Source organism: Vulpes vulpes, chromosome 9 (genome assembly GCF_048418805.1).
Source record: "Vulpes vulpes isolate BD-2025 chromosome 9, VulVul3, whole genome shotgun sequence".
Lineage (NCBI taxonomy): Eukaryota > Metazoa > Chordata > Mammalia > Carnivora > Canidae > Vulpes > Vulpes vulpes.
In genome coordinates this window covers 37,105,619-37,177,707 of record NC_132788.1, presented here as the reverse complement: position 1 = coordinate 37,177,707, position 72,089 = coordinate 37,105,619, and the positions used below count along the sequence as shown (strand labels likewise).

General features: G+C 37.2%; 1 pseudogene; it reads right to left on the bottom strand.

The window, feature by feature from the left end:
* Positions 1-32,045: 32,045 nt before the first annotated feature.
* On the bottom strand, positions 32,046-37,096 carry LOC112918516 (host cell factor 1-like; annotated as a pseudogene).
* Between the last annotated feature and the right edge of the window lie 34,993 nt (positions 37,097-72,089).

Below are 72,089 nucleotides of genomic sequence, written 5' to 3'. Positions count from 1 at the left end.
TGGAGAAATTATTTAACCTCTCGAGGCTTCCAAGCCACTCAACAGCTCTATAACTTTCCTTTAAGTGCAGGTAAAAATTGCCATTCTTCCTTTAAAGATAGCCTTCCTTTTGCTCTGTAACGTTTTACATTTTTCCAAACTGCAATACCAAGGATAAAAATGTGAGCAGATTTAGGTACTTAAGTGGACCTTGAAAACAACCACAGAACAACAGTAATTTCTGGAGGGATATAATCATCCCAAACTGTTGACATTGGAAAGGAAAAATAAAGACCATTTATTTTTCAGCATGACACTAAGAGTCCATCAAAACACGTACAAATCTTCTTGAGGAAAAAGGAAGACACATTTAATGCTGCAACCAGCCAAGTCACCGAAGAATTTGAATGCAATAGAGAGAATCTGGAATGAACTCGGAGTTGTTGTCATGAAAATCCATAATAATAAAGATCTATTGAAACAACTCCCTATCAATATCCAGATACAGCTCTTTACCAAATGTAGGACAGAGAGTTGCCTTATTCCAAGGAGACTTCCTTCCACAATAAAATGTAAAAATGCATATGGAAGGTATAAAATGCTTGCCTCTGAAACATAACTTTTGGACTCAGAAGCTTTCATTTCTTATCACATAGAATAGAATCATTTTGAAGCCCATCGTATTTGAAATCCCATTTATATTCATAATAGTCAGTACTTCTAAACTTTTAATAGGTGCTTTCATTTCTAAAGAGAAGGATTCACACATGAAGACCATCATACACTTTGCCAGTATAGCTTCCATAGAATATTGAAAGAAAGAAATCAGGAGAGTTTTTCTGATTTCCAGTTAATTGCCTTGGGAGTTTGTTCAAGGTTTCTCTTGCCTCTGCATGTGCAATTAGGGGATAACACATTAAAATATAAGAAAATCAGGATTAATATTAGCTTTGTATATAATAAATGCAAAAATAACATTGTTTAATGACCTTGGTCAGGGGCAATGAGCCAGATTCCTTCCAATGCCTTAATTAATCCCTGATACTAAATTAAGTTCTAAAATTCACTGGAGTGCAACTGATAACATTACAGCTTCTCCAGGTGCCTCCCAGGGAGTGACACAGACAAGGCTAGTGTCTGTCTTGTGAAACACTTCAGACCTCTATGTTCTATAGTTTTTTTTCAGTGGCTCAGCTCTCATAAGGTTTTCAAAGTATTTAATAAAATGCATCTTAAAATATCTTATATTTCAGGCTATACTATACTTTAAAATGTTGGTAGTTTTATATTGCCTACAAGAAAATTCTAGGGGCACCTGGTTGGCTCAATTGGTTAAATGACCAACTTCTGGTTTCGGCTCAGGTCATGATCTCAGGTCATGAGATTGAACCCCAAATTGAGTTCTGTGCTCAGCACTGAGTCAAATTGGCTTGGCTTGTCCTCCCCCGACCCTTCACCAGCCCTGCTGCCCCTCTCCCTACTCCTGCACATGCACTCACTCTCTCAAATCGATAAACAAAATTTAAAAAGAAAAAGAAACCTGCAGGGCCTTTCACAGTCTAACATTGCTTATCTTCCTAATCTTACTCAACGCCATTGTCTTGTGTTTTCTAGGCTCGAATTAAAATGAAATTTAATTCATTTAAATTAAATGAATTTTTTAAAAAAATTAAATGTGTTTTTTCTGCTTGGAAAACCATTGCTCGCCTGCTCTGGGATTCAAGGCTCTATGAAGGCCTCATGCTCCCTTCTAGATGGGGTTAGAGTCTAGAAGTTAATAGTCAAGTTGTTCATCTTCCTCTGTCCCAATGGAGCTTTGAAAACACCTCCACTATACCTCCTCCTGTGTTACCATTTAATAATTTATAATTACATTACATATTGGAAGCAGAAATCATGTTTCATTCATCTCTCGATTTCAAGTGTTTTGTACAGAATTGGCACATTGCAGGTGATTGATAAATATTTCTTTAGTTGATTGCAGTCTCAAAAAGATATTTCTCTAGGTTTGATCAATTTAAGTGCTGACAGTATTACGTCCGCTATTACTATCACTCAACATTTGCAAAGCACTTCCTAGGTCTCAGGCACTATTATAAGGTTTTACACATATTATATTATTTAACTCTCAAAACACCATATTTAAAAAACTTTTTTTAAAGATTTTTTTTTAAATTCATTTGAGAAAGTGAGCAAGTGAGAGAGAGCATAAGCAGGGGCAGGGGCAGAAGGAGGGGAAGCAGACTCCCTGCTGAGCAGAGAACCTGATGTGGGGGCTCAATCCAGGACTCCCAGGATCATGACCTGAGCCCAAGGCAGATGCTTAACTGAATCACGCAGGCACTCCTCAAAACACCATATTAAATGAGGTACTCTTGATTTCTCTAATACAATTCCATCCATTTTAGAATTTTGGCTCTTTTGCGAATATCTTTTAAATGTCATCTCCACTATCTATTTTACTCCACTATCTATTTTACTCCACTCTCAGATAAGTTTAGATTTCACCAAATTATTCTCTGATGTACATGTAATTGTCAACCAAAGAAGTTTCCCCTACCCAAGACTGTTAGGCCTTTGTTCACTTTTGCTTTGATAACATTCATACATCAGGTGGTCATTCTTTAACTTGTGTGAAAATGCTTTCAGCTATAGATTATTTAATTATCAAACTGAAGATAATGACTTGGTTAATTCCTTTATTCCTCTGCAAACATTTGTTGAAGATCTACTGTGTACCAGACGCTAGCATATAAAAATGAATAATTATGGTTCTCATCCTCTTGAACTTTGCCTTTGAGGACAGGGAATAGCTTCTAGGTTTCGAATAGATTGAAGATAAGGGAACACATCTTTGCTTGAAACTTTGCCTCAGGATAAGAGTTCTGTTTTCTGTTTCCAGAATGGTCAGATGCAAATATAAAGTTGAGGGAGAGAATCCATACCATTTCATAGATTCCTCAATACTTGCTTTTTGTCTTTATTTTCTTATTTGAAATCATTTCATAGACTTACAGCCATACTCATTACCATGGTAGGGTAGGTATAGTCAAAGGAGATCCGTTTTAAGATGTAAGTAGTCTCACTCAAAGTTATGTTTAGTTATTACTTTTTGGTATAATTAATACCTCTCTTTTCCTTATATTTTCAGTAGAGTAGGGGCTTGGATACTGTTAATCCAAAAACTCACTGCGCATCAACCTGAATTAGCCACACTCATTTTCAGGAGCACAATAGAAATGCTAGCATAAAAAGAAAGTGCACTGGAAATGGGTTATTGACATAAATTCACTCTTACCACAAGTTTGCCCTTAGAATTTGTTTCTAATTCACCCTAAAAATGAAATATGATCAGCTTAATCCACCTTGGGAAGATAACGATGCTATAACCAACTGAGGATTTTTTTCAAAGTAGAATGATAATTTAGAAATAGTCTGGAGACCTTTATGTAGAATGATAATTTAATAAAATGTGATATTATATAATTGATGACAGTAAGTTTAATTATTGCCCTTATCTCCTGTCTGATTTATCAAAGTCATTTGGAATGCAAAGTCACTTCCCGTCTAACCCTATCACAACTTTTGGCCTGAATGTAGTTTACTGTGGCCCCATCCATCCCTCCTTCCCCTTTACTCTGCCATTTTTTGGTGGGACACACACCTCAGAATTCCTTTCCCCAGAGTCTTTATTCCTTTAATGTCCTGCAACTTATAAACTTATAAATTATTGCCCATCAAGATGTTTAGAGATAGAGGGTGACTTTCAGAAGCATATTCTCAAGCATATATCAGAGTCGTTAGGAGGCTGGCTGTCCAGTGGTATGGAAAACTGCTCCAGGATGCTCTGTTCCAGCCTGCATTTCCTCTGATCTTCCTAGTGAGTTTCCCACATTGAAACACAACTTCTTAATGCTCTCAACTCGAATTCAAGAACTCCTGAGCATTTTTTGCCAAAATGGTGGAACAATCATCTCTAGAAGACTCTTTTTCAAAAGCCATGAGGAGCCACATAAGAGAAAATTCAAGCCATGTGCATTGCTTTGGATTATTGATCTTCTGTGTTTTGCCTGCCAAGAATTCTGTTTGTGGCCAGGGAGGGTATGGCTATAGGATCTTCAAGGGAAAAACCGAGCTAAGAATGATCCAGGCTTGTGAGATTGACACAGTACAACATCACTGGTGAAAGGAGTGATGAGTTGAGAGTGGTGGTGGTTGCTTGAATGTGTCCCCAGGCCAGTCCAATGCATGTTTGGGATTAGGGGACAGTGAGGTCTGTTAAAAAATGGAGAGAACCGATGTGCTGAACTCAGGAACTCTGAGGCACAGGATGCCAGCTCTGGGATGTGGGAGGAGGATGGGACAGGGTGGTATCCGCAGTGGGATAGTTGCACACCTGCAATCGCACAGCTTCAGCCAGGGGTGGAGGTGGGGCTGGGGGAGCAGATGGCACAGTGGCAGCAGCAGGATTGTAATGACAAGTTACAGTGCGGGTCACAAAGAGATGTACGTGCCCACTCCTGTACATCCTTAAGTCGTGTGTGTGTCTGGTGGCCACAGAGCCAGGCAGAGCCAAGGTGGCCTCTAGCAAGGAATGTTAGGAATCAAGGCAGGTGGGTCTTGTGGCAGATAGGCTGGCCACAGGGGTGACCGTGCACTCAAATCATGATGGTGGCTTCTGACCATATTCAGAGTAAAGCCCAATAACTCCATCCAATAGGGCCTGCGTGAGCCTGTGCCATATGACCTCCCAAACCTCATGTCTGCCTTGTCTCCCTCACTTACCGTGCTGTGGCCACAGTGGCCAACTTCTAGTTCCTTGATCACACCAGGCCTGCTCCCTCCCAGGGCCTTTGCATCTGCACTACTGCTGCCTGAAAAACTCCCCAATATCCATGCAAGTTATCCCTCACTTCACTGAGGTCTTTCCTCAAATGTAGTTTCTCAGTGAGGTTTTCCCAAGCTTCAAACATCAACATGCTATCTAACATCAACACTGCTCCCACCTAACCGTTCCCTGTGTTTCTTCTTTATCACGTATTGCTATATACACTCTTATATATTTGCTTGTTTTATTTTATGTTTCACCAGCAGATTTCCTGTAAGTTCTATGAGGGCAAGGCTTTTTGCTTGTATCTCCATCTATTTGCTTTGCTTTCTTGTATTAGTTGTGTTGGGAAAGGTATAATGCAGGTCTATGCCTGTATTCTGGCAGTATACAACCTGCATCAACCTAAATTAGCAGCTCCAGGAAAAAGAAGGATAGTTTCCCCCAGTTCCTCTGGAAGAAAGTAGGAAGATTATTTTCTAGTGACAATATCATGATCCCTGTAATGATCTCAGGGTAAACTTAAGGGAAAGTAGCCATGTTTCAGACAACGTTATGTTCTCATATTGACATATTGAGTAAGAATAGAGTAGCTGGACACACAACATTCTTTCAAGAATTTGTAACCACAAGAGACTTTCAGCTTTTGGGCTAAATAGTCTGGAGACCTTTACGTACACATGTAACTAGGAATGGCTGGAGGGTGGCATGCACCAAAAAGCAAAAGCCAAGCTAGGCACAGCCAAACTACAAGACTCTCCAGAAGAGTTCATTGCTTGGAGATCCTGACTCCAAATGACAAATATTTTGCTTTCCTTTTAATAAGCAAAATAGGGTATTTCAAGGATTCTGGTGGGAAGTATAATTTTTGTCCTGAGTGAGATTTTTTAAAGTTTTTAAATTTGAATATAGTTGGTACAGGTTACATTGGTTCCAGGTGTACAATATAGTGATTCAACTTCTGCATACATTATACTATGCTCACCACAAGTGTAGCTACCATCTGTTCCTATACAATGCTATCATAGTATCATTGACTATATTCCCTATGTTGTACTTTTTATCCCCGGGACCAGGGATCCCTGGGTGGCACAGTGGTTTGGCGCCTGCCTTTGGCCCAGGGCGTGATCCTGGAGACCCGGGATCGAATCCCGTGTCAGGCTCCCAGTGCATGGAGCCTGCTTCTCCCTCTGCCTGCGTCTCTGCCTCTCTCTCTCTCTCTCTCTCTCTCTCTCTCTTTCTCTCTCTCTGTGACTATCATAAATAAATAAAGAAAAAAAATTATCCCCAGGACCATTCAAGCCAATATGGGGTTAGTACTCAAAATACATAAAGAACTTATACAACTCAATACCAAAACATGAACAATCTGATTAAAAAATGGGCAGAGTACCTAAGAAGACATTTTTCTTTTTTTTTTAGAAGACATTTTTCTAAAGAAGATGTACAAATGGCCAAAAGACACATGAAAAGATGATCAACATCACTCATCATCAAAACCACAATGAGATATCATTTTACACCAATCAGAATGGCTAAAAATTAAAAGACAAGAAATAACAAGTGTTGATGAGATTGTAAAGAAAAAGGAACTCCTGTGTACTATTGGTAGGAATGTACATTGGTGCAGCCTCTGTGGAAAACAGTGTGGAGATTCTTTGAAGAAATTAAATATGGAAATGCCATATGACCCAACAATTTAACTACTGGGTAGTTACCCAAGTGATATTTGATTGCAGAATGTATATATAACCCCCCAATTCATTTCTAGGTGTAAAAAACATAGTGGCTTTTAGGGGAAGAGGATTAACAAAATTTAACATGATCATAATTTTCAGATTGAATGCATTCAACATGTTGAGTGTCTTTGACAGAGACTTGAAAGAAAGGATCTCTTGGGTACATAGTTATTGGGTTTGTAACTTTTGGATTGAGGATTTTATAAAAGCTGAAAAGAAAACACCCCAGGATCTATGATTAGACAGAGTTTTAGAATATATTCCATGTGGAAGGATTTCATTTTTATGTTCATAGCCACTACACATGATATAGAGGTCTTTCTTGGGAACATAGAATCCTCTAGGACCCTGCTGTTGATTAGCTTCTAGGACGGTCCAGAGGCCAAGTAAATTGAGGTAAGGAGACACCCACTGCACCTGGGCTACATAGAGACTATAACTAAGCAAGTCTGAGGAGCAGCAAGCCAATAAGCCAGATTGGAGTGGGTTAAAAAGTCAATGAAAGAGGGGAAATTGAGGTGTTCAATATAGACAATTCACTTGAGAATTTGGTATAGGAAAGAAAAGAAGTATGGGATGATGTAATCAGTGGGGAATAATTGGTCAAGGAAATTTTCTTCAAAGTTGGGAGGTAAGGCAGCAGTTCTGTATGCTGATGGGAACAATCCAGTAAAAAAGGATGCAGAAAAGAAATAACTTCAAGGATGCATATATTTCACAAGAAAGGGAGGGAGGGTAGTAGGATCCAGTGATTAAGTGGAAAGACTGGGTTTCAAAAAGGATCAGTGAAACTTTCCTCGTGGTATCATGAGGAGTCCTGAACATTTGTGCACAGATGAAGGGCAGGGCAGGAACACAGTTTGTGATTCGTTGGCTTCATTTCCTCAGTGAGATTATCAGGTATGGGAGGGGATACAGCCTTCCTAGGAGTGTCTCTCAGGAAGCCGGTAACTTTACTGCATCTCAATTTCCTAATCTGTAGAATGGAGATACAATTAATGGTTGTTGTAAGGATTGGAAATCTGTGTAAAAAAAGTTGGCTCAGTTCTTGGCACATAATCATACAGTAAATGCTGCTGGTTTTTTTCTCTTATGAGTAGACAGCTTCATCTTTATCATCATTGGGCAGGAAGCTCTGTAATTTCACATCGTGGTATAAACCGAGGCTGAGAAAGGGCATGAGTCTTACTGTTTATAGTAGAGTGAAATGAGTAAGCAGGAAGACTCAGTAGAAATTGGATCTGTTCAAACATATATGGTGTAAGGGTTGATAAAGCTGATGGTTGTTAGGACATTGTAATTTCAAAGACTCTTGGAATTGTGTATGAAAAAAACTGCATACAGACTGCAAAAAAACAACTGAAAAGAGACTATATTTATTATTAGTTAAAACATTTGCTTACGGGTATAAAAAATTTACATCTATTTTAGGCTATAAATGTGTGTTAGATTTGGTTGAGTTTGCATATTTGTAAACTTTTTTTACTCTGAGAAGTTACTCAGCAAAACAAGAGTGTGTCATGAACAAGATTTCATTCAAGTCAAGCAAAATCTGTATATTGCCCTTCACTTAGAAGGACTTCATTGTGAGTATTTTGAAATGAACATGTCAGAGTTGCCGTTATGATTTCTTTGCATGATTAAGACTCCTCTGTCTGATGATCCTGAAAAGTAAGAGTTTTGGAATGACTCTCATCAAAGCAGCTGTTCTGGCTTAGGTTACAGGCTTAGTTTGAGAGTTGAAAGCGAAAATGATCTTATAGCCTCAATCAGTACATGCTTCACCATTAAATTCAGCTGCTTTTGATGTTTGAAAAAAATACACTCTGTCATTTAAAAATGTTATTTTCAGGGATGCCTGAGTGGCTCCATCAGTTAAGTGTCCAACACTTGGTTTTGGCTCTGGTCGTGGTCTTGGGGTTGTAAGATCCAGCGCAAAGTTGGGCTCTGTGCTCAGCGGGGAGCCTGCTTGAATCTTCCCTCCCTCTGCCTCTCCCCCTACTTGCTCACTCTCTCTAAAACAAACAAATAAATCTTTAAGAAACTGTTTTTCTCATCTGTCAAAAGTTTTAAATGCCACGAGGCAAAAATATTGATATCAAATATTTTGATATTGATACATAGATATCAAATATCAAAAATATTGAGAGGTGCTCAGTTGGCTCAGTCTGTTAGGTGCCAACTCTTGGATTCAAATCATGTCATGAGCTCAGGGTTGTGAGATTGAGCCCCGCGTCCGGCTCCATACTCAGGATGGAGTCTTCTTAAGATTCTCTGCCTCTCCCTCTGCCTTTCCACCTACTTCAAAATAAATAAAATCTTTTTTAAAATATTGATACACTTCTAGGTTTACTCTTTTAAGGAATGCTGCTTTTAAATTTCCTCCTCCCCCCCTTCCTTTTTCCTTCCTTGTAGATTTTGGTATTCTTTTATCTTCAGTATGCACTTTAAACTCATCACCAGACTGGAGTACACTGGAACTGAAAGGATGTTTTTTTTTTCATCTGAGTTTACCAAAGTAAAAAGACAGCAAAAATGACTTCTAGATGGCTGTATAGCATATGTGGAAGATATGAAGCAACTTAGTAATTTTACTCTGAAATTTTCAAATTGTGTTTTTCCTAAGGAAGTATTAAATATAAATTATCTTAAGTGGGGCTATTTTACCCATTTTACTGCCTTTTCCTTTCTAACTTTTCTGTCCTTTCCTGCTCTGGACAAAGTCTTGGCTAGTTTTGTTCTATGTACTCTAGTATTTATTTTAGGATATCTCATTTGAAATTCAAAATAGTATTTCAACTACCAATTAACACCACTGAAATGAGTGAATACCACCCAGGCCCTGTGGATTTCACAGCAAAAATAAAGGTGATGGGTGGATCTTATCTCAGCCTCTTACCCGAGTTATCTATCCCCTGGCATCCCCTTCCCATCAACATAAGTGGTGAAATGGCTTCTCCCTGTCCTGTCTATGTGCCCTTATTCCTTTAAACCTGCACTCTTGATTCTTTTCTTTTCTTCCTCTTTACATCCTTTGCCACCTTATTGTTTAATTATATTTAGGAATTTAAAAACATCTATTGTTTTTGTCTCTAATCTAATTCCTTTTTTAGCTATCAAAGTTAGGTAAGAGCTATTTTTCTCCATCTCCTACAAAATGGGAGTCTAAACGAGTTTTCTTTCCTGAGTCCACTGACACCTGCTTCAGCCTTCGGTAAATCGCTGAAATTATCCCCATTCATAACCTTCTAGTTGTTAAGTTCAATGAACTTTTTCAGTCTTTATCTGACACCAGTGGGAATAACCATCCAAAATTGCTGGCTTAAAGGTAAAAGAAGGTTATGAGATCAAATACGATCCATCGGTTTCCTCTGAGAAATAGCCATCTGCAAAAAATATGTGTGGGTTTGGTTCTATCCTTCATCACTGGGTTATAGCACTAGTTAAAGGTTTGTAAAACATCCAAACAGTCTGCTTTTGCTTCTGGGTCTTTTTCTCCTTCTCATAAATGAATGGTAGGGTATGATTTATGCAGCACATTTCTCTCTTCTGCTCGTGTGTGTGTGGCTATCATCAGGCTGCTGTAGCAACTGTGAGCAGGTTACCTATAGTTTATACAAGAGAGACAAGTTCCATGATCACTGTCCATTTGTAGCTATAGTCTCTGAATTCCCCTTTTTACCTGGACACGACCTGAATACCCACATGAGCTTCTGGATGGAACAGTAGAATTTAAGCTGTGTTTAAAACCAGACTCTAGGCTCTGGAACCAGACTGCCTGGTAGACAGTAGATGGTAGATATCAGTGCTGCACCTTTGATAGGTTACTTAACACCCTGTGCTTTAGTTTCCTAATTTGTAAAGTAGAAATAATTGCAGTAAGTTATTATTTGTGTTAAAAGAGATGCAAAGCTTTTAGGAGAGAGCTTGATATCTAGTAAGCACTCAATAAGCTTTAGCTGGTATTAGTATAAGAATTAAAATTGGAATTAAGATGAAATTGAAAATAGTATGAGCATTTGTATTAGCATTATTACCAGGCTGGCTTTAGGCTCATGAGTAAAACCCTATGTCTAAATTTTGGAAGGAAGATGAAGAACAGAGTGACCAGGAATCACAGCAAAAATGAGTGAAGCCACGGTAATGATAATTATTTATGTGGAGACTACATTAATACACACAATAAGTCAAGATATGTCTGTCTTTAAATGACAAGTAGATATTTTACAAATATCACATGTCTTCATAGTCAAGAAGTCCTTATGAGTTTGAAATACAAAATCGCAACCATAAAACTTTTAATACCTTTTGGGTGCATTTCATGCTCTACTTTGTTGAGTAACTTACCTATTCTACTCATTTAGAATAGTAAATTAATAGCTATTTTAAAAGGCTGACAAAAAAGACATTTCTATTCTACCTAGAATCTAAGGAGTCTGAGGTTATGGATAGCCCATTTAAAAATTATATTTCCACAAACCATACTAAGTTGTAGTTTTCTATTATGTCAGACATCACTCTTTGTGTCAAATATGAATGCAAATTTTCCACTAAATAACAGGGTGCAAAGTATTAGCCATGATGCATTTTCCACATCTACAAAACAAGGGGGTATACTAATGAGAAACTCTCTCACATCTCTTGCACTGTTAATATCGACCATGTGACTCTGGGTGTAAAGCAATTACACAGACTTAGCCTCCAGTTACCCTTGAGTTATTGTTGCCAGTGGGTGCTGTAATCACATTATGTAGAAAAAAAATCATGGCTCAATCAAATGGAAATTTGCTGTTGGTTATCACCTTAAATTCTAAGCAGACAGTGGTTTCAAAAGGAATTTAAAATGTCCTTGATGGGGCGCCTGTGTGGTGCTGTTGCTTAAGCCTCCAACTCCTGGTTTTGGCTCCTGAGAGTCATGATTTTGGTGTCCTGAGATTGAGCCCCATGTGAATCTCCATGCCCAGCTCAGAGTCTGCTTGAGACTCTCTCTCCCTCTGTCCCTCCCACCTACTCTCTCTTTCTCAAATAAATAAATCTTTAGAAATAAATAAGTAAGTAAATAAATAAATAAATAAATAAATAAATAAAATGTTCCTGACATTGACATTGTTCTAGTCACAAAAATACTTTGTGTTGGAGAGAATAAAGAGAATAAAATTAATACAGTAGTTTACAGTGGAAGAGAACAGAGCTGTAACATCAGGCAACTCAACCAGTATCTGTGATTGGCTTCTCAACCAGGTAATATACTCTGAGCATACACCTAACTATTTCCAGATTCCTGAAATAATGAAAGGAGTTTGAAATTAAAGAAACTCCCATATTAGTGCTGGAAACTAGAGAGAGGGGACACTTGACATTGGTATTTTGTCAAATTTCTTCAACTTGAGATTTAGATGGGGTCAGTGTAAAATAAAAGTCAACCCAATTCACAATGCCATGGGAAGGGAGGCACCTGGGTTGCTCAGTGGTTGAGCATCTGCCTTTGGCTCAGGGCATGATCCCTGGTCAGGGGACTGAGTCCTGCATCAGGCTTCCCACAGAGAGCCAGCTTCTCCCTCTGCCTGTCTCTGCCTCTCTGTGACTCTCATAAATAAATAAATAAAATCATAAAAAAACAAAAACAAAACAAAAGCCCAATGCCAGAGGAAAGAAAAACTAGCCAAATAATCAAGGGTCCTCAAAAGGATTCTACAAGTCCTTTTTCTGTACAATGATGGCCACTGAAACAAAAATATGATCACTTGAAAATTAAAATAACATTATCTAAGATAACGATTTGGTAGAGAGGAAGTAACTATCATCATTGATGGTTTATAAAATTAAAAGAGAATACTGCATGTAAAACTTTATAGGATAAAACAAACACAGGACTTCAATGAAAATGTATGGCTTTAACTATTTTCACTGTAAATAAGAAAAATGAGAAAAAGAAAAAACACAAGAATTAAGCTTTAGGTTTCTTCTGCTGTTTTATTCATAGCATTCTGACTACCAAATGCTCTACAAACTTTTCCTTAGCAAACAGGACATGGCACCCACCTAGCTTTCTGCCTGGGTCCCCACTATGCCTCCTATCACCTTTATTGCTCTGATAGTGGAGGCTTGCCCTGGGCTCCAAACTGTTCACTCTAACAATGTCATCTGTTCCTGTGACTTTGGTGACCTCTGACATGTGATTGGAGCTCACTGCTGTATTCGTTTTTTTTTGTTTTTTTTTTTTAATTCATGAAAAACCCAGACAGTCAGAGACACAAGCAGAGAGAGAAGCAGGCTCCATGCAGGGAGCCTGATGTGGGACTTGATCCTGGGACTCCAGGGTCATGCCCTGGGTTGAAGGCAGAGGTGCTCAATCGCTGAGCCACCCAGGCGTCCTATCCAGTGTATTCCAAGAAGCAGTCTTTTCACTAGATTTTTAAATGCTCGTTTCTGTTACCTCCACTTTCACCACCTTCAAATGAGTTTTTATCATTTCTTATTTAAATAGCCTCAGAACAATCCTCTAGCTTTTACTCTTGTCACCCTCTGATTGATTCTCCAAGGTTAGTCAGAAGGAACTTCTAAAATATGTAAATATAACGTACCACTCATCTACTTAAAGCTTCTCAATGTGTTCCCATTGCTTTTATGATAGAGATAAACATTTTTAACATGGCCTATAATATCCTTTATAATGTGGCCTCTGCTTATCTCCCCAGGCTTGTACTGAGAGGCGTTTTTGCCCTTACCCCTTGCTATGTCTTCTTTTGGTTACTAGAACATGTCATATGGAATGTGCTAATTGCTGGACTTGTAAATTTCTGCAGCATATTCCTTTCTCTTTTGGTAAATACACAGAAAAAAATCTATTAAAACTTATCTAAAGGCTAAAGTATTTGACATATTTTTTCTTATTCTTTATGTCATTCTATTTATTATTTCCATTCCCCAAAACCAATCCTAGAGTTCATACTCATATGCACTTTCATTTACTGAAGACCATGTTTCTAACCTACTTCTTGCAGCAAACAGTTATTTTAGCTATGCATTAAACTGTATTACTGAGGACCTCTGTGTATAATAAATTTTGTTTTCCTGTGTCTTCTTGTGGCTTCTAGCACCTTCTTGTGGCTACCTCTGACTCACCATCTTCTGAAACAATACAAAACACCATAGCACAGACAGCATTCATTCTAAGTCCATTTTTGCAACTCTCCCTCCCCTTTCTATCACCTCCTATGGAGAAAAATGGAGTTAAGACAAATTAATACAAAGGAATAAGATTTGTAGGATAGATGTGAGCTTTGCAGAACAACAAACATTGTAATATATGTTTGTTTTGCTCCATCCCCACAAGAACCAATTATTACCTCTTTGAAAATGATGTCACCCAATTAAAAATGCATGTTCCAGATTGAATGGTTCAGGCTTGAGGAATTGTTCTTTGGATGGGGAGGGCAGCCCAAGGGCATTTTAAAGACTAAGTCCTGGAAGCTCACCCTAGAGTCTGTTTCTTCAGTCCTCCCAATAGCTCTGTGGACCATTTATATCCACTAATAAATTCTCTTCTGGATAAACCAAAACTGGATTTTTCAGCCATACATCCTGTATTTTGAATCCTGTTACCAGATACTAAGCCATGCACATGTAGGGTGAAGCTCCAGGTGAAGCTCAGGGAGCTGTAATATGAGTAATTCCTCAAGTTTACACAAGATGGAAATATCTTTCATTTATAAAATGTCAGAGTAAGGGAGCCCGGGTGGTTTAGCATTTTAGCGCCACCTTCGGCCCAGGGCCTGATGCTGGAGACCCAGGATCAAGTACCATTATCGGGCTCTCTGCATGGAGCCTGCTTCTGCCTCTGTCTATGCCTCTGCCCCCCACCTCTCAAGAATAAATAAAATCTTAAAAAAAAAATGTCAGAGTGAACACCCAGGGAGATACTAGAATGATACCCTAAACCTGCCTTTAAAAGCTTGATAAGTGTCATGGGGTTAACTTATTGTGTATGTAATATAATTACTTGACATAATGAAATCCAACATTCTAAAGAAATAAAAAAAATCCAGCATTCAATAGGTAATAGATAAAATGTCTACTTTCCAAAAAAGACTGTTAGACACTGCAAGAATAGGCACATGTGACCTATAAACAGGAGAGGAATAGGCAATAGAAACAAATCCAGAAATAAATAATAGCATTGTTACAAGGTCTTTAAACTAGTTATTAAAATATGCCTAAATTAAAGGAAAATATGAATATTATATCAAAGGAAATAAAATATATAAAAAGACCATGGAAACTCGAGAATTGAAAAAACAATACCTGAAATAAAAATGGAAGAAAAACTCATCAACTCAAAAACAAAAAAAAATTGTCCAAACTGAAGCAAAGGGATAAGAAAATAAAACAAAATAAGCAAGAAAAATCAGTTTCAGTGACCTGTGGGACAACATAAAGCAATCTAACATTCATTTAATCAAAGCCCTCAAGAAAAGAAGGGAAAAATAATTAAAGAAGTAATGGCCAATGTATTTTACAAATTGGACAAATACCATAGATCTGTAGATCCAGGAAACTTAATATGCATCAACCCATATAAAGAAAGAGAAAAAGAAAAAAAAAGAAAAAGAAAACTATACTGTCATATAGCATAATTAGGTTGCTGAAAACCAGGGATAAAGGGGAAAAAATCTTCACAGTCACATGAAAAAAGGCCATATCACATACAGAAGAACAAAAAGCTAAGAAAGATGAGAAACTCTTTGCCAGAGTCTATGCTAGGCAGAAGATAGTAAAACATTTATAACATGCTAAAAGAAAAAAAGAAAGCCAAACTCAATTTTATATCTAGTGAAAATATTTTTCAAGAATGAAGGCAACAAAAAGAAAGATTTTCAAGGATGTGGATGGAGCTATAGAGTATTATGCTAAATGAAATAAGTCAGAGAAAGACAAATACCATATGATCTCACTCATGTGGAATTTAAGAAACAAAACAAATGGGCAAAGGGAAAAAAGAGAGAGGGAGAGAGAGGCAAACCAAGAAACCGACTCTTAACCACAGAGAACAAACATGATTACCAGAGGAGAGGACTATGAGGGTGTGTGGGAAATAAGCGATGAGAATTAAGGAGTGAGCTTGCTGTAATAAGCATCAGGTCTTGTATGTATGGAACTGTTGAATCACTGTATCATACACCTGAAATTAATATCTCACTGTATGTTAACTTACTGAAATTTAAATAAAAACTTAAAATAAGAATGAAAATAACATAAGGATTTTCTCATATAATCAAAAACGGAATTATTGCCAGCAGATCTGTGTTGCAAGAAATGTTAAAGGAGTTTCTTTAGATTGAAAGGAAATAATACAATATGGAAACTTGTATGTACACAAAGAAATGAAGAGTACTAATGTAGATAAATGTAAAAGATATTTCTCTCTCATTAAAAAATGTCTTCAGAAGATAGCTATTTTTAAATAAAAATGATAAGAATACATAGTGGAATTTGTTATGTGGAAATAAAGAGGATGACAGTAGTACAAAGGCCCGATGTGGGAAAAAGCATACTAACGTGCAGTTCTTACATTATTCACACTGATAAAATACTATTAAAAGACCAAATAAGTTAGAGATTCATACTGTAATCCTTACAGCAACCAATGGAAAATAAAACCAAGAGGTATACGAAGCCAATAGTAAACGTTGAACAAAATTGTGAAAATATTCAGTCTAAGGAATGTAAGAAAAAAGAAGCAACAATAAAAAAGATAAGGCAAATAGAAAACAAAAAATAAGGTAGATTTAAACCCAAGTATTTGTGTGGGTGTGGGAATGTGTGTACATAAAAGTTTTAAATACGCCAACATGAATGTCTACAATATATTTTTCAAAATCCTGCTTTAAGAAATGGATAGGTGAAAGCCAAGAAGACTGATTAAGATATATCATGCAAACACAAATCACAAGAAAACAGGAGTGGCTGCATTATGATGTGAAAAAGTAGAATCTACAGCAAGAAATATTGCCAGGCAATAAACAGTAACATTTGAAAGAGACAAAAAGTTCAATTCGACATGAAGAACTTCGTGTTGCCTCTAGGTTTATGGTAATTTGTTACAGCAATAAAGGTAAATATTATACTTAATCTGACAAAGCACTCATATTCAGAATATAAAAAATAGTTTCACAACTCAATTATAGGAAAAACACTAATTTAAAAACCGACAAAAGATTTGAATAGATCTTACACAAAGAAGACATATGAAAGATGTTCAGTGTCACTAGTCATCAATGAAATATCTAAAAATGCTGCCACACATTTACTAGAATGGGTAAAATTTAAAATGTGGATATTAACTTTGAATTACATGTGGGAAATTGCAGTGAAATACATAATGGTATACCTGATTTGGAAAATATATTGGGAATTTCTCATAAAGTTGAACATATACTTACCATATGACCCAGCAATTCCACTATTAGGTATTTATTAAGTAAAAGTAACAATATAATACAAGACATAGAGGTTTGCATGTAAATATTCATAGAAACTTTATTTGTAATAGTTAAAATCTGGAAACAACTCAAAATATGTATCAGGTGGTAAATAGATTTAAAAAATGTGGTTATCTATACAGAGAAAAAGAACTCAGTGATAAAAGGAATAGAGTAACATATCCAGTGATGTAGATGAACCAAAAAAAATTACATTGAGTAAAAGAAGGCACACTAAGGTCCATAATACGTCATTTCATTCGTATGAGATTCTAGAAAATGCACAACAATCCATGTCACAGAAAGCAGATCAGTAGGAATAAGGTGGGAGGGAACCAATGCTAATTTGTCTAAAGAAGACTTCTGGGGTGATGCAAATGTTCTGTATCTTGACCGTGTTGGTGGTTACGTAGATGCATACGTTTGTCACATTCATCAAACTGTTCACTTAGAATGGGTCAGATATATGTGTGTGTGTGTGTGTCTGTGTGTGTGTCTGTGTGATAGTACCATCAAGTTTAAAAAGGAAAAAGAAAGAAAATCTAAATGGCCACAAGAAAAAAAAATATAAATCTTCCTCTTTCTTTTATCTTCCCAATTAGTTCTGCTTTACTGCTTTAGAACTATCCAGTCTCCTGCCCACTGCTCTGTGCTCATAAGTAGAGAACGTGAATTTGACTCTAAGTTTCCTGTTTCATTTTCATCCAAACTGTGCAGAATTTGGCAAATGTTCTGCTTTTGTGCTATGGAGTTAGGATCACATCCTATTTTCAGTATCGATAGTGCTTTCTTTTCCATTTTTGACTCTTTTTTGTGTATTTTAGTGGCTTGTTCAGGTTGAAGATAAAACAAATGAGTATCACTTTCCTATTTTCCCATAGAGTCCCAACAAAAGTGAATATTTTCCCCTTAAAACTTAGAATAACAAGTTTTTACTAATTGTCCCTAACATTTCCCAGGATAATAATTTGATTCCATTGCATTTTAAAATTTACTAGGCATTATATGTAGATTCAAGTATGGCACGCACTGAAAACAAAAATAAAATTATCATGTGAAATCACTGTGCCAAGAGAAGAAGAGATCACCTGAATTATATTTTGACTTCAATGTTCTTATGTGAATTTCTTATAGTGTTGTTAATATGCTTTTTTTCTCAAAGATTTTATTTATTTATTTGGGATTGAGAGAGGGAAAGAGAGAGAGAGAGAGAGAACACACTGGAGCAGTGGGAGGTGGGGCAGAAGGAGAGGGAGAAGCAGAGTCTCCACAGAGTGTAGACCTCCCAGGACCCTGAGATCATGAGCTAAACCAAAGTCAGAGGCTTAGTCAACTGACCCACCCAGGTGTCCCATGTTGCTTATATTCTTATCCCTTTGACATCATCATAGCCACTTGGTATGGTCTTGCTTCTAGTTTGCTGTCCATTTGAATATTAAGGTATAAAATGCCTTTTCAGAAGAGGTTCTAGGAGGGTGACCTTTTAAACAACTGTAAAGCCGTATTTCTTGAATTTTTGATTATTAAACACATATTTTTAAGCCACCCTAAATATCAAATTATTTAGATTAAAGAATTTTTGTGTGTTTCTTGGATTCAAATCTATAGGCACTGCAAAAGAATTACACTGATGTATGAATCCTCTTGAAATAAAAATTCTTAGAAAAAGAATTTGCTATCCAGTTATCTCCTTTACTAACTTGGCAATTTTGACACTCTTTTTAAAGTCAGGAGAATAGATTAAATTTGATTTTGTGAAGTACTTATTTATTTTGCTTGAGAAGTTTTCAATACTGGAAATCTGGAATGAAATTGAATCCTTTCTTGATAGAAACATATACATCTTTCACTATATTAACCATGGGCCCATGAAGCTATAGGATGTCAACCTTATGTTTGGGGGGGGGGGCACACTGACACAGTCATAGCGCCCTGGGGAAAGTGCTTGTGAGTATTTCATTAAGATGTCCAACTTCTCTCCATGCAAGATACAATTTTCACCTATTACCGGTTGACAGTCTTCCCCATTGGATTTGTTGGAACATTTCTCGGGTCTGATTTCACCTGAGGCAAGATTCCGACAGTCTTAATTTAGGGCCCATTAAAGAGACCTGTGGCAGGTGTTTCTGCTCCTATCAGCCCTAACACTTTCCCACACCAGCCAAATTGGCTCCTGATGTGTTTATGCAAAGACTGCTTGGAGTAATGTATCACAACATATGGGAGAGGAAAAGGAATTTATTCCGAGAGAATATAAATCAAACTAAATCAGTGGAGATATTATCTTGCTAATAATGAAGAGGAGAATTGCTACTAACTTTTATTGTTGTAAAAAATATTCATATGTGGTAGGTTAAAAATCAAAGCTTCTTTTTAGAGTTTATGTCTTTAAAGATCTGGCTCTACACACTCTGTGCTTTGTTTTCGAGTATTCAGAATTGGGAATCAAGCAAATAGTGTTTGAGTCTGTGCTCTGCCTGTAACAGGTTACACATTCTTGGGAAATTTCTGTCACTCATTTAAGCCTCAATTTCCTTATTATTAAAATACACCCTAGTTAAATCTTTTCTAAATTTCCAATAGAGTTTCTTGTATTTATTGAGATGAAAAAGTCTTTAGTAAAATGTAGATGACCAATACATAAAAATGCAAGGAATTGTGGCGGGTATATTTCTATTTTCTCAGCACACAGTATTGATAGGGCACTTTGATATACATGGTTTCATTGTTTTATTTTTTAACACAAAAGATGACCTAATATTTTAAAGTTTTTTTATGGTAGTAAAAAAAAATGCACAGATCTACCCTCCTAACCAAAATTTAACTGTACACGATTTAACTGTAACTTAACACGATTGTTTACTGTAAGTATGGTGTCATACATTAGATCTTTAGAACTTTTTCATCTGATGTGATTAGGAAACCTTTACTCATTGAACACCAATTCCTTATTTCTCTTCCTGGCTCCTGGCAACTGCCATTCTATTTTCTGTATCTATGAGTTTCTACTTTAGAGGCCAAACATGGGTGGAATCATACAATACTTCTCTTTCTGTAACTAGCTTACTTCACTCAGCATAATATCCTCAAGGTTCCTTCATGTTGTGGCATATGACCGGATTTCCTTAATTTTTTTTGGCTCTGTAATATTCCACTGTATGCATTTACCACATTTTCTTTATCTATTCATCCATCAATGGACGTTTAGGTTTTCCCACCCCTTGACTATTAAGAATAATGCTGCAATAAACATCAGATTTCAAATATCTCTTCAAGATCATACTTTTAGTTCTTCTGAGTGTATACCCAGAAATTGAATTGCTAGATCTCATGGAGGATCTTTTGTAAATTTTTTGAGGAACCTCCATTCTGTTTTCTACCATGTCTGTGCTATTTCGTATCCCACCAACAGCGTCTAAGGGTTCTGATTTCTCCACATCCACCCTAAACCTTGTTATCTCTTACCTTTGGTAAGAGCCATCTTAGAAAGTGTGAGGTGATAACTTATTGTGATTTTGATTTGCAGGCCCTGACGCTTAGTGATGTTGAGCATCTTTTCATATACTTGTGGGCCATTTGCATATCTTCCTTGGACAAGTGTTTAATCAATACCTCTACCTATTTTAAAATCAGGTTATTTTTCTTGTTATTGAATTGTAGGAGTTTAAAAAAATAAATATTTTGGAGATTAATCCCTTGTCAGATATATGATTTGCAAATATTTCCCCTCATTTCATAGGTTGCCTTTTCACACTGTGGATTGTTTTCTTTGCTGTGCAGAAGCTTTTTAGTTTGATGTAGTCCCATTGGTCTATTTTTGCTTTTGTTGCCTATGCTTTTGGTGTCACAGCTAAAAAAAAATCATTGCCAGACCAATGTTATGAAGATTTTCCCCTTTGCTTTCTTCTGGGAGTTTTATATTTTCAAGTATTTAATTGCTTATGAGATCATTTTGTGTGTGTGGTGTTAATAAATGTTTCCAATTTTATTCTTTTGCATGTGGGTATCCAGTTTTCCCAACACCATGTGTTGAAAAAACATCCTTTCCTCACTGTGTAGTTTTATCATACTTACGAAAGATCATTTAACTATATACACTTAAGTTTACTGCTACATTCTCTATTCTGGTCCATTGTTCTTGATGTCGATTTTTATGCCAGTACCATACTGTTTTAAATACTGTAGCTTTATAATATATTTTGAAAACAGGAAGTGTGAGGCCCCCATATTTGTTCTTCTTCAATATTGTTTTTGGGTATGCAGAGTCCTTTGTAGTTCCATATAAATTGGAATTGTAGTTCCATATAATTATCTTTCTAGTTCCATGAAAATTTCTGTTGTGAATTTGATAAGAATTGCATTCAGTCTGTACATGACTTTAGGTAGTATGGGCAGTTTAAGAGTAAAAAGCATTCTAATTCATGAACATAAGATATCTTTAATTTATTTGTATCATCTTTAATTTCTTTTCAGTAATGTGTTATAGTTTTCAGTGTATAAGTCATTCACCTCCATGGTCGAATTTAGTCCTATTTTATTCTTTTTCCTGCTATTGTAAATGGGGCTGCTCTCTTAATTTCCTTATCAGACTATTCATTATTTTGTGTATAGTACTGCAACTGATTTCTGCATGTTGGTTTCTGTAATCTGCAACTTTACAAATTTGTTTTTTATTTCCAGCAATTTTTTTTTCCTGAAATCTTTAGGGCTCTCTGTATTTGCAGATCATGTCATCTGCAAACAGAATTTTTACTTCTTTTCTTTTGAATACCTTTACCTCTTTTTCTTGCCTAATTGCTCCAGCTAGGACTTCCAGTACTATGTTAAAGTGAAGAGAATGGACATCCTTGTCTTCTCCTGATCTTAGTAGAAAAGTTTTTAGTTCTTCACCATTGAGTGTGATGTTAGCTGTGGGCTCATCATATGTAGCCTTCTTGGTCTATTGGATGATCATACAATTTTTATCCTTTGTTCTGATTATGTGGTGAATCATAGTAATTGCTTTTTGTATGTTGAACCATCCTTGTATCCCAGAGACATCCTTGTATCCCAGAGATAATTCCCATTGGTCATGGTGTATAATTCTTTTAATGGGTTGTTGAATTTGGTTTGCTAATAGTTTGTGGAGAATTTTTGCATCTATGTTCAGGGATATTTGCCTGTAGTTTTCTTGTAGTCATTTTCTATCTTTGCTATCAAGTCAATGCTTGTCTCATAAAATGTATTTGGAGGGGTTCCTTCCTCTTCAATTTTTGAAGAATTTGGCAAGGATTGGTGATAATTCTTCCTCAAATGTTTATAGTATGAACTAGTGAAGTTATCTAGTTCTGAGCTTTACTTTGTTGCGTGACTTTTTTTTTTGTCATTAATTTAATCTCCTTACTAGTTACAGGTCTCTTTACATTTTTTATTTCTTCATAATTCCACTTTGGTATGTTGTAGCTGTCTAGAGACTTGCCCATTTCTTTTTGGTTATCCAATTTATTGGCATATAATTGCTCAAAGTAGTCTATTACAATATTTAAATTTCTGTGGTATCAGTTGTAATGTCTTCTCTTTGATTTCTTATTTTTTTTAGTCTTTCCTCCTTTTTTCCTGATTTAATCTAGCTAAAGGTCTGTCAATTTTGTTGATCTTTGCAGAAAGCCAACTCTTAGTTTATTCTATTTTTCTATTGTCTATTTTCTATTTCATTTATTTCTGCTCTAAGTTATGTCGTTTTTGCCAACTTTGACCTTCTTTTGTTGTTCTTACTTCTTTAAGATACATAGTGGGGGATGTTTATTTGAGATTTTTTTTTTAAATGTATGCTTTATTGTTGAAAACTTCCTTCTTCATATCATTTTTGCTGTATCCTTAGTTTTAGTACATTGTGTTTTTGTTTTCATTTGTTTCAAGGTATTTTCTAATTTCTCTTTTGATTTTTTCTTGTCCTATTTATTGTTCAAAAATGTGTTATTGGGTGGGGGGATGGGGTGACTGGATGACGGGCACTGAGGGGGGCACTTGATGGGATGAGCACTGGGTGTTATACTATGTTGGCAAATCGAACTCCAATAAAAAAATATACAACCCCCCCAAAAAAATTTTATTTCATTTCCATGTATCTGTGAGTTTTCCAGATTTCTTTCAGTCAGTAATTTCTAGTTTTATTGCATTGTAGTCAGAAAGGATATTTTGTATGGTTTCAACTCTCTTAAATTTGCTAGACTTGATTTGTGGCCTATCTGGCCTAGACTAGTGAATGCATCATGTGCACTTGAGAGGAATGTGCATTTTGCTGTTCTTGGGTGGAATGTCCCATGTATTTCTGTTAGGTTCCTTTGGTCTACAGTGTTAAGTCTTTATTTCCTTATTGATATTCTGTCTGGACTTTCTATCTATTATTTACAGTGGTATTTAAATTTCCTACTATTATTGTGTTGCTGTCTCTTTCTTCAGTCTGTCAAAGTCTGCTTGATGCATTTGTGCTCTGATATTGGATGAATATATTTATAATTGTTTTATCTTCCTGGTGTATTGACCCTTTTATCATTTTATACAGTTGTCCTTTGTGCCTGTGACAGTTTTTGACTTAATGTTATTTTATCTGGTATAAATATGGACACCCCTGTTTTCTTTTGATTAATATTTGCATGGAGTATATTTTTCTACCCTTTCACTTTTAACCTGTGTGTGTCCTTAAATCTAAAGTCTGTATCTCATAGCCAGCTTATAGATGGATCTTTTAAAAATCCATAAATCTACTCTTTTAATTTGGGAGCTTAATCCATTTATATTTAGGGTAATTATTGATTGAGAAGAACTTATTTTGTTAATTGCTTTTTGTCAATCTTATAGCTTTTTTGGTTTTATTTTTATTTATTTACCTATTTTTTATATATGTTAAAGCTTTTTTATCCATCTTTTCCTCGCATCCCGTCTTCCTTTGTGATTTTTTTTTTAAAGATTTTATTTATTTATTCATGTGAGACAGAGAGAGAGAGAGAGGCAGAGACACAGGCAGAGGGAGAAGAAGGCTCCATGTAGGGAGCCTGCATGGGATTCGATCCTGGGTCTCCAGGATCACACCCTGGGCTGCAGGAGACACTAAAGCGCTGGGCTACAGGGGCTGCCCTGATTTTTTTTATTTTTTTCTAGTGACATGCTTTTTCTTTTCTTTTTTAATTTATATATTCTATAGATATTTTCTTTGTGGTCTCCATGGGCTTTATGTATTGTATGACAATCTATTTGAAGTTGATGACAACTTCAATCACATACAAATAGTCTATACTTTTATTTCTTCTCTCCACACCTTGTTATGGATGTCACAAATTGCACCTTTTTGTATTACATATTGATTAGAATGTGTTGGTAGTATGGTTATCTTTTATACCTTTATCTTTTGACTCATATATCAGAATTAAAAATGATTTATGTACTACTATTACAGTATTTAAGTATTCCATATTTGTTTATACTTTACCAGAGAGTTTTATACTTTCATGTTGCTGTTTAGTATTCTTGCTTTTCAACTTGAAGAACTCCTTTTATCATATCTTGTAAGACAGGTCTACTGGTGATGAACTCCCTTAGCCTTTATGTTTTATGGGAAAGTTCAATTATCCTTCCTTTTGAAGGATATTATTGTATTCCTTCTCTCCAGAATTTGTTTGGTTCTTTTTTAAAAAATATTTTCTATCTCTTTATTGATATTCTTGTTTTATTCATGTGCTATTTTCTTGAGCTCACAGAGCACCTTTATAATGATGATTTTGCATTCTTCAGGTAATTTATATTTCTCTTCAGGTAATTTAACTTTAGGATAAATTTTTGGAGTATATTTTGTTCTTTTTAGGGGGACATTTTCTTTGTTTCTTTATTGTTTTATAACTTGGAATATGCCCATTTATAAAACCAGTTGCCTTTCTCAGTCCTTATGATTTCATATAGGGGAAGATGTTCATTAAGCAGCCTAACTAGAGATTTTAGGGGCACCTAAAAACTTGTCAGGGAAGGTGTGGCTTCTCTAGGCCTGAGGAAGCAATTTACCAATTAGAGAGGCATAGCCGGGTTTTTTGTTTGTTTGTTTGCTTGTTTTGTTTTTTGTTTTTTTTTCAGGAGCCTCTAAACTCTTGCTTTATGTGGTGTCTATGGGTGGCACTGAAAGTTCTCTGATTCTGTAGCAGTAATTACCTAATCTCTTGTTCTCAGCTGCTACCAGGCATGGACAATGTGCTGCCTTCCCATCAGTGCCGCAAGACAGGCAAAGAGTTACTAGTAACAATCAGAAAAGGTGGAACTCTGGACACATATTCTACTTCTTTTCCTCCTTCCTGAGGAAGAAGCTTTGACTTGTGTATCTTTTCCCATTTATGCCAAGCTGTGCCAGCTACAGCAAGACACTCCCCATCCTTCTTTATTTACAGTAGCTCCTAGCCATATCAACTAACCTAGTTCCATTAGTGTTCCAAATGAAATGAGGCATAAATTAGGCCCTCAGGTAGCCCTCTGAAAAGCCAGAATGTTGAATGCATGAATGCCCTACTCTTCTCTTTCTCCCTGAGGGAAGAGTAGCTAGTAGGGTGGTTTTATCCAGGGCTGTGCTGTGCCAGCTTGAGAGAGGAGCTGAATCAGGTAGAGTGAAATTGATCTTTCAATCTATTTCAGTGCAGTTGTTTTTAGCTTTGTGCTCTCCTGGTGTACTGAAACTTCTTAACTGGATTAGGGGATTATCTAAATGCCTACATTTTGGTCCACATATCTTGTTAAATCAGTGTTTTTGTGAGGAAAGTAGGGCTGGGACTTCCTATTCCATTTTGCTGACCTTACTTTCTATTTTAAAGTTATTTTATTGCTAGGAAATTCTTTCACTAGTGTCCTAAACTGCTATACCTTTCACCTGTATTAGTAAAGTAGATATCCATAATGTGAACTGACCTGAATCAGGGTTCTGTGAATCACCACCCTCTATTCTATCCATCTTTTATTCTCAGGAGCTTCCATTTTTTAAATGTGATCACAATTGATTGTCTGGCTCTTAACCCAAACTCCATCATTGAGCCTATTTCCTGGTAACTTTCATTCTTGGGACCAGAGACAGTGTGAAGGAAATGTCTCTCAGGTGACTGAGGTCATAAGACATAAAACTTTGTAGTTATTAAGAGTTTGTGTTTTCACCATGTGTAGAAGGCGATCCTTAAGCAAGAAAAGAATGAAGTCGACATGCTAACAGAAGCAGACATGAGAGATACAAAAACATGGTCTTAATGGTGCCTGGTGCCCCTTGAGCTTTTTAGATGAGTCGCGTATGCATTTTTATTCATGATGTTCAAGAAAACTTTCATAGTTAAATTAGTTAAATCTGGGATTTTATTTGTATCTCAAACAGGCTTAACTAATGCAATTTTCAATGAACTAAAAAATATCCCAAACCCTAATAGCAACTTGAACTTTATGATTTTAAGTATTATATTGCATTGCTATGTGGTCTAAATCTACATGGTTTATTTTCTTCTCGTTTTAAATAGGTACAGCCAAATAAATTTTTTAATGCTTTTGTTTGTTTGTGTTTACTCTGATACAGAGTAACCACTAAACCAATATAACCATTCTATAGCATGCTGTCAAAAAGTTGCCTGGGGTTGTGTTGTTAAAACAGATATTTGACAAAAAGGAATGTATATACACCCCAAACATACTATAGCACTGTGTCTATACTTTCATACCCTTCACGTTCTTCTTTCCTCTCCCTAACCCATATTTTTGCCAGATAAATATCAATGTTTGTAAAGATTGTGCCTATAATCCTTTATTTTCCTCCTTAGTAATTTTCTCTATGAAAAAGTTAACAGATTATTCTAAGACTGTTTTTGATGTGTGAACTGTCCTACTAAAGACGCATTAGTCTAACTACAGCTCTAGAAAGTTACTGTAATAACTTCTAATCTTTATCATTTTGTCTTTTTAATGGCTCCCAAACGGTTCTAGAATATGTGAGACAACACATCTATTAAAGTGGAATAATGGTGTACCTAATAGCGCTGAGGCAAGGGCTCTTAGGCTGTGTAACTTTCTTATGAGAACATTAGTTGAGTCTATTTGGGTCAGGAAAAATGAGACTACATTTCAGCTTGAGGAAGTGACATGTTGTTGTTGCCAGACAGGCAGTTTATTATTCTTTTCTGAGCAGAATACCCAAAAGATGCTTTTATTTGTATTTCCAGATGTTTCATCATATCATTATTATGATGAACTATTTTAGAATACAATTACATAGGCAGCATCCTCAAGAATAAATAAAATGATAAGCTTCACTGAATTATCAAAGAGTTTATGGAAGATTTTTTAAAATACAAAGCAATCTATTTCCAACTTCTTATAATAAGAAACTATTCCAAACTTGGTGAAATCACAGTCATTTTTAGAGCTTGCAGGGACTTTGAGATCACTTGATCATAAAACTACACAGAGGTAGTTTAGAAAGGAAATTACAAGTACACAGCAGGGAGAGCTAATGTACCCCATAAGTTCGGGGAAGGCATTCTGGAGAAATAAACTTTAATCTGAGTGCTATAGGATAAAATGAGGGAAGGGTGAGAGCAGCTGGCTGAGGTTTTCTAGCCAAAGTGAATATTCTCGCAAGTGAGAGAAGGTGTATGTGTTCAAGAAACTGAAGAAACTGAAGGATGTCAGGTTGGCTTACCTTTAACAACTGTGTTACTTAGTTTCTATAAGCCTCAGGGCCTAGTTTCTATAAGCTTCAATACATTCCATTTAAGAATCAAGATAATCATAGGGTGCCTGCCTAGCTCCATCAGCAGAGTGTGTGACTCTTGATCTTGGGATTGTGAGTTCAAGCCTCATTTTGGGCATGGAGCTTACTTTTAAAATCAATAACAACAAAACACCTTAAAAAATTAAGATGATAATAGTACCTACCTCCTGGAATTGTCATGGTTAATTCTAATTCTATTCATAAAAGTTTTGTCCCAGTGCTCTTAGCATGTATTTTCACTAAAGAGTAACTTTAGTAGATTTTTAAACAACTATTTGAGAGAGGAGGAGAAAGAATGAGAGAGAGCAAACATGATCAGATGGAGGGGCAAAGGGATAAGCAGATTCCCTACTGCCTGAGGAGCCTGATGTAGTGCTCAATCTCAGAACCCTGAGATCATGATCTGAGTCAAACCAGATGCTTAACCAACTGTGCCACCTAGGCACCCCAGAAATCGAAAGATTTTAAGTGAAGAATGACGTGGTCAGATTTTTAAAATTAGTTGTTCTTCAGAGTAGAAATGGATTTATAGAGAACAAGACTAAATGTGGTAAGATCAGTTAGAATAACTTTATAGGGATCCAGCTGACAGCTGGTGACGGTGTGGGTTAAGATAAAAAATAACAACAGAGATAGAGAGAAGTGGATTAATAAAATTTGGAATATTATATTTTAGTGCAATTATTAGAGGAAGAGTATAGGGATGAAGAGAGAATAGTATGGGATAACTCCCAGTTTCCTAGTTTCTATTACTCTATAAGACATGACCATGTAGCAACTTGAAACAACATACATATATTATCTCATAGTCTATGAGTCAGGAGAAATCAGAGTTCAGCTGAGTCCTCTGCTCAGGGTCTTCCAAAGCTGAGATCAAGATGGCATTTGGGACTGTAGTCTCATTTGAAGACTCTAACTGAAAAAGACTTCCCTTCCATTACAGTTCCCTAATTCTATTCATTTAAAGCTGGTCACATCATTATCATGGTGCTGCACCATCTAGGATGCCACTGCCCTGAATGTGGACTCCCACAAGTGTCTCAAATGTGTTTACCATGCTTGAGTACACAAATGCAAACACATCTCAGAATATGAAAGAAACTGTAATTGATAGTATATTTTCTCATCACATAAATTTACCATTTGGAATTTTAGGGTATGCACATAGAATAATACATCTTCCAACTATGTCTCCTTTTGGACACTTTAGGAAGTTATCACTCCATTTTTGGACTGTGATCTCTTTGATGCTGGTAATACACTAGCTTTGCACAAACTGCCATGAGTGAGAATGATGCACAAGGGGCCTTGAGCAGAGTGAGAAGAGGAGTAGATTCACCTACGGAATGTCCATTCCTGGTCTGGGTAAGCCTTAAGAGCAACCTGGGACAGCATGATGTCAAATGTTAATTGTATTTTATTCAAAATCAGTTGAGAATATTTATTCAAAATATTGAATACTGAAATACTTTGGATGGATAAACCAACTGTAATTACTTTTTTTTTTAATCTTTTTTTTTTTTTTTTAATGATAGTCACACACAGAGAGAGAGAGGCAGAGACACAGGCAGAGGGAGAAGCAGGCTCCATGCACCGGGAGCCTGACGTGGGATTCGATCCCAGGTCTCCAGGATTGCACCCTGGGCCAAAGGCAGGCGCTAAACCGCTGCGCCACCCAGGGATCCCCCAACTGTAATTACTAAAAACAAAACTCACAAACAGGAACATATTGCATTTTACACCTAAAAGGAAAGGAGAAAATGAATAAATTAAACGAAGAATCTAAAGTTACAAAAGACATAATTTTAAAGTTCTACAAAAGCATTTTTCTCCTCAAGCAATGAATGTTCTATTGGAACTCTTATTCTAATTGGATAAATTACATTCTTTACAGGAGTGGAATGAAATTGAGGTTTTGGAGCATCTAAATTTGAAAAACTCTTAAAAGAATCATAAGTAGTGATAAATTACATGCGATTTGCCTTGTAAAATACAGTTGTTGGGAAAAGACATTCTGAATGAAGGTAAACAAGGCAGTATATGCAAAAAAAAAAGTGAGCTGAAGTATTTACCTATTTCAATATAAAAAGTAGAATTGAGAATATTCTCTACTTAACAGAATTTGCTGTGAATTTAACAGGTACCTCGGCACTTAAAGATACTATTTCCTCATTTAAAAATATGGTCTATGTAGAAGAGTCCATTGAGAAGGCTACAATTTTAAATATGTTTGCTAAAAACTTTAAAGGAGGGTACTGGAAATTTTATGAAAATATTAAAAATGAGGTCATATTGAAAAGAACGCATTCTTCGAGAAAGATACCATAATAGGTGCTGATATCATTAAGAAACTAAGGTATGTGAATATGTAGCAAGAGTAATTTTTCTGCTTGTTATTTTTTATGGCTCAATCGATATAAAAATGTTTGAAAAAACATTTCTTTAAAATAAATGTTCTCATCTTTAGAGGGAAATTTATTATTTAAAATAATTTTAAATTGTTTGAAAATATTTTTTAAAGTTTGTTAATAGAATTATTCTATATGGCCACCAACACATAACCCCATCTGTTGGTCAATATATATTTCAAAAGTTATATAATTTGAATTCTTTTTAGATAGTTTTTCACTTTTAAAAGTATCCCAGTTGGGACAATACATTAGATGATTATCCTGTCTATATATCTCTTCACATGCCTTGCTGTTTAAATATCTGTAGGTGAAAGGGCACGTCTCACTCATAGTTCTTACTTTCCCAAAGTACATATGCCAGTGTGACAGAGACTATAACCTTATGTACAAATCCTTTTCTTCATCCTGTAGAAATTAGCCTACATTTTTGTAGCTTCTTGTAAAGCTTGTAAACGTGACAGAGTTTTATGAGTGGATGATGAGCACAAGTGACACATGTCAGTTTCAGGCATGGTGCATATTTGGGAGGTTCTTTTATTTTCTTTTCTCCTCTTGCTAGGCGAAGTAGCAACAACCATAAGCATGACCTTGAGAGCCCTCATTTTATAGATGGCAGAGCCACTCCCTGAATCGAGTCTGCATGTCTGAATTTTCTGGCAGTGCATACCAACCAGAAAAACTCAGTACTGTTACCGAAGCAAAAAAACACTTCATAGTTTTAACTCACTGAGATTTTGGCGGTACAGAAATGGGTACCTTAAAGCAGAATGCTGCCATAATAAAATGGGAACTATGTGGTATTGTGTGGTTTTGTTTGTTTTTGAAGTAGACTCTATACTGGCCAATATGGGGCTTGAATTCATGACCCTGAGATCAAAATAAACTGAAATCAAGAGTCGGACACCCAACTAAAAAAGCCATTTGCAAATGTGTTATCCGATAAAGAGCTAGAATCCAAAATCTATAATGAATTATCAAACTCGACACCCAAAAGCCAAAAAATTCAGTCAAGAAATGGGCAGGAGACATGAAAAGACATTTCTCCAAAGAAGATGTACAAATGGGTAACAGACACATGAAAACATGCTCAACATCACTCATTATCAGAGAAATGCAAATCAAAACCACAATGAGATACCATCTTACACCTGCCAGAATGGCTGAAATAAAAAAATACAAGAAAAAAGTGTTGGCAAGGATGTGGAGGAAAGGAAACCCTCTATACTGTTAGTAGGAATGCAAACTGGTGCAGTCACTCTGGAAAGCAGTATGGAGGTTGCTAAAAAGTTAAAAATAGAGTTCCCCTATGACCCAGCAGTTGCCTTATTAGATATTTTTCCAAAGTATACAAACAAACAAAAACCAAAAAAAAGTATACAAATATAGTGATTCTAAGGGGCACATGTCCCCCAATGCTTATAGCAACAATGTCCACAATAGCCCAAATATGGAACGAGATAAGAGGAAAACAGAGAGGGAGGCAAACCATAAGAGACTCTTAAAACTAGGAAACAAACTAAGGGCTGCTGGAGGGGAGGTGGATGGGGGGATGAGGTAACTGGGTGATGGGCATTAAGGAGAGCACTTGATGGAATGAGCACTGGGTGATATATGCAACTGATGAATCACTAAATTCTACCTCTGAAATTAATAATATACTAATTAACCTATATGTTAATTAAATTGAATTTTTTAAAAAAGAGAAAACAAAACAAAACAAAACAAAAATACAGAAGTAGGAAGGGAGCATGGAGGATGGCTAGTGATCCTGAGCGGGCAGTAGGTACATGGGTGTGGGGGCTGCTTGGGCCTGGGGGCTGGTGTCCCTGAATGTTCTAGCCTCACCTACTATAGAACAGCCCTTGACCAGTCACTATCACTGACTTGAACAGACCTAGGGAGGTCATATACAGGCTGGGACTTAATCCATGGAGACTGTGATCAGAGGTACCTGGGTAGGCTGGGCGACAGGCTGCATGGTGGTGGTGGGGGTGGTGAGCCCACCAGCCCTTGTCAGTGTGGTCTGTGCAGCCAACCTAGTAATGGCAATGGGGCTGATCACCTGGCTTCAGGAGTTGGCAATAGTGCCCAAGGTGGTGATGGGTTTGGCCAGGGAGGCTCTGGTGCTGTGGCCCACATTTCTGGCAAGGCTGGGGGGAATGGTGCCTGTCACTCTGCTGAGGGTTGTGAAGCCTATGGTGTTTTTCACAATCGACATGGTGATGGTGGGCTTCATAGTGGAGACAGTGACCGGAGTGACCAGGTGAATACCCCTCAGTGGACATGGTATCCACCTTTAGCACCACCTGGGTCACCACCTTACTTCCTATGGCCAGTGGCAATTTGGGAGATGGCAATGTTGGTTTTGGGGGGGGTGTTCCACTTCTTGAAGTCACCACCTTGGTGGTGATAGTGGTGATGGGGCACTTGATGCCAGGACTGCTGTCACACCCGTGGCCAACTTGGAGATGGTCTTGATGATGGAGGTTGTGCTGGACTTAACAGTGCTGGGGGCAAATGCTTTGAATGCCCAGTAAGGGCTTAGTCCCAGCCACACTGGTCTATATGGAACTGATGATAGTGGTGGGTTTGCCATCTGCTGAGGGAACCAGCTTCAGGAAGGTCCCAGCTGACAGGGGCTCTTTGGTCTGGACACCCACCATCACTTTGCCCAGATTGGAAATCAAAGCACTGCCTTCTGCAATAGAAATGGGGCTCTTCACCCATTGTCTTGGTGATACCACCCACAACCATGGCCATCACCTGGGCTTGCTGAGCCATCATCACATTCCCTGACTTGTGTGCCAGGATGATGAGGTGGGTGGATGTGTTGGCAGTGGAAGAGATGGAAGTCCCCACCTGGGCTGTTGCAGTCACCAGTGTTTGAGTGGCTGGGTTGCTGGCCATAACTGGCACATATATAAACTACAGAGTATAGCCAGGAGGGTGGTGGTGCCAGTTATCATAGCCATGGTTCTGACGATGGCGGTGCCTGCTGCAACACTTGGCACTGTGGGCACCAAGGAAGATCATCTGGATGGTGGCAGCTGTGGCTGCTAGTGCAACCATCCTGCTCATCTTTGGGCTGCTGCCGATTACTGTTCCCCGGGCACTCTGCCCATTCTGCAGTGAGAACTGCTTTTGATAAAGTAAGGAATACCTTCTACATTGTTAGATCAAATAATCAGATGTGAATTAGAGGTTATTTCTTGTTTTTCAATATGTACACACAGAATTTCCCAGCCCTGTTTATCCAGAAGACCATATGTAGTGCTTTACCGTACCGTCTTTGTCTAAAATCAAGTGTCTCTGTGTGTGGGTTTATCTGGGGGTTCTCACCTCTGTCTCAGGTCTGCCTAACTCTGCACCCAGTATCATACGCTTACTTATTGCAGTGTAAAAATAAATCTTGATGTCCATTAGAGCAAATCCCATCACCTTTTTCTTCTCTTTTGGCTATTCTTGGTCTTTCACATTCCCATATAAATTTTAGAATCAGCTGACAATTTCACAAAGGAACCTATTGGGATTTTGATGATAATTCATTGGATCTATAAATCAATTTGGGGAGAATTTTTACAGTATTGCATCTTCAACTTCGTCACTCATATAATCTTCTCATATACAAATGGATTTAGTTTGCAGATACTTTGAGAGTTTTGCATCTATGTTCATACAGGGGATCAGTCTATTTTTTGTCTTATACTGTCCTGTTTAAGCTCTGCAATCAAGGTTTTGTTCCTTTCATAAATTGAATTGCTGGAATGTGTATGTTCATTCCCTATCCTCTGAAAGAGTCTGTAGAGGATTAGCATGACTGTCTCCCTAAATGTTTGGTAGACATCACTGAACTTTCTGGACTGCTCTGCTATCAACGTGCACTCCACCGCAGCATACTTGGAGGATATAAGATCTCAATAAAGGGTGATTCATCTACAGAAAATAGAACCCGCTCTTGCTTCATGTGCACCACTAGAAAACGAGTCCTTGACTAATTGAATTACATTGTTGTCTTCCTCTTTTAAAAAAAAAAGCATATATTATTTGATGCTTACTATATGTCAGACACTCTGCTAAGAAATTGGCTTGTACTATCTCACTTAATCCTTTATCAAAACTAGGAGAGCCTTTGGTTCACTGATGAGAAGCCTGAGGCATGGAGAGATCAGCAAACTCCATGGAGGACCAAGCTGGGGAGCAGTGGAGGCATGATTCTATCCCAGGCAACCTGGCGCCAGAGCTTCCTCCCTTCACCCCCAGCTAATGCAGTCTATTTTAGGCTTAGACTATTGCTCTTTTTTCTTCTCTATTGAATTGACTCTTCTACTCACTTATTTCCTCATTTTCTTAATATCAAATAAATGCCTTCATAGTCGAATTTTCCTTGATTAATGCTTTGTTCAAATTCTGTGTTTCAATATATGGTATTTTATTCTCACTCCTGAATGGTTGTTAATTTTAATTTGGAGTTTTTCTTCATCTGGAGTTATTTAGAAGAATGGTTTAACATTTCTGAGTGGAAAGTTTCTTCGGGGTTAGCCTTTGGTTATTTACTGTCTGGTTTTGTGACATTGTAATCAGAATTGGGCTGTGTAATTTCTGCTTTAAGCACTTTTTCCTTTAGAATTTTTTTGTAACCTAACATCTGGCTAATTATTGCCAGTATTCCATGGTGTTTGAAGAGAATGTATTTTCAATTTGTTTGGTACACATTTCTATATATATCTATCACAGCAAGAGAGATATTTGTGATATTTAAATCTTTATATGGTCAGTTTTTTTCCAGCTTACTTGCCATTTTCTGAGAGAGATTTTTTTCTTCCTCCTTGGTCATGGTTTGCCAGTTTCTCTTTGTATTTTTGAAGATATTTGCCTTATATATTTCAACGCTGTGCTCAGTCATTAACATTTTTCAACATCTCTGCAAAGTGTATTTTTTTTATCAATATAAAACATTTGTCCTCATCACACTTAATACTTGGCCTTTTTTCAATTTTTATCAAATATCCATTTTTTTCCTCAAGCCAATTTTCATTTTTATAATAGTGACCTGGCACGTCTTTGTCTGTTACCAGTTTTCCATGTCAGAAACACATCTGCTGCCTTAGTGCTGCCGCGGGCCCCACCTTACTTATCCCTCGTTGTCTCTGATCTTTGCAGAGCCCTTCAATGAAGTCTTGCGAAGATCCATTTACTCTTTTAAACTGGTAAGATATAATGTAGGAAAACCTATCTGTTGACTGTTCATCTCAGCCTGTATTTTCAGTGTGGCTTGCTCCTACTTCACAGAGGTCTTCCAGGACCATTTAGAACATAATCATTTTCCAAAAACCTTTCTCAGGCTTCTGCAGGAAAGCAGGGCTGTACCTCAGGGCCACTGGCATTGTGCTTTCTTGCCTTTGTTCTTCTTTATTTTTTCCATCATGTCTATATTGTGTTTCACTAGGGATTAACTTCCAAATGTGGACAGATCTGTTCAGATGAAGTTTGCATGGCTACATTCCATGTGCACTTGGAGGCTTGCTGGAATCTTCTCTTCCCTTCTGTTTCTTATTGGCACTTCTGGTGCACAGCCCTGGTTTTCTTCTTTACCTTAAAGGAGTGATTGGAATGATTTGAATAGAGGGGAATAATAACAGAAATGATTATTCCTCTAATAATTTTGTACAACCTTCGATTCTAGCACCTATACTCTGCATGTTATTTTTTTAAATCAGTGTCATCCATTAAATAAGTCCGTAAATAGCAGGAAGTGATATTTGTGCTGAATCACCTTTCTGGCCCCAGTGTGCAGTGTTATGCCTGGCACATAAGCATTCCATAAATGTGACTAATGAGGCACATGTAAATAGATTAATGCATTTATACATACCTAACCCAGAAGGCCATAGGAGATGCAAATGTATTGAACCACGTGTCTTTACTTGTGCCCTCAGCCTCTAATAATCTATTCTTCATATAGCAGCCAGAAAGATTCTTTTAAAACTTAAATCTGATCATGTCACTTCTCTGCTCAAAATCTGGTACTAGGCACTTACTATCTCACTTCAAGTAAGAGCTGGAGTTCTCACATTGGCCTGTGATATCCAATACAATGTGTCCTCATCTCCCTCTGCTCTTTATACAACCCACTCCAGCTATGTTGGCCTCACTGGTTATCCTTAAACAACCTAAGCAGACTATAGCCTCCAGGATTTTGCGTTTTCTTTCCCTCTGCCTGGCCCGTACTCCTCCTCCCCGACATTCACATGGCTTGCTCTGTTACCTGATTCCAACCTCTGCTGGAATGCCACCTTCCTTGAGAATCCCATCCCAACCCAATCTGCCCGTGCGTCTCTTACCACATTGATTTCCTTACACACTGTGACACTACCTGACATATTAAATATTTGTTTATTTACTCCTTCTAGAATGTATGCTCCATGACAAAGGACACATGTCTAGTTTTTCACTGCTGCATCCCAAGGGCTTAGTGAATGATAGATGTAATTTTTAAATGAATAAATAGAAGTATTTGCTTGGCGTTGGTGGCTACTGCTACATTTGCTATAGTCTCTCATATTGAACACATAGACATATACATGTCAGGAAGGAGTGACCATCACTGAATACCACTGGGGATTGTTTAGGTGTGCAGCCATGGCAGGGCAGGCTGGCAGCCATGCACTCTTACCCATGCTCCATATGAGCCAGGTGCTTGGCTATTCATGGATAAGCAAGAACTGCGGGCTTATCCTGGGAGAAGGATGCTATAAAGCCTGTACTCTTTAGATTTTGTGCCCATGACAAAGTAACTCTCATGGGATGGGTGGTGGGAAAAAGCTGAGACTGCACCTGGCTTCGAAGAACAAGACCAATCTTGGTTTGGTGTCTGCAGAATGTCGTCTTCTAGCACTCATGATGCCATGGACAAGAAAGCATGTGAAAAATTGTATATGTATTTAGCTCAAATACAGGTCTGCTATTTCACAGGCTAGGACTTTGGTCATCAGAAGCAGGGGTTTGCAGACTACATTTTCCCCTCAGCTTGCAATGCCAGTGTAGAAGATGGCTATTTGCAATACAATTAATGGAGTGATTTAGGGATAAAGATACATTGTGTATCCTTAAAAACTACTTAATTGAACTAAATTAAAGCTTAGAACCAACATGGAATCATGGAAAGATAATAAAAATTGTCTAATTTGCCTGTAAAATTCTATGATTTTGTCTTCTACACTTATAAACTTGAGCATTTGTGAATTTTAAATATATGTAGGATGACCTCTTGATTCTATAGGATAATATTTTGACATGTAGGCTGAACTTTCTAATGGATTAGTAATCTTTAAGAAAACTGAAATTAAATTATCAGTGATGAAATAAAGAAGTTGATCTTAAATCTTAAGGTAATGCTGTCAACTTTGTACTGTCCCATCTCTCATGTTTGTTGAGAATTTACAATGTACTAGGTACTATAAGGGCTTCCAATGTACTTAATTAAGGATATTAATTATGATGTAATTAGTAAGGAGGAGGGTTAAGGGTGTTCTTATTAACTTATTGTCTGCGTTTCACCTTGAGGACACAGGGTCAGAGAATGGTTTTCCTAAGACTGATAAATGGAGGAGCTGGAATTATTTTGAAGGTAATCTCAGTGCAGAATCTGTGTTCCAACCTGGAGTTTCTCTCTTACAATCAGTAGTCTGGCTGCCTTGAGGAGACCTGGATCCTGTCATGCTGAGCAAATTTCAAAAAAAAAAAAAAAAAAAAATCAAAGGAACCCAATTATTTAGGCCCTGAAACATTTCCAGGGTTTTGGAGCTAAAGGCCAGGGGAAAGAATTCCAAAGGTGATAAGACAAATGAAGGGGAAGCATAGAGCTCTCTGAGTGCCTTTGAAAGAGTGGCCATGAATCAATTTCTGTGTCTTGAGTAATAATTTGGTAATTCAAGGGAGTAGAACATATATACAAAAACATAATAAATCCAAATCTTTAGGTTTTCCTAAAATTTGTATAAAACAAATTATTTTTCTGTACATGTTCTATAAAAATTTTGTAATTAGGGGCACCTGGGTGGCTCAGCAACTTAAACATCCAACTCTTGATTTTGGCTCAGGTCATGATCTTAAGGTTATTAGATCAAGCTCTGCATTGAGCTCTGAGCTGGGTGTGGAGCCTGTTAAAGTTCTCTCTCTCTCTTTCTCTCTTCCCTCTATCCCTACCCTCCTTATGCTTTATCTTAAAAAAAATCTGTAATTAATATTCAGATTTGTTTCAAAGAGTTTTACTCAGTTATCACACATGTTATGAATCTGTCAAATTAATACTTGTTAAGTAAAGCACAGCATGCCCCATGGTGAATGGTCAGATGTGGTTCAACACAAAACACAGGAAAATTGAGAGAGAGGTTTAATACAGGACCTGAGGGAAGTAGCTGGCACCTACTGGAGCCATGGGGGAAGATCAAGGCAGGGTGAGAACAAAGAGAGAGAGGCAGGACCTGGGACATTTGCCTTTTTTAGGATGGAGTACTTTGGGGTTCACAGGCTAAGCCTGGATTGGTTAATTCAAACCAAAAGAGCTGGGTGTTTGATAAACTCCACAGAAGTCTTCTTTAAGGGGTGTACAAGATGAAAGGCCTGGGAAGCAGGGATACTGTTTATTCCAAGAACTGTTGGAGAAGTCATGTCAGGAACTTATATTTACTCGTGACTCTGTGGGCTGCTGCTGGGGGCATGAGCTTGCATGAGGGGCTAGGGTCAGTTTAAGATTCCTACAGGCAGAAGAACAGATGACCAGGTAGCAGTACCAAGAAGTAGCATAGCTAAACTCCAGACATCATAGAGTGAGAGAACCTTAAAACAGTTATAGGAAAAATGTTAGCACACAGTGAATATAAATTGTGTTTCAAAAAATTGTCTTAACTTTTATAACAAAGTTGAGTTTTTGTTTCTGTTTTTAGCTAGATTATAGTTAAATTGAGAGAGGACTTTATTACATGCAATGCATAAGAAAACTTAAAGGACATTTTGATTTTTAATTTTCAAGTTTTCAAAAAATAACAGGGATGCCTAGGTGGTTCAGTTGGCTAAGTATCTGCTTTTGGCTCAGGTCTTGATCTTAGGGTCCTGGGATTGAGCCCCACCGAGGGCTCCCTGCTCAGCGGGGAGCCTGCTTCTCTCTCTCCCCTCTGCTCATTTCTCTCTCACCATCCCCATCTCTATCTCAAATAAATAAATAAATAAAATCTTTTTAAAAAAAGAGTCATAGCTCATAAACATCTTACATTTAAAAAGTGTAACCTTGCCTAATTGCTTACTTATTTTTTAATACTTTTGACTATTTTTACCTTTTGTAGCTTCTCTAAGAGAAGTATTTTGTATTTCTCATTATAGATTTGCCAATTATAATTCATTTGTCGATTATAATTGTGTTTATTAATGTAGTAGGCTCCCCATCTGAGCTGTCAATTGTTTCCCTGAAACTACTACCAAAATTAAAAGGAATAGTGATCAAACTGTATTCGTCATGAATTTAAAATGAGATGAGATGTGAATGGAGACCTCTTCACCTCATGCTTTCAAACACAGAAGATTTCAAATGCCTTAAATGGTCTTAAATCTCACTTGGATACAAGTGTATGACACTGTAATTTTATGTTTTTATTTATATTTCTGTTAACATACAGTGTAATATTAGTTTCAGGTGTACACTTTAGCGATTCAACACTTCCATACGGCATCTAGTGACACTGAACTTTAATGTGTATCTGTGGCTTGTTCCATAACCTCTCTACCTGATGCATTTTAAAGGCATCCCAACAATTATTACCAGGAATAAAACTTTGAGGTCTATTTCAATATTACTTATTCACTCTCTATAAAGGGATTGGTGTCTCACAGAACCGTATATTTTTATCCAAAAGGAAAATGGAAGCATACAGAATTTTCCACACCTACCTGACCAGGAAACTATTTACATTTCTCATGACAGCATACAAAAGAACTACAATTAGGAAAATGCGAGTCAATTTTTTTTCAAGATTTTATTTATTCATTTTAGAGAGAGAAAGTGTGCATGAATTGAGGGGGGCAGAGGGAGAGGTAGAGGGAGAATCTCAGGCTGACTCTGGCTGAACTGACTGTGGAACCCAACATGGGGCTAGATCTCAGAAGCCTGAGGGCATGACCTGAGCCAAAATCAGGAGTCAACCACTTACCTGATTGAGTGACCCAGGTGCCCTGGGAAAATGTGTGTCTATTAAATCAACCTAATTAGTTACATGATGCAAATGCTTTGAATTCTGATTTTTTTTTTTTGAGAGAGAGAGCAGAAGTGGGTGTGACATAGGGGCAGAAGGAGAGAATCTCAAGCCAGCTCCATGCTCAGTAAGGAGACTCATGGGAAGCTCAATCTTATGACCCAATGACCTGAGCCAAAACCAAGAGTCATATGCTTAACCAACTGAGCCACCCAAGCACCCTGACAATTGTTTTATACTGGAAATTTTACTGTTTAATACACATGTTCACGTTTTCCTTAATGATTTATCAATTTCTTCTGACATTTCTAACAGGCCTTGCTTTGCATTAATTTGAAATCATCCATTCTATCTGCTACAGGAATTGTTAAAACTATCTTGACTTCTTCAAATATTGCACCATTTGTATGTTCAAAGTACATGGATTCACTTGATTGTGTCTTGAATTATATTTTTAAACAATTGATTTTGAAATAACTACAGATTCACAGGAAGTCACAAAAAATGTACAAAGATGTCTCAGGTGCTTTTTACCCAATTCTCCAGTGGTAAAATCTTGCATAGCTATCATACAATATCAAAATGAGGGAATTGGCATTGGTACAACCCACAGAGCTTATTCAGATTTTACATGTACAAGCATGCGTATCTTCTGTGTGGATTCCTATAATCATCACCACAATCAGGATAAAGAACTGTTCTACCTTCTTGAGGCTCTCTGTGCTATTCCTTCATAGCCAGGCACATTTTCTTCCTAATCATTGGCAGCCACTGTTCTCCATTTCTATAATTGAATACTTTGAGAATTTTACATAAATAGAACTCTACAGCATGGAAACTTCTGAAATTGGCTTTCTTTTTTTTTTTTTTTTCATTCAGCATGATTCCCCTGGAACCCATCTGCATTGTATCAACAGCTCATTCATTTTTATTGTTGAGTAGTATTCCATGGTATGAATGTACCATGAATTGTTTAATCGTTTTTTGAAGCACATTTGGGTAATTTCTAATTTGGGTTTTCAAGAATAAAGCTGATATAAACACTCATAGATAGGTTTTTGTGTGAACACAAGTCTTCATTTATCTGTGACAAATGCCTAGAGTGTAATTATTCACTCATATGATAGTTTAGTGTTTTAATATTTTTCCCCAAGTGGCTATACCATGTTATATTCCCACCAGCAACCGATGAGTTAGTTATCCAGCTCCTCTGCATTCTCAGCAGCATTTGGTGTTGTCACTATGTTTTATTTATACTGTTCTGATAGATACCTTATTTTAGTTTCCCATTTCCCTAATGGCTAATGATGTTGGACATCTTTTCCTATAGGTTGGTTGCCATCTTCTTTGGCGAACTATTTGTTTTGCTGATTTTCTTAGTGGACTTTTTCTTTTACTGTTGAGTTTTGAGAGTACTTTATGTATTTTAGATTTTAGATACAAGTTTTGTCAGATAGATGGTTTGTAAATATTATTTCTACCACTCTTGTAACTTGTTAATCTCTTTACAATTTTTGGTAGAGCAAAAGTTTTTACTTTGGGGGATGTACAATTAAACAGTATTTTAATTGTAATATTATTGCTTTTAAAAACTTTACTTAATACAATGTACCCTTTTAATTTTGCCAAAAATTATTCTTGCTTATTATAAAGCATTTAAAAATACAATTTTTAAAAACTAAAATTCTATTCAAATTAGCCATCATTAGCATCTTAGGGAAAAGGCTTGATCTCTCTCTGCATATATTCATATACATGTGAAATAGAGAAGTAATTTACAAGAGTAATATAAAACTCTTTTAAGTCTAAAAAGCATTAAATTCATTTTTATTCAAATTCAAAGGACAGGAAACTAAAGTGAAAATATGACATATGTTGAGCTTTAGATAAATTTTCATTTGCATTAGGGAATTTTAATTCTTATGAGATCCCTTTACAAATAGGAAAAAAGGTCATGGAAAAAGTTAATTTTTAGAATTACAGTTGACCCTTGAACAATGTAAGTTTGAACTTTGTGGGTCCACTTACACATGCATTTTTTTAAATAGTACTGTACTATAAATGTATTTTCTCTTCCTTATGATTTTAATAATATTTTCTATTCTCTAACTTTTTTGTTGTAGGGATAAAGTATGTAAAACATAACATTCAAAATCATCAATTGACTGTGTATTTATCACCAAGGCTTCTGGTCAACAGTCCAAAGTTATATGCAGATTTTTGACTGCTCAGAGGCTTGGCATCCCTGACCCCTATATTGTTCAAGAGTCAACTGTATTATCTTTAATAATAGCTTTCAATTTTACTATATTGATTGGTTCCATCCTATGAAGATAATCAGCCCTTTTATATATCCTCCTGATATATAAGCTACCTACTTATTTTTCTCCCAAATTCCTATTTTTATTATGTTATGCAAAACTGATAATACTTTTTACAATATGCATGTTTTATGCTATAACCATAATACCCACAGTGTGTCTGCTGTCTTCTCTTTTGGTAGTTCTGCAGTAATACTCTGTTTTGTGAAACTATTGCTCCCAAGATCCTTCTACGCCCTGGATGCAGTCGCTGCAGTCAAATTTGGTGGGTATGCTGGTTTTTCACACCTGGCCTTTACTTCTAGGGAGTCTGTACACTTCTCAAGTCCACACAGCATGGCCCTCTCTTACGTGTGTGTCTTTCTGTCTTTTCCAGACCTCAGATCGTCAGTCTGTGTCACAGTTTGAAGCTGAGGCTGTCCTTTGATGAAAAGGAGATAATAGTTCTTAAATCATTACTCTAGCATTTTTTAATTTTGGTAATCCAGGTCTCCCCTCCAATCTGTTCTTCCTACAGAGCCCTTCGGCCATGAAGTCTAGGGCTCAAAGCTTGTTATTCAGGGATGGTGTGAATTATAGCAAGAAAGTAGGAGAGGTTGGAGACAGGGGGACATAACAAAGCTTCCTTAAGCAAGTGTTTTGTCTATTCTTGTTAGGTTTCTTCCTCAAGCCAGGAATTCAATTTATTAATTAAATATACTATTTTTATATATTCCACCTCATTAATTTATTCCTTCATTTATTTTCACCATTTCTTTCCTTGTTTTTTCTTTAGAATTTCTTTGTTGGTTTTGTTTTTCCCTTTTTTGAAATGAGCATTTAATATATTTTTTTCATTCTTTCATTTTTACTGAAAACTGTTTAGTACTATTTCCCCTGATCATGGATTCAGAAGTGCAATGCTGTATTATTATTATTATTATTATTATTATTAACAACAGAAATTTTGTTATTTCATCTTATTTCTTCTGTTGCCTAAGAGTTATTTAATAGGTTTTTAACATACAGGGTAAAGTACCATTTTTATTTTGTTTTTTACTAATACTTTCTGAATTTATTGCATTGCAATGAGAACCATTTCTTGTAATATTTCTACATTATGCAACTTCACTAATGTTTTTCTTGTAGCCTAGCAGATGATCCATTTTTGTGAATGTTTCTTGAGTATGTAACTCTCTTAAATTTCAATGTGTATTTATGAAGTCTCCTAATTGATTGTATTGCTTACGTATTCCTGTCTTGCTGAGAGTAGTATGTGAATGTCTCCTCTTAGTATGTGTGTGTGTGTTTAAGATTTTTTTTTATTTATTTAAGAGAGGGAGAGAGAGAGAGAGAGAGAGAGAGAACACCCACAAGTTGGCTGAGCAGTAGGCAGAGGGAGAGGGAGAAGCAGGCTGCCTAATGAGCAGGGAGCCTGATGTGGGGCTGGATCCCAGGACCCCGGGATCATGACCTGAGCCGAAGGCAGTCGCTTAACAAACTGAGGCACCCAGGTGCCCCTAGTGTGTTATGTTTCTATGTCTCTTTGAATCTCTTGTACTTTTTGCATCATAGGATGATTGCTATATTATTTAGGATACAAATATTTCTAAGTGTCATATCACTATTGTGATTTACAGCTCTTAGCATTAAAAAGGTGAATTTCTTCATCACATTTAGTGCTTTTGGCTTAAATTCTACTTGTTTGATATCTGATTGCTACTTCTATTTTCTTATTGTCTCTCTATGCCTGGGATCCGTTTGTCTGTCTGCTTTTAACATGTGGAATTGCTTTGTATTAGGTCTTCTTTTGTACACAGCATATACTTGGGTTTTGTCTTGCAAACCACATAGAAAATTGACTTCTTTCCTTTGCTCTGCCTCTGAGGGTACCCCAGAAATCTTAACAAGATCTCCTGCGTGAAGTTCCTGCAGAGTTCCCTGCAGGGTCTCCTGACTGTGGCATGTGGGCTCCGGGGACAAGGCACACTTACTCACATTGTTATCTCTCAGTTTCTTTCTTTTTTAAAAATATATATATGTATGTCATATATATATTTATATATTTTTTATTGGAGTTCGATTTGCCAACATATAGTATAATACCCAGTGCTCATCTTGTCAGTGTATCTCTCTGTTTCCCCTAGCTGTCTCTGTGAGCTGTCACTGCACATGAAGTTGGAAGTGGCTGGGTGCAAGGCTCCTTCTCATGGTGTTTAGCCCTCCCTTCAGTCTGACAAGGGAAACAGGCCATTGACTTTGATATTTTATGCTTTTCTAATAGCTTCTTTCCTACCACAGAGGTGGGTATCTGGCAAGGAGAAGGTGCTATTCTTGATGCCTGCCTCCCTCCATTTCCATCTCTATCTCCCCTCTCCACGATCTCTTAGGATTAAGTCATCAGGCTATGAATTTTTTTTTTTTCTCCTGAAATCCTCTTTCTCTTAGCCGTGGGCAGCAACTTCATAGTGTAGACTTCATAGAAGAGAGAAGTATCTTCTTTATATATTTGGAGAAACTCTCTGACCAGATTGCTGTAGGCATGCATTCTTTAAATGGTAAAGTAATTTAACAATTCCTCTTTTGACAAAGCCTGGTTTGCAACTCAATTGCCCCGCCGACAACTCAAGCAAAAATCTAATTTGACAGTTAAAGCTGAAAAATGACTTCATTGATATAGAACCAAGTATCTGCTCTTTCCCTAAGCCTTTATTTCAAAGGACAGTGAGCTTCGCCAGAACTTGAAAATATGTATTAAAAACCATGCAATTATCTCCATTGCAGGTGTTAAGTGCGGGGCATTGTGTAGGCTATTCTTCTGCTGCAGCTAGTCAAACCATTTGTATGCAAGTAGGTCCCGTTTGATCCTGTCACAGTGTTTGGAATTGCCATCATTTTTGTTCAAGAAGTCCTGGTTTCCAGGAAAAATTGTTAAGGGGCTCTTCTGGGACAACTCAATGTGAGTCAGCTAAGCGCTGTTGTGAAAGATTAGTGGCTACTTATAATAGTTAATAGCTTTGCTTTTGCCACTAATTTATTCAGAAGAAGTGAAGTTATGGCCATTGTTTCCTTATCTCTAATACAAAGAGATGATGTGGGGTGCGGAGGCTCTACTTTAATTGTGTTAATCACATCTAACATCAAAATCTAAGCTTTTAAAATGTATCATTTTGAGGAAATATGTCCTCCTTCTCTTTGGAAACTAAACTCAGCATCCATACCAGGGGATTGGGTTGAATTCTCATGTCTCTGTATGGATGATAGTTGAGTGACAATGTGTTTTCAAGGCAACCCTCATGCCTTTTCCCAAAGTCAGCACATCCAAATCTTTAATGGTGTTGGGCTGGCTGAGAGACAGGGGCACCCCAAATGGCGGACATCTCAAATTGGGTCAAAATGGCTGATCTTCCCGCCAAGGCAGCCGTGACCACCACGTCACCGTCAGTAAATCGAAACCTAGACAGGAAACCGAAACTTTCCACCCGGGACTTTCCAGCCAGGGACCACCCCCCCATCACCTAGGGACATGGTGTTCCCTTGCCTAATTTGGCAAGGGATCCACCTGGATCCAGACCTGGAACCAATAAGGCTTAAAAACCCCCACACTCCCCCACCTGGGTGCGAGTTCCCTGACTTGGGCTCCCCGTTAAAGCACTCTCGAACCTACTGCCTGGCTCTGCCGTTGTTTTTTTTTAATTATTATTTTTTTTATTATTTTTTTATTTTTTATTTCTCCGCAGTTCATTTGGAAAAAAATTAACAAATGGCACTGCACATAAAATGATGAGTTTAGCAGAGAATCAGGAAAACCACTTGATCCTTTCCACTTTAGTATTAAGTTAATGGGCTCCATTTTATTTCTGAAATTTTGCACATCTCCTTTAGTCTAGGCAGATTTCAGTATTTACACCAATGTATCAGCTTGTTACCATGTAACTAAATATTAAAACCACATTTCTTAAATGAGAATTGGAGCTAAAAATTTAGCTGTCTTTAGCACATTTGCAGATCTAATTTATTTATTTATTTATTTATTTATTTATTTATTTATTTATTTAAGAGAGGGAGAGAAAGAGTACATGTGAAGGGGTGGAGAGAGCCAGTGAGAGAAAATCTTAAGCAGGCTCCATGCCCAGTGTGGAACCCAACAGGAGTTTTGATCTCAAGACCTGAGATCATGACCTGAGCTGAAATCAAGACTTAGAGGCTAAGTCCATTGAGCCATGCAGGTGCCCCAAGCACATTTATAGATCTTAAAGGGGCTCTCCAAGAAGGTAAAAGTTGTTAAATCAAGACATTATGTTTGTGTCAGTGTGATCACCTGGTTCTATGATGTTGCCTCCTTGTCACTAAGAAGATTCTACCGATCGTACCCAGTTTTTTGGAAGATTGAAACTTCTACAGGATGTTTAACCTAAAGGAAACTCGGGGATTAAACATAGACTAATACTGACATTATTTGAGTCTACTTATAAACCAGTATCTATAATTTTATTCATTAATGATTTATTAATTTTAACCTTTTAAGATAGCTGTTAGAGATCAAGTAGATTCCAAAGACTGAAAAAGGAAAACATTATCAAAGCAGTATCATAACACTAATGTCTGAGTACAGCATAAGTTATATTGTTGAGAATTCAGTAAAAAAACCCACAAACAAAATGTGTTATTATTCCATCTGAAAGTCAAGGTTGAGATTTCTTCTAAAAACACTTGAAGCTATATAGCATTCATGATTTTGTCTAATCTAGTGTATTTTAATAAGGCATGAATTTAGAAGGAGTTTAGGATAGTCCGCTGTTTTATTTAGTATTGTGAAAAACTGACATGACCACAGCCATTTAAAAATAGACCTGCTGCAGGCAGTGCAGAGAAACTATCCTTCTTGCCTTGGTCTGAAAGGAGCCAAAACCTGTGGGTTGGGCAAAATAGCAATTGTGTAAAGCAGTTATTTGAAAAATTAGCAGCAGGACAGACATTCTGATTACAAGATCCAAAGTTCTGAAATTTTTGCAGATAAAATCAGAAGACCATCAATGCATAACCCATAGTAGTTTAGCTTGTTAACACCCATAGAAAAACTTTTTTTTCTTTTATTTCACTCATATAATTGCCCTTTACATTTTTCCTCATTAAAACCCCTTGCTGGGATCCCTGGGTGGCGCAGCGGTTTGGCGCCTGCCTTTGGCCCAGGGCGCGATCCTGGAGACCCGGGATCGAGTCCCACATCGGGCTCCCGGTGCATGGAGCCTGCTTCTCCCTCTGCCTGTGTCTCTGCCTCTCTCTCTCTCTCTGTGACTATCATAAATAAATAAAAAAAAATAAATAAATAAAATAAAATAAAACCCCTTGCTTTCACCTTGTAAGTGGGAACACTATTTGGGTATGTAAGTGAACTCATGCTCCCCAAATAATAACTCTTTAATCCTGAGTAAACACTGCTTGCCTCTTCCATCCTCTTTTCCTCAGGCTGATGGGAGAGTGTGACTGAGGGTTTCTCAGTTACATGTCCCTGTTTAGGTGTCACTCATAACTCCACAACTATGCCAGTGTAATTAGGCATGGTTTTTAAAGCACCACTATTTCAATTATTAACTTAAAGTTTGTGAGTTTAGCCAAATTTAAAAGTATACTTTTAAAAATCAATGTGTTTTGATCCAAAAAAAAATTCAGAGTTAAGTTATTTGTAAGAACTCATAAGACCATAGATGTCCATCGACAGATGAATGGATAAAGAAGATGTGTTATATACATATATATGTATTATATACATGTATGTATATATTACAATATATACATACTATACAATAGAATATTACTCAGCCATCAAAAAGAAAAATCTTGCCATTTGCAATGACATGGATAAACTAGAGGGTATTATGATAAGTGAAATAAGTCAGAGAAAGACAAATACCATATGATTTCACTCATGTGGAATTTAAAAAACAAAGCAGATGAACGTAGGGGAAGGGAAGGAAAAATAAAACAAGATGAAAATAGAAAGGGAGGCAAACCATAAGAGATGCTGAACTCTAGGAAACAAACTGAGGGTTGCTGGAGAGGAGGATGAAGTAACTGGGTGATGGGTATTTTTTTTTTTTTTTTTGGAGTTCAATTTGCCAAAATATAGAATAACACCCAGTGCTCATCCCATCAAGTGCCCCCCTCAGTGCCTGGCCACAGTCACCCTCACCCCCCGCCCACCTCCCTTTCTACCACCCCTTGTTCGTTTCCCAGAGTTAGGAGTCTCTCATGTTCTGTCTCCCTCTCTGATATTTCCCACTCATTTTCTCTCCTTTCCCCTTTATTCCCTTTCACTATTTTTTATATTCCCCAAATGAATGAGACCATATAATGTTTGTCCTTCTCCGATTGACTTACTTCACTCAGCATAATACCCTCCAGTTCCATCCACGTTGAAGCAAATGGTGGGTATTTGTCGTTTCTAATGGCTGAGTAATATTCCATTGTCTACATAAACCACATCTTCTTTATCCATTCATCTTTTGATGGACACCGAGGCTCCTTCCACAGTTTGGCTATTGTGGACATTGCTGCTATAAACATTGGGGTGCAGGTGTCCCGGCGTTTCACTGCATCTGTATCTTTGGGGTAAATCCCCAGCAGTGCAATTGCTGGGTCATAGGGCAGATCTATTTTTAACTCTTTGAGGAACCTCCACACAGTTTTCCAGAGTGGCTGCACCAGTTCACATTCCCACCAACAGTGCAAGAGGGTTCCCTTTTCTCCACATCCTCTCTAACATTTGTGGTTTCCTGCCTTGTTAATTTTCCCCATTCTCACTGGTGTGAGGTGGTATCTCATTGTGGTTTTGATTTGTATTTCCCTGATGGCCAGTGATGGGAAGCATTTTTCTCATGTGCTTGTTGGCCATGTCTAGGTCTTCCTCTGTGAGATTTCTGTTCATGTCTTTTGCCCATTTCATAATTGAATTGTTTGTTTCTTTGCTGTTGAGTTTCATAAGTTCTTTATAGATCTTGGATACTAGTCCTTTATCTGATATGTCATTTGCAAATATCGTCTCCCATTCTGTAGGTTGTCTTTTAGTTTTGTTGACTGTTTCTTTTGTTGTGCAAAAGCTTCTTATCTTGATGAAGTCCCAATAATTCATTTTTGCTTTTGTTTCTCTTGCCTTCATGGATGTATCTTGGAAGAAGTTACTGTGGCCAAGTTCAAAAAGGGTGATGGGTATTAAGGAGGGCATGTGATGTAATGAGCACTGGGTGTTATGCGCAACTGGTGAATCACTAAATTCTACCCCAGAAACTGATAATATAGTGTATATTAACTAAATTGAATTTAAACAAAGAATTAAGAAAAAAGAAAAGAACTCATAGGCCAGATTTCTAAGGTAACCAGTGACTACACTAGAGGATTTGGGGATTTGAGAGAATAATCATTTATTTTTGGTGCCCAGTAATTTAGAAATAAGAGGTAACATTGAGTGCTCACTATTGTCATGTTCTGCGCTAGAAGGCCTTTCCACGTATTAATTCATGAGATCTCAGAAACACCATGTAAGGTAAGCACTATTGCTATCTGGAATTTCCAGATGAAAAAACTGGGATTGAAGGAGAGCAAATAACTTGGTCAAAATCATAATTGAGCATTTGGGACCCAAAGTCATACTATTCTAAAAGTACTCATGCTTAAATATTGGTTGTCTAAATTCTCTTCCATTCATCAGAGTGACCTTGCTAAGAATGAAAATATGATTATATTATTTCACTGTTATCCCTGAAAGTCTTCCCATTTCCCTTGAAATCCTGGACCCTTTTTGTCAACTATGTCTGCTTTCCTCTTCTGCTTCCTGAAGGCACCCCTTTCTCATCATACCCTCTGGCCATGTTGTATTTTCTAGTTATTTCACACTCTTTCCTCCCTTTCCCTAGAATACTCTCCACCTTTCAATCCTTCTTACTCTTCACTCAGCTAACTACTGACTAGTCTTAGCTAACACATTATTTACTCCTGGGGCCTTCTTGAAATCTATAATTGATTAAAAGTTTCAGATAATACTTTTACTCCCCTTTCATGATATATAATGCATGTACACATATATGATACATAATTTATATAACTTCCCCTTCAATATATGATACATAAAAATATAACATATAATAGTATAATATATATTACAACTATTAGACTTGTTTAATAATTGTGTTCTTTATAATACTGAAAATTCACTTCGGGTAGGGTCAATGTCTGTCTCATGATCACTGATTTTGGCATGCCTGTTACAGCCCCTGGCTATATAAATATATCATGAATGGTTTAATCTGATAAGCCCAACATTAGTGGTAATTAGTGTTGAATATATGGTTGAGTGTAAGGGTTAGGTATACCAAATAAATGTGAACCTCAGCATGAATAATGTGCTGTAAATAAGACTCTCCCATTCAAATTTGTATTCTCAGTGCCCACCAAAATAATAATGGACCAATAATGGATGCTAAATTAAATATTTTTGGATGAATTTATGAACACATGAATTACTGAGTATAACCTAACCAATATGTACATAAATATTTTCTTGGGTAAAACGGTAATGATAATAAGTATCCTAGAGTCTTTGGGGCTGAAGTAGACAAAATGAGAGAAGAGATGTAAAAGTATAATGAAAATACTGGCGAAATGTAAAATATACTTGTTTACAAGAAAAATATAGAAACCATATGTAAATATCTGATAACATTTACCCAAGAAACATGTAAGTATTTTATCTGCTATATGAATTACTGTTGGAAAACTATCTGGAAAGAAGAAATTTCATTTCTTTTTATATTCATGTTTATATTCTTGCTGGCTTAGCCTTTTATTTTATGGTCTATCCTTGGAGTACTTACTTGAAATGTTACATCTTACATTTATTTTTTTATTTTGTTTTACTTCATTTTATTCTATTTTGGTGTTTTAGAGAGAAAGAGAGCAAGAGCACAATTGGGAGGAGTGGGGGTGAGTCATACAGAGGGAGAGGGAGAGAGAGAATCTTGAGCAGGTTCCATGTCTAGGGCAGAGCCAGATGAGGGGTTTAAGCTCATGACCTTGAGATCATGACCTGAGGTGAAATCCAGAGTCAGAAAACTGAGCCACTCAGGTACCCCTGCTACATCTTATATTTAAAGTCTGAGTTACACTAGTAATTTCTACATACTGGTATTCTTAAACAATCTTTATGAATATTAGCTTTTCTTAAAACTAGGGGAAGATTAAACTTTTCTAAGAAAAACTTGGGAAGTATGGAAAGATGTCATTATATATTGTAACTGGTAGGCTAAATATTGAAAACCAAAAACCAAATTCATCTATTTAGTTAAGGCTCCTGTCTCTCAATGTCTGTGGAATATTTTTATTTCTACAACATACTGTCTTTGATTAAAGCTTTTGCATATCCATATATTTCATTCCTTTTATTATCTAGTAAGTAGTACATCCACACAATAAAATATTATTTACCCTTATGTGGAAGGGTAACAAAAGGAAGGAAATTCTCACACATTCTACAACAGGGATGAACTTTGAGTACATTATGGAAGTGAAATAAGCCAACAACAAAAATACAAATACTGCATGATTCTGGTTACGGAAGATATCTGAAGTAGTCAAATTCATGGAAACAGAAGGTAGAATGGTAGCTGTCAGGGGCCTGTGGGAAGGGGTAATGGAGAATTTCTTTTTTTTTACTGGCTATAGAATTTCAAATACATATATATAACCAGTTGTTTTATATATATATAATTACCATAATAAAATAAGTAAAATATAGCTTAAATATTTTAAACTGTCTATAAGATATGTAAAACTAGGGGATCCCTGGGTGGCTCAGCAGTTTAGTGCCTGCCCTTGGCCCAGGGCGGCATCCTGGAGTCCCGCATCAGGTTCCCTGCAGGGAGCCTGCTTCTCCCTCTGCCTGTGTCTCTGCCTCTCTCTCTGTGTCTCTCATGAATAAATAAATAAAATATTAAAAAAAGATATGCAAAACTAGCCCATAAGCACTATTTAAAATTACATAAAATATGTGTTTTTCTTTGGAGCCAATTATTTTGATAGTTTCATTTGTTATACTATCAAGATGAGATGTAAATTTCTTTAAGTGTATATTGCAAACATTGGTTTTTACAATCTGGACTTGTGCTTTTACCAGCTCCTTAGGACTTAAAAGTGGTATAAAGCCAGGCATTATTGATATTCTACATAAAGAAAGAATCAGCCTAAGAAGAGCTTTGTTCCCAATTTATCATTCTTTTAAGGAATGCCTTTATTTTCATGATAGGAAGTAAAAAATCTTGTTGTAAATAGTCCAAAGAACGCTGAAGTAGAGAGTAGAAAATGACAGGCAATTTTAACCCTTGTATTAACTACGCTTCCCTCCCCCACCACCAGTCTTTCTCTCCCTTTTACCCTGTTCCATATTTCCAAAGTCACAAGATCAGTACCATTTTAGTATCTCTGTCTCACACACAGATATATACTTAGAGAGCCATGGAGGCTTTTCGATTTGATGCTATTATAAACATTTTTTTATCATTTATACTTTAATGTATATTTTTATGCATTATCCAACTATTGCTTAAGGAAAAATCCCCAATCTGGGCAAAAGATATGCATGTAACATTTAGATTGCCTCTTTCCTCCTAAGAGAGATTATAGCCATTTACATTTCCATAAATATATATGAATTCAGCCCACTGTTCCCCAAGCACATCGACTAAAGGTATTCTTGATCTCTAAATATTTGGTGCTCTTAGATGTATAAATGACATCCCCTTATTATTTTAACTTGAATATCTTTGTCTAATGACGATTGACAATAGATGTCTATTTCCCTATTTTTCTTTAGGATGTTCATACTTTTCTTATTGATTTGTAAGAAGAATTTACAATTCAAATGTATTATCCCTTTGTTATATGTATCGCAAGCCTTTCTTCAGAGTTCCATTTGTCTTAGCTTCCCCAAGAGATTGTTTGCCAAATAGACATCCAAGTTTTTATAAAGGTTAGTTTTATCAATCATTTCCCTTGTGGAATCTGGCCTTGGTGTCATGCTCAGAAAGATTCTTCTTAATCAACGATGATTATGCCTCTATGTTCCCCCTTCTTTTCTATACTAAAATACTCTTATATTTTCTTTTGATACTATTTTTAAAAATATAGTATCAAAATAGTATTTTTAAAAATAGTATAGCATTTCAAAGAATAACCTGGTGCTATAAAGTGAAACTTGGAGACACATGGCACAACCAGGTTCTCCTGCTATAGCTCTTGGTGTTTGCCTCCAGTGGATCCAATTACTGATTTTCAAATTTCAGAGTTGTCCTGGGCTTGTTAGAGAACATTTGTCTACCTCCTTTGCATGGCTGCAGCAGTGGGTGTGAAGAGGCAGGGACTCACAGATGGGGCAATTTCCACGTCTATATTATGTGGGAGATTGGTCTGCCTCCCAGCCCTTCCCCACATTTCATCTTACTTTATATTTAATTGATTGCAGTGGGATTTTGGAAGCCCAGATTCATCGGTTCACTGGTACCCTTTCCTTTTTCTACATTGTGTGGTGGGTGATCGTTCAGCACATCATTCTTGCAGTACATACTCAGGTCCCCGTTCCACTTGCTTTCGATACCAGCTCCCTGACCAGTAAGTGGGAGTGAGGTAGAGGAGGAGCACAAAAATTTTGTCCACTGGCCTCTGTTACTTGAAAGCACTTCCTTAGACTACTAGATGCCTGTCAAACCAGAAGCCAGGCCCTCAGGCCAAAGCCCTGCACAAATGACAAGGCGTCTTCCACAGAAAGACTTGGGTGTATTTCAGTCTGCTGGCTGTGCAGCGCAACGTCTTGGGAGTGGTAACTGGCCTGGACTTGTCTCTCAGTGTGTTACAGTCCCATGGGACCCAGGAACACAGCAACTCTGGCATCTGAGTCAGGGAAAAAAGGGTCATCCCATCAGCAGTAGCTGCAAAAATTAGGACATCAAAGATGTAAAAGCCCCCTTCCAGGAGACACTGTACTCTGGAGCACAGCAAGGGGAAAGTGTGAAGACGGTGCTTGCTAGCCGTTGCAAGGCAGAGGGGGACCCTAAAGATGATGTCTATGGGGAAAAAAGAAAAGAACAAAAAGATGGCCCCTTCCAGCTATTGCAAGGTAGAATCAAAGGGCAAAGATGGCACCCACCAGTCTCTGTCCCAAAAGAATGTTCCAGCAGGCTCTTAGATGTGTGTGTTAAACTGAGAGAGAGAGAGAGAGAGAGAGGCAGAGACACAGGTAGAGGGAGAAGCAGGCTCCACGCAGGGAGCCTGACGTGGGACTCCGGGTCTCCAGGATCATGCCCTGGGCCGAAGTTGGTGCTAAACTGCTGAAGCCACCGGGCTGTCCCCAATTCTTTATTATACTCAAATGAACCTCTTCCCCTTAAAGTCTGAGTCAAATCAGCTGCCTCTGAGTTGGGACTAAAGCAGGAGAGTATGAGCATGCAGAGCTTTTTAAGAAACATTGCTCAGGGGTGGGCACCTGGATGGTTCAGTGGGTGAACATCTGCCTTTGGCTCAGGTAGTGATCCAAGAGTCCTTGGATCGAGTCCTGCATAGGGCTCCCCACAGGGACCCTGCTTCTCCCTCTGTCTCTGTCTCTGTCTCTCTGTATCTCTCATGAATAAATAAATAAAATCTTTAAGAAAAAAATAAAGAGCCACTGCTCAGATGGCTACAGTGTTGCAGATGTGGGAGGACATGACCCTGTTGATTTTCAAAGCTAAATGTTTTTGGGGGTTCACCTCTGGGTGCAAGTCTTAAAAGTTGCCCAGTGTGGGGTTTGAACCCTTCACTTCTTAGGGGAAAGTCCAGATTTTGAATTGCCTCCCAATGTGGGTTGCCATGTCAAGGGTGGGGTCTATGTGGAGAGATTGTGTCCCAGCCTCTCCTACTCATTTTGATGTGGTTTACTTCCAGTTTCTCCAAAGTATAGTCATTGCTCAGTTGGCCTTTAGTTTTCTTTTATGGTAAATTATCCCATATGTAACTGTAGACCCAGCTCCCTGTCCATGGGAAGAGGGGAGTTTAGGATCTTCCCATGTCACCATCTTGAACCAGAACCTCCACCCTTTTGCTTTGTGTCTTTTTGGATTTATCTATTCTGGACATTTTAAATAAAGGAATTATATAATATTTTACTTTTAGTATCTGGTTTCTTCCTATTTAACGTAGTGGTTTTGGGATTCATCCACATTATCACATATATCAGTACTTCATTCCTTTTTGTGTCTGAATAATATTTCTTTGTAAGTATATATGACAATCTGTCCATTTTTCTATTCATGGACATTTGAGTTCTTTACGCCTCTTGGCTATTATAAATAGCTTACTAATGTCTCTGTATTTTTTTAAAGATTTTGAGGGCTTCCTGTGCATTGTATAATATACTCCATCTGACAAAACACGTAGCCAAATTTCCTTATGAGACAGGACCTTATTTATATTCAGCTGCATATGGTATTAATTTGGAACAATAAACTTAAGATTCTTAGAAGACATCTTGAAAAGCCAAATTGATAATATGAAGCATATTCTTGTTCTGCCAGTATATAATTTGGGTCCCTTTTTTTAAGCTTTCCATAACTCTTCCCTTCAAATTTTCCTCCACTATCCCCTTATGATCCTTTGGGCTTTTGTCTACTGCCTGGCCCCAAGATATTACCATACAGTCTTGATGTTTTATGGTGACACTCTGTTTACAGATACTAAATTGTATCCCAGAATCTACTATTGTGTAATGGACTACCCCAAAATTTAATGGATTAATAGGTTATTAATCATACCACTACATTTAATGATTTTGAGAGTCATAAATTCAGAGAGGGCTTTGGTGACTATTCTCATCTACATGGGATGATTTGGGGTCACTTGGAGTATTCAGGTGATGGTCAATCTGGCCTTAGTGGTTTTAGTTGTGCAACCATAACCACTATCTAATCCAGATATTTTCAGTACCCACAAAAGAAATGCCATTCCTACTCCCCTCTGGTTCCAGCTCCTGGATACCACTAATTTACTTTCTGTCTTCCTGGATTTTCCCATTCTGGACATTTCATAGATGTGGAAATGTACCATTATGGTTTATTTCTATAATTTTAATCCTTGTACATGTACTGAGGCTTGTTTTATGGTCCATCTATTACTGAACACAAGTTAGGCTGCCTGTTGCGTGAAAGGCCAAGAGTCAAGAGAGAAGTTTTGATTGGAAAGGAATATAAGCTTCGTTCATGAGTCCACCCACTTGGGAAGAAGGCAGACTATTGTCCAAAAGCCATTTTTGCTGGCCTAGAGTTTTTAAGGGGTTTAATCAATTAAGGGAGTGCAGTGGTTTGTGACATTTCTTGATTATGTACAAACTTGATGATGCCAGCTACAGAGTTAACTCTGCTCCAGGTTATACAAGAAGTGCTAGTTCTTTGGTGCCTGGGGTGGGGGAGGCGTTGTGCAAGAAGGTGTGGTTCCTTGGTACTCATGAGAGGTCGTGCAAGAAGGTCTGGTTCCTTGGTACCCAGGGGAGGTTGGGGGAGAGAGCCTGGTGACTTACAGAAGTGTTTTTCTCTCTTTAGGAAAGAATGCATGACCTTTGGATAAACAAAGAAAGGTTTAGTTCACCAATCACATGGGCTCAGAGTGTTTGCTAAAGCTTAAAGAGTACTAGGTTGGCAGAAGGGCCAAGGCAGAGGTTCAATTCCCTACCATCAGTCTCATTCTATATCTATGAGATTAAGAGTGAACATGCATCATCCTCCATAACTCCTTCCTGCTGATCAGGGACCATAAAGGGATTTTGGAATGGAAGACCCTCATGCAGTAAGATAATCTTGTTTCTGGCATTTCCGCTGAAGGAGACAGTAGAGGTGTCTCCAAGCTAGTATGAATAAAGTTAGCTCTGAAAAAATTTTTTTAAAAAAATAAAATAAAGCTAGCTCTGGCTTGACAGATGCAAAAAGACAAACAACCAAGAAGAACAAGAAATATAGCAATGCTTAATAAGGTATATTTACATGTGGATGGTATAGAATTTAACCAATTGCTAAAAGGATTTATAGCTAGGACATCTATAGCTGTGGTGTATTTACCTAAATCTTTCATAAATTCAGTTACATTTTTCCAGTAATTTGGGGCATAGATACAACACTGTTCTAATAAGAGTACAGGTACCTTCTTGAGCTGCACTCAGGACATCGAGGGCCTTTCGGTTTTGGAGGGCCACTTTTCAAATTTTTGGGTGATTGTGTGTTGGGTTTGGTTACAGGTGGCTGCTGTGTGCTCGGCTAAAGCCTCTTGCAACTTTACATCAAGAGAGATGGTTCACGAATATGGTGAAGGGATAAATCCAGCAAGGCTTCTTTGCCTGATATCTAGAGCTAACAATATCCTGATTCTGATGAATCACTGGCAAGTGGGAGAAGACCTGTCTGGGATGTGGGCATTCAAGTGGGTCCTCTATCCAATCATAAGGAAAGTGGAGCCATCTACTTTTTCCACAAGCCCATAGCTAACCCCATGGAGTGAGGTATGTTCTGGCTTTTAAGGAGTTATTTTGTCATCCACATAGAAAGGGTCAAGATCATAGTTGAGTTACACAATTTTCAAGGATTCCATCATATTGTTCAGCTATCCAAATAATCATATGCTCATAGAGTCCTGTTATTTCCCCCACAGAGTAACAGGCACATAGATTGTCTATAATATGAGCTGTCGTGTCAGTTTCTCTGAAGTTTACCTTAACCTATCTAGCTTAGGCAAACAATGAACATTCAAAGACAACTAATCAGAACTAGAATTTAACATCCACAAAGCTGTGTTATTGATACATAATGTTTTTCTCTAAAATTACCCTCATTTCCAAAGATCACCAAATTGAGACTAGTTCCCTTGTAAAAAGTAAGTCCAGTTTTAGTCACTAAGAATTTCAGAACTTTGGAGGGCTTGGTGGAGAGAAAGCCAAATGTTTCAATTTTTTCACAAGGGGATATTTTATAAAAAAAAATTTGTTTAAAAAAAAAAAACAAAAAAACCCCCCTTTGTTTATAATTTCTTATCAAGAGCAGACCAATAATCCAAGAAAAATATCTTTTAACAGAGAATAAAACAGAATGTCAATATTATGCCAGTGTATTTTTTTTAATTTTTAATTTTTTAAAAGATTTTATTTTATTTATTCATGAGACACACACACACACACACACACACACACACTTACACACACAGAGGCAGAGACACAGGCAGAGGGAGAAGCAGGCTCCATGCAGGGAGCCCGATGTGGGACTCGATCCTGGGACTCCAGGGTTATGCCCTGGGCCAGAGGCAGCCACTCAACTGCTAAGCCACTCAGGCGTCTCAATGACAGTATATTTTTAACATCCATTCGTTTTAATCTTGGTCAGTCCTTACCACACACACAATTTTATTCCCAAGCTTTCCCTTCACGCATCTTCTACAACTTTCTTTTTCATTTGGATTTGGTCTTAAACTTCCTCTCTCTAAATAACCAATCTCATTTTAGGGCAAATTTGCTTTTTTTTTTCACCTCAACAAAAATGTGTCCTTTCTTATATCTTTCTTATGCATATCCTACTTTCCTATATACAGAGTTGCTTTCCTTATCATCTCCATCAAGCTTAATTTCATTTAATGGAATTTCAACTTCTAGAAACCATAGTCTCCAGTGAAAATTAAGTACTAACCATTGTGAACTGTCTGCTATACCAGAATTCTTTGGATTGGTAAATTTATGAATACATTTCATAATTTTTAGAAATGTGCTTTTCCATAGTATAGCCTTTTAGTAAATCATAAAGCATGTTTACCAACAGACCTAGGTATCCTCAGTATTTTTGCAGTGAGAAGCCGATGCAGAAAAGGCTGTGTTCAGTAATCAGTGTTCTATCTCATTTGAAAAAGACCTATGGGCTCAGTGTGTAGAGCTCACATGAAACACTTGACCTTGAAGTTTTAGGTTTGAAGCCCATGTTGGGTATAGAGATTACTTAAAAATAAAATCCAAAAAGTAAAAAGAAGACATAGGTATTTGATGAATTCAACCCAATTTATCTTTTAACTTAGCACAACTTTTTAAAGTTTCAGATCACCAAAGATTTTGAAAGAGGTCTTAGCAATTACCCATGAGAACTTTATGAGACAGACAAGATTAACATGCATTTTTTTTTAAATGAGAGTATTTTTTTTCTTTTTTTAATTTTTATTTATTTATGATAGTCACACAGAGAGAGAGAGAGAGGCAGAGACATAGGCAGAGGGAGAAGCAGGCTCCATGCACCGGGAGCCCGACGTGGGATTCGATCCCGGGTCTCCAGGATCGCGCCCTGGGCCAAAGGCAGGCGCCAAACTGCTGCGCCACCCAGGGATCCCGATTAACAAGCATTTTAAGCCATCTTTGTGCTGACAAATTACAACAGAAATAATATGGGCTTATTTGACCTTTAGTAAACCTTAGTATAAGAGTTTTATACTTTATGTGAATAATTCTAAAAACATATGTATTTTAATAAAACCAACATACTGAAATTAGCTTTAGTACTGAATATGTTGCATTTGCGTCCACTAAAAGTCAATCAGTTTATTCTCCTGGTCATTTTTCCCTGGGGCTCCCATGGGGGAATCTGAAGGGGAGCTGCTGGGCCCTTCAGGCTGATTTGGAAGGTGCTTCAGTTTGAACCTCATAAAGAGGTGGCCTAACAGTTTGAGGTGCTAAAGCTCCTTGATAGTGACCAGACGAGAAGCAGGAGCTTGTGGTACCTAAAGCACCCACCGAGGATAGTATAGGAGCTGGTTATGAGAGCCCGTGTTGTTGGAGAAACAGAAGGAAGGGGAGGGGTGGGAGAGGTGGCAGGGGTGCTCCCAGCAAGGCTGGAGGTAGATTTAAAGTTTGGACTACCATTCTTTTATCTGTGTCTCCTGCCTCTCCCTGCTGCAAAATAGGCTTTTTCTCTGATGGCTTTTAGCTCTTTTCACCATTTATTTAAAATAGGTCCTAATGGGCTTTCTTTGGGAACAGAAGGAGTATTCCCCATCTTCCTGCCAAATATTCAAAAAGAACACAGAAGAAACAAAATTATGACAAGAAGAAGCTGTTAGCATTTGTTCTTCCCAAAAAGTTAAGGGGCTTCACTGATATATGTAGGCCAGGTGGTTTTACAATAAAAATAATTTTAACAAAGCATCCTTTTCTTAGACATGGGCTTCTGGCTGTATCCTTTCCATTTATTCAAAATATAGCCCTTTGGCTGTTTGGTGAGACAGAGATAGAACCTCCCATTGTACACAAATTTAACACAACACAACCCCCACACACACCAAGACAGATCTGTTCCAGATTCCAAGTACAGTGCCCATTACTTAAGTCCCTTTTAGATTCTCCCTAGAGCCAGGCCTTTCTCATGGGTAAAAGCTAGGACAACAAAATAAAAGCATCCAGTGCTTCATAAATGAGATATTTGCATTGGCATTCACTCCAATGGACTTACTAGGTCCAGAAGCTCATCATTTTCCCCAAATGCTCCTTTCCTTACTGCTCAAACCAAAAAGCAAAACTGGCAGTTGGTGTCAGTCCGGAATCAACAGGGAGTTCCCTGAGACAAAACAGGTCTCAGAAAAACTGCGGGATGGGTCATATCCCCAGGCTCCCTTCCAAGGTCAACTAGCATGGAGCAGCTTGTCTTCCAGGATCATCAGAATGACAGCTGACCACTTTGTCTGTCCAAGCATGGAAGCGCTAGCTTACTTGGCCGGCTTGCTAAGTTTGTTACCAAAACCCAAGTTCAGCTGCCTGTCACTCCAAAGGCCAATTCTCAAGAGGCAAATTTGGATTTGAAAGGAGAATGAGCTTTATTCAGGAAGGCTGACTCTTGTCCAAAGGCCAGCTCCACTACAGTTTCTGTCTGGCTTGAGCCTTTTAAAGGGGTTTAATCAGTTAAGATAATGCAGTGGTTTGTGACCTGTCTTGATTATATGCAGACTCAATGATGCCAGCTGCAGTTATCTTAGAGCTCATAAGTCATCACATAAAAAGTTCTAGTTTCTTGGTACCTGGGGGAGGTTGTACAAGAAAGCATGGTGATGTGCAGAAGTTCTCTATTCTCTCTAAGGAAGCATGCATGATCTATAGTTATACAAAGAAAGGTTTAGTTTGGTCTGGGGGACTGTTCCATGTTCAAATGAGTTGGCTTGTAGTGTTGTTGAAGTGTTCTACTTCCTATTTGATATTCAGTCTAGTTGCTCTATTCATTATTGCAAGTGTGATATTGAAGTCTCCCATTATTATTGCTGAATTGTCCATTTCCCTCATCAGTTTGTCAGCTTTTGCTCCATGTATCTTGTATCTTATTGGGGATTTAATTTGCATTTCCCTAATGGCTAATGATATTGAATATCATTTCCATATTATATCCGTATTTTTCAAATTACCCAAGAGTAACATGAATTACTTTTGTAATCTGAAAAAAAAAGAAAAAAAACTAATAAAAATAAATCGAGGGGATCCCTGGGTGGCTCAGTGGTTTAGCACCTGCCTTCGGTCCAGGACGTGGTGCTAGGGTCCTGGGATCGAGTCCCACATCCAGCTCCCTGCATGGAGCCTGCTTCTCCCTCTGCCTGTGTCTCTGCCTCTCTCTCTCTGTGTCTCTCATGAATAAATAAATAAAATCTTTTAAAAAATAAATGTAAATATAAATAAATAAATCCAGTGATTTTTCTAATAATAGATAGTTTTAAGGTTGTACATAAACTCTTACATAGTATCTGCCCAAGAGCAAGTACTCAATAGCATTTGAAAAAGTAAGTTTTATTTCTATTATTTTATATCAAATATATTATATTAATTCTTCCTTAAAAATACTTTAAAACATTTAAATGACTAGTTTATATGAGGTTGAAAGCATTAAATCTGACTACCTGTATGAACAATTTTCAAAAATAATATATATATAGGCCAATTCAGCAAGAGAATTGAAATATTCAACATTAAAAGCAATTAAATATTTTTTAACCTAAATTATATGCTGAGTTTCTCTGACAGTTTTCTCAAAAGGGTATAATTAAATCTGACATAGGACACTTCAGAAATTTGAATTCTCCACTCAATAATAAGAAAAAGCAAAAAGTTTAAGCTTTGTACTTTTATTTGACGATGCAAAAAGTAATTTTTAGCATAAAAATTTTGGAATAAATGTTTCCACAATTTTAATTTTTCCTCTCAAAATGTGAATTTCCCAGGTGAAAATATCCCATGATGACAGACCCTCCCCCACAATTTCCTTTGTTTCTGAGGAGCTTTTGTCACTTTGCACAATACTTTTATTTATACTCAATTGAAAATTACTATTAATCATGATAACATTTAACAAATTTATTTTAGGGTCATTACATGGCTTTTATTAGTAGACATCTACCCGCAAGCAAAAGACAATTTCTCAATGTCTATGAGTCAAAGAAATAAAATAATTAGCTTTTGATTCAGAGAGAGTAGAAAATTAAATTATAGGCAAGTTTTAAAAAGGTTAAAACATGCTCCTAGATTTTAGACATGTATCTAATGCAGGAATAAGAATGTATGAAGTAGAGACATTTGAAATAAATTAAACATAAAGATAACTTGACAAGAAAATAAACTTGAATTTTAGTTTGCTACTCTTTTGATGGGGATATTTATCATAATCTTTTCAAGTAAGTAAGAAATTTAATACCCTACTAATTTTGTCAGTTTCAATTTTTTTAATAAATTTCACTTTTAATTTATGTATCACTAGTAAGTAGCTTAGTTAGCAGTTGGAACAGATATTTCTAGATTGGAGTGTCATCATTTTGGATGTTGACCAGAACTATGGCTCGTGTTTGGCTTGAATGAAGACAGTGCTCTCCAAAAGCTTCATCTTCACTGCCTGTTCTGGGACAACATGCAAGTGTTAGAATTAGAAAAGAATTTCTTGTACAATGATTTTCTTTAGTTAATATTATGAACAAATTGTTTGAAACCTAAAGACTATCTGTAGTGGTATGCTACAACTGTTTTTTGAGGTAAAATAGAAGAATTCAAAGAAGTGAATAGATATAATTTTTCAGGAAGTTGTTTGTTCTATGTCAGGAGAGAGGTTAAAGACATACACTTGAGTGACTAACAGAACTGAGCCAAGTCCTAGCTCTGTCATTTGCTGTATCACCTTGGTGCCACCTACTCTTGCATACTTTAGCTTCCTCTTTGAGTGATCGCAGACTATAGCTCATAAGGTTCTGGCAAGGACAAAAAGAGGACATATTTGCAATTTTTTTAATGTAGAGCCTGGCATAGGGTAAGTGCCTAACACGTATTATATAATAATATAATATATATAATTATATAATAGATGTATTTTATGAAATAATTTATACTATATTAATATAATTATAAATAATACATCTCATGTATATGATATATACATACTAGCTCTTAAAATCATTTCTTTTTTTTTTAATTTTTTTTTTATTATTTATTTATGATAGTCACAGAGAGAGAGAGAGAGGCAGAGACACAGGCAGAGGGAGAAGCAGGCTCCATGCACCGGGAGCCCGATGTGGGATTCGATCCCGGGTCTCCAGGATCGCGCCCTGGGCCAAAGGCAGGCGCCAAACCGCTCCGCCCACCCAGGGATCCCACTAGTCTTTTTTATGAGAACGATTCTAACAGGTGTGAGGTGATGTCTCATTGCAGTTTTGATTTGTGTTTCTCTGATGATTCGCAGACTGCTTTTAACAGAAGGAAATTTTATATTGTTTAATCTTTATCTTAAAATTATATTCATTTTATTTTCCCTATAAAATTTATTTTTATAAAGATTTTATTTATTTATTTATGATAGTCACACAGAGAGAGAGAGAGAGAGGCAGAGACACAGGCAGAGGGAGAAGCAGGCTCCATGCAGGGAGCCCAACGTGAGATTCGATCTCGGATCTCCAGGATCGCGCCCTGGGCCAAAAGCAGGCGCCGAACTGCTGCGCCACCCAGGGATCCCCTTAAAATCATTTCTAAGTGACACTTCCAGAGTATGAACTGGCAGTGATGACCACGGGGGTGCAGATCTGTAGCCATGCAGTTATTACTGTCTTCACTGCCAGTGTCAGCAGTTACTTTCACAAATCCTTATGGATATTTACAAAACCGTTTCAGCTTCCTTCACCATTTCAGAATGTTGTGGACTGAATGTGCCCCTGCTCCCTAAATTCATAAACTGAAATCCTAACCCCGCAATGTGACATTGCTGGGACCTGGGACCTCTGGGAGATGATTAAGTCATGAGCGGGGGTGAAATTGGTGCCTTATGAAAGGAAGCCCAGAGAGCTCTCTAACCCTCTTTATGCCACATGAGGATATATGGGGAGGGGGGCTATCTTCATTTTCCAAATCGTTGATGCTTCTTTGTACCTGAAGGATCGTGTATGAGCTCTTTAGCCATTAATTCAGGGGTCTTTCTAATGTCACCCTCATTTAATGTGGCATTTTATAATTTTTTCCATTCTGCAAACCTTCCAATCTAACTGGACTGGTATGTTTATGGTTTCATAGTCTTAGCCAGGTTTGCTTTTTGTTGCAACTTCATACATGGTGCTCCCTTCATTTAGATTATCTTGTTACATGTAATCATTCCTTATGTGTTTGGACCCTTCCTTCTAGGTAGCAATATTTGCTTTCTGCACCCTAAAGTTTTCCTATTGTAACCTATGGAATAGATAGTTTTCCTAAACTTAAATTTTAAAACAGGTTGACAGGGCAAAGAAAAAACACCTATCATTTTTACCACTAATTTTAGTATCATCATAAACTCCCTCATTTGGTCACTCATCTTCTAAAATGTGTCCACTGCTTAACTACATTCAGGTTCCTTCATGGTAGGAGACGTGTTTTATTTTTTCCACAGTGCATAGCAGGGTGCTTTTCTCTAAAATTAATGCTTTAGGGATCCCTGGGTGGCGCAGCGGTTTGGCGCCTGCCTTTGGCCCAGGGCGCGATCCTGGAGACCCAGGATCGAATCCCACATCAGGCTCCCGGTGCATGGAGCCTGCTTCTTCCTCCGCCTGTGTCTCTGCCTCTCTCTCTCTCTGTGACTATCATAAAAAAAAAAAAAAAAATTAATGCTTTATGAATCCCTAATCAGTTGATGCCGTTGGAGTTTTTTCTATAAAAATAGATAAGTGCTTTGCATGCTTTATCATATTCTGCACTAATGTTTCATGATTTATTTATTTGTTCATGGAGTCAACAAGTATTGTGAGCACCAAGAGTGATAAAAGACAAATATTTTAAAATAGAGGTTTTCAAATTTTAGAGTTCGGTGGCTTGCTAAAAGGCAGGCTGCTGAACTCCACCCCAGAATTTCTGATTCCTCAGGTGTGGGGTGGGGCCTGAGAACTGCATCTCAAATGATATTTTAAGTGGCACTGAGGCTGTTGATGTGATCTGGGGGTCGTGCTTAGAGAGTTCCCCAAACACATTACATTGTGTGTGAACTGCTAGAATTACTCAAAGTAATGTAATTCTAGAAAACATACTCAAAATAGTATTAGTGATCATATGTATAATGAGAGTGAAACAGAGTTCCACAATAAACAACATTAGTACCCACACAAAATAACCTAATAGAGATTTCAATAATACATTCCAAAATAATGAAATGAGCCAAATATCTTAAAGAGGATAGCTAATTATGTAGAATTGTTCTCATTACCTAGGAAATGACATATCTTAGATTGGGATCCCTGGATGGCTCAGTGGTTTGGCCCCTGCCTTTGGCCCAGGGTGTGATCCTGGAGAACTGGGATTGGGTCCGGCGTCAGGCTCCCTGCATGGAGCCTGCTTCTCCCTCTGCCTGTGTCTCTGCCTCTCTCTCTCTCTGTGTCTCTCATGAATGAATAAATAAAGCCTTAAAAAATAAGTATCTTAGATGTTTTTTAATAATTATAAGAAGAATGATAGGGTGGCCCTGAGTTTTGACAATGTTAACAGATAAATTCAATATATCATAATGGCAGAAGAATAGATTATGTAATCCTGAAAAAGCAAGGCTTTCAAAGTAGATCCATTCAGGGAAGAATAGGTTATTAAAAAATAAAAAAAGGAAAGGAAAGGAAAGAAAAAGAAAAAGAAATGAAGAATCACAATGCTGCCATGTCAATGGCATAAATTTAAAAATCGTTTTATTGATGGAAAAATCAGAGTTCTTTTATACACAGAGCCAAATAAGATTAAATGGGCCTAATATTTGAATCATCTTGGATTATATATAGTTCTATGTGCAGACCAGGAATCAGTTAATCAACAGCCCAGAGCTGTCTAAAATATTTCTTCTAAATTTCATGAGATTATTGAACTCAGGATAGTAGGGAATGAATTATCATTATTTTTAACTGTAACCACAGAAAACTGTAAGAATAAGAGAATGAGCAAGGAATGGAATATATGTCCAAAGGAAGCAACAATTTTAAATCAATGGTATTAGCACTTCTGTGACCTTTTTGAGTAGAGAAGTGAGTTTTCTTATTGGGACACATCTCCAGATGCATGCTGCCCTCTTCCATGAAGAAGGCCACAAGCACACTACCAAATGGTCAAATAACATCTCATATTCTTGGAATTGTGGGGATTCATGGGTAGTTTGTGGGAGCAGAAATAAACCCTATGATCTGATTCATTCCCACTTGCTTCTCTTCTTTCTTAATAAAAATATTCCTAGTGTGTCTAGTACTATATAGATCTAGATATAAATATATCTCATGTGTACATGCTCAATGATATAGCCACATATTGTCAAATGATACATATGCAACCAAGAAATGAATGTATACAATGAGAGGAAGAACAAAGACAGGGTGAGGATAGACAAGCAGCTAGCTGTTGGAAGTAGAGGAGAGGAATGTTCAGGTCCTGGCAAGGCTTTTCCTTGGCTAACTAACCCTAGTAGGCCAAGTCTATCTGAGCTCTTGCTCCATTATAGCCCTTCCCTCCTGTATAGGTCCTCAGCATTTCTGTGCTGAAACTCTCCTTCCTTCTACAAAGCCATCTCATGGCAGGTTTGTGTGAACATGAATAGACAATGTCTATCTGGCTCATGGGTTTTAGTACATTGTTGAACATAGAAGGGGAACCTGAAGCATCTTGTCAACTTTTCAGTTGCTGATAAGCAGGGCCCTCTTGAAGTCGTACTTCATAGGTTCCCAATTACAACAATGAATAGGATATGTGGGTTTTGAGAAAAATCTGAGAAAAACAAAACGTGTTAGCAGACCTGGGGTCATGAGCTGCTTCATCTCCTAAGCCTCCCCAGTTTTGGTTTCTTCTTCAATCCTTTATCTTCATTCTGTGCCTCCTCTTTAGCACACAATTCTGGTAGTAACTACGAAGTCTTGGCTGTATTTTATTTGATGGAACTGAACTTGGAGGTGAATAAATTTAATTAAAGTTATCATCAAATGCTCACACACTCTCATGACCCAGATCAAGATAAACAGAGGCTTTGCCAGAGGAACATCTAAATCTGCTGCAACAATTGTCACCTGCCTTCACAAGGTCTTTCTTGGAAGAATGATGGGTTCAACAGCAATCCCATTAACCTCATAATAATCACCTCTCCACTTATGGGAGGATGGTGCCCTTTGAGAAAGCTTATTCTAGAACATTAGAATGAGAATATCAGAATTAAAGAACATGTGGGGTTGGGGTGTGTAGGAATGGAAAATTAAGATAGATTCTGTCAGTCCTCCAAATACATGTGAGTGATGGCTGAGATTAAGCTGGGATTGACCTGTGGTATTGTTGACAGTGATATCCCAAAGTCCATAGAGCACCAGCTGCTGTTCCTTGCTTCTGTATCTTAACACTTAAGAGGAGAGGAATGGTCAGGTCCTGGCATTTGAAGGATACTTCATAGAGCTAGGAGGATGGTTACAACCTATGGGGTTAAATAATTGCCCTCTAAAATAATAATAATAAGGAAAAATGTAAAATAATACCTCAAGAGAAGACAGTGCCTTTGAGAAAAAAAAATGGTATTTATTGTCAATTATGAATGAGTTTGAATCCTAGCTCTACTTTCTTCTAGTGGGGATCTTTATCTCCCTCATTACAATAGTAAGCAGGCTTGAATAGCTTCAGAAGAGGTTTCAATGCCTCTGTTCATTCAAAACATCATTCTGAAAGGAATGTGGAGAATCTCCCCAAATTTTCTTTTTTTCTTTTTATGTTAGTTTCCTGAATTTTCTTTCTAGTTCCTGTAATCCCTTCATAACAGACAAAACATAAAATAAAATAAATAAATGAAAACATCCAGTTACAGAAATCCATGATTTCATGCAGTCAAGGTTCAATGATGCAGATGGAATCTCATATGATGTTCAAAAAATGGTAGCATTTGGGAGTGATGTGGAAGTAATACTCCAGGAAAGAAAAATCTAGGTGGGGGGCCAGCATGTCTGTGAAAGCCACACAGGTACCGAGGAATAGAGCCTGTTGAGGACACAGTGAATTTGTTGGTAGTAAAGTCTAGAAAATGATCTAGATTTGGTATCCCAGCATAGTTTTTAATGTCCAGGAATACATGTCTCTTTTGTTTGCTAGTGACAGAAACTAGAATTGAAATAGTTTCTGTGGAAAGGGAATTAATTGGTTCACACAGCTGGGAAGTCCAAGACTGAGTCCAACTACAACTGATTCTGCAGAATCTTTTTTTTTTTTTTTTTTTATAGTTTTGCTGTACTCACTTAAGTGTTTTTGTTTTTGTTTTTTTTTCCCAAAGATTCCATTCATTCATTCATAAGAGACACAGGAAGAGAAAGAGAGAGAGACAGAGACACAGGCAGAGGGAGAAGCAGGCTCCATGCAGGAGCCCAACGCGGGACCCTATCCTGGGACCCCAGGATCACGCCCCAGGCCAAAGGCAGGCGCCAAACCACTGAGCTACCCAGGGATCCCTGGTTCTGCAGAATCTAATCGTGGAATTAGATTCTATCTTTCTTCCTTTTTTAACTATGTGGGGGTCTATTTATGGGATAGCAGTTCTCTTTTCATTTAATGTACAAGTTTACCTTTATGCTAATTCCACACCCTTTTTTCCCTAGCACTTTTTAAAAATTTTATCTTTTTAATTTTAATTCCAGGATAGTTACCATATAGTATTTCAAGTGCACAATATAATGACTGAACATTTACATACAACATCTGGTGCTCATCACAAGTGCATTCCTTAATCCCCATCACCTATTTTACCCATCCACCCAACCACTTCCCTTCTGGTAACCATCAGTTCTCTATAGTTAAGAACTTGTTTCTTGGTTTGTCTCTCTTTCTCTTTTTTATTTCCCTATGCTTGTTTGTTTTATTTCTTAAATTCCACATATGAGAGAAATCATATGGTATTTGTCTTTCTTTGACTTATTTCTCTTAACATAATTTCTCTAGCTCCATCCATGTTATTACAAATGGCAAGATTTCATTTTTTTATGGATAATATCCCATTGCATATACATACCACATCTCTCTTGATTATCACAGTTTTGTATTAAGTTTGGAAATCATAAACTTGGAAAACAAATCTCCAATATTGTTACTTTTTAAAAGAGTTTTGGATATTTTTGGTCTTCTGCATTGCCATATAAATTTTAGGACCAGCTTGTCAATCTCTACAAAGAACTTCCTGGGATTTTGATAGCTATTACACTGAAACCATAGGTCGATTTGGGAAGGACTGTCCTCTTAACAAACTTGAGATTCTCAATAAATGAGCATGTTCTACTTCTCTATTTATTAAGATTTCTTGAATTGCTCTCAGAGGAATACCTGCAGGAAGCCAGTGAGATAGCTACTTCAATGTATCCATGAAGAATACTTTTGTAGACCTTGCCTGTTTGTTCCAGATTCAGGCTGAGTGAAGGAAAAAGTGGCTTTTTCTGGTCTTTCTAAAAACAGGTTTCAGTAAAGCAAGGAAAGAGGATGAGGAGAGACTGATTCTGCTGAATGGGGACTCTGAAGAAGGTGCTGGCAGTGCTTCAGAAGAGGGTAACAGCAGATGGGATGAAATCAGAGAGTGGTGGGCATAAGCTGGAAAGCAAAGTGCTGGGATTCAAGGGTAGATTAAAGTATCATTTTCTTGAGCTAGTTAAGTGGTTTTCAGAGAGGAATTTTGATAAGAAGAGGTTTTCCTTCAGTCCATTCCTTCTGAGATTCTGTTTACTTCTTATCTCTTCAAAACAGGGGCTTTGGGGGCCAGTGTCTTTGGCACATCTCAATAGTGTAGAAACAACTTCTGGCCTCATGACATCTTAAAAAGTGAATTACAATTCTGAATAATAATTTTTTTCAACATCCAAATATTGGAGAATGTAAAGACAAAGAGTGTTTCATCTCAAATACGATGTATTGTACAAGAACATGAGTGTGAAGTGACATTGGACAATGCATTTTGGGCTGGTAGGGGATTTCAGAAATGTCACAGAGCAATGAAAAATAAACCCAGGTCAGTAATAGGAGCTTGTAGGACCAATCGGCCCCATGGCTCCAAACCTAGATGTGACTAGACAGCATGGAAAGCTTATTCAGCTCATAATAATAATCAGTTCTATGAACTTTTCTGAATTTAAAAAACTTCATAATAAATTTGGGAACCCAAATACTGTTTTGTGATTTGTTTTTCCTCTTACTCTAGAAACATTTTAAAATCTTCTTCAAATATATATTTTTTTGATGTAGTGTGACAGATGCATGAGAATTTACCATACTAATTACTTTATTCAGTCACTCTTCTAAGATGAATATGATATACAGTATGTGAGCCTGGATTAGTTTCTGATTTGGAACCAGAAAATCATGGAAGCAAACCTGAAAAGATGGAGATTTTTCAGGTGAAAAAAATGCAGTTGCAAACTTTTTTGTATAGTATGATCTCATTGTGGTTAAAAATTATATACCTGTGTGTAAAGTACCATATGATACATACATAGGAAATTATATATAAAATCTATGAAAATTATATGTAACACATATATATTTTATAAATGAATATAGTATATATATAAACATGTTTAATATCAATCTATACAAATAGAAAAATATTTGGATGGATATATGTTAAACTTTAATTTCTGGGTGTGGTGGACTGAATGCTTGTGTCTCTCCTGAATTCATATGCTGAAGTTTTAACCCCCAATGTGATACATTAAGAGGTCCGCCCTTATGAGGTAGTTAGATCATGAGGGTAGAGCCCTCACAAATAGGGTTAGTGTTCTTACAAAAGGGACTTCAGGGAACTCTCTCATCT